At 37.9% G+C, this 72089-nt stretch overlaps 1 protein-coding gene across 1 annotated transcript; it reads right to left on the reverse strand.

Annotated features, from left to right (window-relative positions):
• Nucleotides 1-12490: 12490 nt before the first annotated feature.
• CYP2C8 (cytochrome P450 2C8) lies at nucleotides 12491-44803 on the reverse strand. The gene is given in 9 exon segments (NM_001204437.1): nucleotides 12491-12672; nucleotides 14806-14947; nucleotides 18194-18381; nucleotides 21138-21279; nucleotides 39082-39258; nucleotides 40539-40699; nucleotides 42916-43065; nucleotides 43261-43423; nucleotides 44636-44803. Coding segments are annotated over 9 exon segments (1473 nt in total).
• Between the last annotated feature and the right edge of the window lie 27286 nt (nucleotides 44804-72089).

The following is a 72089-nucleotide window of genomic DNA, read 5'->3' on the forward strand; positions in this document are numbered from 1 at the left end:
CACAGTGCCCAGTCTAGAATAACTATTAACTGAAGAATATGAGACTGTGAGCCAACAGTGAGGTGGACAATTTTATTCACCTTTGCTTCATGGATGATAAGGAAGGACCAGGGGTCCTAGAACTACTCAGTTTTTAATCCATCTTCCAATGGCCCATGTTGTAGAGAGCAAGCCCAGAGGTGAGTTACAGCTGAGTACTGGGGCAATGTGTCATATGAAGAGAAAAGAGGAGATAATAAGGAGAGTTTAATACAGATGAGGGAATGTGGGAAGTGTTTTTAACAGCTGCTAAAAGTATGGAACTTAGGGGACAGAGAATTATGTCCCAAGAATACTTCTCAGATGTTTTTGGTGGTACATGATATGAAATCCCTGAGTAATCCAGCTTTAAGTAAACCTACATGAAAGGTTGATATTGTTTCAAAGCTTCTAGCATTTGATTCATGGTTTTTTTGTGTGTGTTTTTTGTTTGTTTATTTGTTTTTTAGTGTGATGCCATGCTTGTACTGAGATACATGCTTATACTGGGGTCACCAGATTTATTAGGGTTACACTGACCAGGTTACTTTCCATTCTTTATTTGGGCCTCTCTTATTGCTGTTTTTCACCAGTCACCATACTTTTCATTGTAACTCTGTATGTGATTCACATCTCAAGATATATTGGAGTGTCAATTGTGACATTTTTATCTTACATTATTTGCATATTGTATTACATTATCCCTTCCTCTTATATATTAGAGAAGTGGCCGGAGTTACTTTTATTTTCTCTGCAGAGTACTGTCGTTTGAGACCATGACTTGGAGTTGGTTACTTCTGAGAAGAATTCCACTGTACATAAATTTTCAGTACCTAGAAATATCAGTTGCCCTCTTTCATCAAGCCATATTTGGATTCAATTTTCAGAAAACATAGTCACTTTCTAAACTATTTAGAAAGTTGGAGAGAGAGACCATGTAGGGTAGATTTAAGAATCAACCTGCTTTTAATGGGTTTTTTTCAGTACAAGTTTAGATAGCACCAAATATAATTTGAGGGCCTAGCTGAAGTTAGATAACAGGAATTAGCAGCAGCCCCATCACTACATAGCATACTTGTAAGTATCATCATACAGCAGCCCAGAAGCCAAGTCATGAATGGTTTGAGTCTGCCCAGAATTGGAGACTGGGACATACCTGTCATGGAAAGTCAAGCTGTCTTCTTAGGGAATCTCTGGCTGGTGAGTACCATCTAAAATGCTTTTCATGGCACCAGACCAAGGCCAAGGAACTAAAAGTTTGCTGAGGGCAGATAAGTTTTATTAAAAAGAATAGAAGGGAAGAAAGAAGTCAAATTCAAAAATGATGACTTCAGAGTTTAATAATAGAGAAATGAAGTAGTTTGAAGTGATAATTTCAGTTTTATTCAATGGAGATTTAAAGAGTAAGGGAATACTGAGGTCTGAATATGAAGGAAGTCATTTTTATGAACTTTGCTGTTACTCAGTGTCCAGGCTGGATGACAGGTATTTCCAGGAAGAGAAAGGGTAACATGAATATGTGACATTTCCTCAACTCAGGTGATCACAAAACTGTTTCTTCTTGTAAATACCAGTATTCCAGAGATCATACTCTGAAAACTCTGTTCTAGGGCTCATCATAGACTTTCAGCTAGTTGAATGAATGAGTTACAGGTAAGAAGTTAAGAGGCAGCCTGGGAGGGTGTCAAAATAAAGAGAGGCAATTATGGGAATCATTGTGAGCCTAGGCAACCCCCACTCTGGTACTTCCATCTCCTGCACCACTACCTTCTCTTCTGCATCCCTGTCACATTTTTGCCACCAATCATGGCCAGGGAGTAAGATTTATTTACTGAGCTACATCTCCTTATTACCTATTCTTTTCTTAGGTTTGTGGATGGTTCTGTTCTTGAAAACGCCCAAATAGATCTCAATGAAACCAAAGTCACTCTTTGGTAGTGAAGGGTTGGTAAAGAATGCCATGACATTTTGAAACCTTGTGTGCAGAGAGTCCCTGTCCCCAGGTGTCCTGCCAGTTTACACATAATATGCATGTGCATATTCCTCACCCCACAGTCTTTGTTTCTCTTCCATTTCAGTTGGCTGTGCCGATACCCACCCTCATTTCATGTCACTCTGATGGCTAGTTAGCAAAGGAGTATAAGGAATCAACCACTATTCTACAAAGTATCATAGTAAAGTGGTTGGGTAATGATGTGCTGGATTAATGCAGCTTCTGAAAATGGAAAACCAACCCTACCATCACCACCGCCATTCCAACCCCACCACACTAGGTAACTGGAGGACAGACAGGACAGATATCAGAAAGTTCTTCGTGATTTCTGAAGATGGCGCTGTAGGAGCAACTCAGGATTGCAGCTCTCAGTGAAGGCACAGAGGGTGAGTCCAAGCCATATTTCCAGATGGATCTTTGTTGCCCACAGAATGGGGAAATTCCCAGGTGTAGGAGAGACATGGAATGCCAGCGCAGCCCTTTTGGCTCATGTGGCCATTTCAGCTGGCACTGCAGTGCAGCAGCACTCCGCACAAAATGCACTGGTCTGGGTGCCCTGTTAAACCAGCAATCTGAGATTTGAGAGGGCAGATTAGCGTATCTGTCTGATAAAACAAGACTTAGACAGTGAGCCAGACCAGGAGATTTTCGGAAAGCGACATTTGAGCCGGTGCAGTGGGTCGCTGCATGGGAAATCACACAGATGCTGATGCCCTATTAGCAAGCGACTGAAACACCTGGGAGAGAGTCAACCGTTCAACTTAAAAAAAAAAAAGAAAAAGGGCTCTGAGGCAGGGAGCCAGGTGATCAGGCTCAGTGGGTCACATCCCCACAGGGACAAACAAAATGGCAATTTGAAACGCTCAGGGTTGAGAGTTTCACTGCAGGCACAGCTGAACCCAGGATGGTGCAGCTCGGTGGGGGAGGGGCATCTGCCATTACCAAGGCATTCTGCCCCTACTGAGGTACATTCCCATTGCTGATGCAGGCTGCCATTGCCAAGGCAACCCGCCATAACAGAGAGACTCTGCCAACAGGGCGGAGCCCATGAGAGCAGGGCAGAGCCCTCAGCAACAGGGTGGAGTCCATGACAGTAGGGCCAAGCCCACGGCAGCAGGGCAGAGACCACAGCAACAGGGCGGACACCGCGGTAGCAGGGCAGAGCATCGGCAGGCAAATAGTGACTAGACTGCCTCCTAGCTGTGCAGGTCAGTGCAATGGATACTCATAAAGAAAGCCCTAACACCCCAAGACAGAGCATCTGAGGAAAAAAAGGAGTTTTATAAGTTCTGCTGCAGCAGACTTAAACGTATCCACCTAATAGCCCTGAATGAACAACGGAGTTCACAGCTCAGCATTTGAGCTCCTATAAAGTACAGGCTGTCTCTTCAAGCAGCTCCCTGACCCCTGTATATCCAAAGAGACACCTCAAAGAGGACTGATTAGACTGAAATTTGGCGGGCATCATTCTGGGAAAAAGATAGCAGAAGAAACTGGCAGCATCCCTCACTGTTTTGCAGCTGCTACAGGTGTACCCCAGACAAGCAGGGCCTGGAATGGACCTCAGCAGTTGTACAGCAAAGGGGCCAGACTGTTAGAAGTAAAACTAAGTAACAGAAATACTTCCTCATCAACAATCTGGGCGTCCACTCAGAGACACAATCAAAAAGTCAGCAACTACTCAGACGAAAGGTGGGTAAATCCACAAAGATGGGAAGAAACCAGCACAAAAAGGAGGAAAACACCTGAAACCAAAACACCTCGCCTCCAACAAAGGAACAAAACTCCTCACAAGCAAGGGAACAAAGCTGGACAAAGAATGAGTGTGACACAATGACAGAATCAGACTTCAGAAGGTGGATCAGGAGAAACTTCTGTGAGCTAAAAGAACATGTTCTAAATCAATGCAAAGAAACTAAGTATCTTGAAAAAAGATTTGAAAAAAGATTCAAGGAAATGATAATAAGAATGGTCAACTTATAGAGGAATATGAATGAATTGAAGGAGATGGAAAAAAACCTCAAGAACATTGCGAAGCATGCACAAGTTTCAACAGCCAAATTGACCAAGGAGAAGAAAGCATATCAGAAGTCGAAGATCAACTCAATGTAATAAAATGAGAAACCAAGATTAGAGAAAAAAGCACAAAAAGAAATGGACAAAGTCTCCAAGAAATGTGGGACTATGTGAAGAGACCTAACCTATGTTTGATAGGTGTACCAGAATGTGACGAAGAGAATGAATCCAAGCTGGAAAATACTCTTCAGGATATTATCCAGGAAAATATCCCCAATCTAGGAAGGCAGGCCAATATTCAAGTCCAGAAAATACAGAGAACACCACAAAGATATTCCACAAGAAGAGCAACCCCAAGGCACATAATTGCCAGATTCACCAGAGTTGAAATGAAAGAGAAAATAGTAATGGCGGCCAGAGAGAAAGCTCGGGTCACCCACAAAGGGAAGCCCATCAGACTCACAGCAGATCTCTCGGCAGAAACTCTACAAGCCAGAAAAGAGTGGGGGCCAATATTCAACATCCTTAAAGAAAAGAACTTTCAACCCAGAATTTCATATCCAGCCAAGTTAAGCTTCATAAGTGAAGGAAAAATAAAATCCTTTGCAAACAAGCAAGTACTCAGAAATTTTGTCACCACCAGGCCTGCTTTACAAGAGTTCCTGAAAGAGGTGCTACACATAGAAAGGAACAACCAGTACCAGCCATTCCAAAAACATACCAAATGCTAAAGAACATCAACAAAATGAAGAATCTGCATCAATTAACGGGCAAAACAGCCAGCTAGCATCAAATGGCAGTATCAAATTCACATATAACAATATTAACCCTAAATAAAAATGGGCTAAATGCACCAATCAAAAGACACAGACTGGCAAATTGGATAAATGCCAAAACCCATTGGTGTGCTGCATACAGGAAACCCATCTCACATGCAAGGATACACAAAGGCTCAAAATAAAGGGATGGAGAAAGATTTACCAAGCAAATGGAGAGCAAAAAAAAGCAGGAGTTGCAATTCTCCTCTCTGATAAAATAGACTTTAAAGCAACAAAGATCAAAAGAGACAAAGAAGGTCATTACATAATGGTAAAAGGATCAATAAAACAAGAAGAGCTAATGATCCTAAACATATATGGACCCAATACAGGAGCACCCAGATACATAAGGCAAGTTCTTAATGACTTACAAAGAAACTTAGACTCCCACACAATAATAGTGGGAGACTTTAACACTCCACTGTCAATATTAGACAGATCAACCGAACAGAAAATCAACAAGGATATCCAGGGCTTGAATTCAGACCTGGAACAAGCAAACCTGATAGACATTTACAGAACTCTCCATCCAAAATCCACAGAATATACATTCTTCTCAGCACCACATCACACCTACTCTAAAATTGACCACATAATTGGAAGTAAAGCATTCCTCAGCAAATGCAAAACAACTTACATCATAACAAACAGTCTCTCAGACCATAGTGCAATCAAGTTAGAACTCAGAATTCAGAAACCAACCCAGAACTGCACAGCTTCATGGAAACTGAACAATGGGCTCTTGAATGTTGATTGGATAAACAATGAAATGAAGGCAGAAATAAAGAAGTTCTTTGAAACAGTGAGAATGAAGACACAACATACCAGAATCTCTGGGACACATTTAAAGCAGTCTCCGGAGAAAAATATATAGCAATAAGTGCCCACATGAGAAGAGTGAGCGATCCAAAGTTGACACCCTATCATCAAAATCGAAAGAGCTAGAGGAGCAAGATCAAAAAAACTCAAAACCTAGCAGAAGACAAGAAATAACTAAGGTCAGAGCAGAACTGAAGGAGATAGAGACATGAAAAACTCTTCAAAAAATCAATAAATCCAAAAGCTGGTTTTTTGAAAAGATCAACAAAAAAGACAAACCACTAGCCAGACTGATGAAAAAGAAAAGGGAGAACAACCAAATAGATGCACTAAAACACAATAAAGAAAAGCTCACCACAGATTCCACAGAAATTCATACCATCATCAGAGAATATTACAAACAACTCTATGCACATAAACTAGTAAACCTGGAAGAAATAAATAAATTCCTGGACACCTGTGTCCTCCCAAGCCTAAACCAGGAGGAAGCCGAAACTATGAATAGACCAATAACAAGGTCTGAAGTCGAAGCAGTAGTTAAGAGCCTACCACACACAAAAAAGCCCAGGTCCAGATGAGTTCACAGCTGAATTCTACCAGACACACATAAAGGAGCTGGTACCATTCCTTCTAAAACTATTCCAAATAATCCAAAAAGAGGGAATCCCTCCCAAATCATTTTATGAGACCAACATCATCCTGATACCAAAACCCGGCAGAGACTCAACAAGAAAAGAAAACTTCAGGCCAATATCCATGATGAACATAGATGCAAAAATCTTCAAAAAAATATTGGCAAGCCAATTGCAACAGCACATCAAAAAGTTTATCCATCATGATCAAGTAGGATTCATCCGGGGGATGCAAGGCTGGTTCAACATACACAAGTCTATAAACATAATTCACCACATAAACAGAACCAAAAACAAAAACCACATGATTATCTCAATTGATGCAGAGAAGGCCTTTGACAAAAGTCAACAGCCCTTTATGCTAAAAACCCTCAATAAACTCGGTATCGATGGAACGTATCTCAAAGTAATAAAAGCTATTTATGACAAACCAACAGCCAATATCATACTGAATGGGCAAAAACTGGAAACATTCCCTTTGAAATCTGGCACTAGACAAGGATGCCCTCTCACGCTCCTATTCAACATAGTACTGGAAGTTCTAGCTGAGCAATCAGGCAATAAAAAGAAATAAAGCGTATTCAGATAGGAAAGGAGGAAGCCAAATTGTCCGTATTTGCAGACAACATGATAGTATATCTAGAAGAACCCATCGTCTCAGCCCAAAAACTCCTGAAACTGATAAGCAACTTCAGCAAAGTCTCAGGATATAAAATCAATATGCAAAAATCACAAGCATTCCTATACACCAATAACAGACTTAAAGAGAGCCAAATCAAGAATGAACTGCCATTCACAATTGCTACAAAAAGAATAAAATACCTAGGAATACAACTTACAAGGAAAATAAGAGACCTCATCAAGGAAAACTACAAACCACTACTCAACGAAATAAGAGAGGACACAAACAGATGGAGAAACATTCTATGTTCATGGTTAGGAAGAATTAATATTGTGAAAATGGCTATACTGCCCAAAGTAATTTACAGAATCAATGCTATCCCCATCAAGCTACCATTGACTTTCTTCACAGAACTGGAAAAAAACACCATGAACTTCATATGAAACCAAAAGAGAGCCCGCATAGCCAAGTCAATTCTAAGTCAAAAGAACACAGCGGGAGGCATCACACTACCGGACTTCAAACTATACTACAAGGCTACAGTAATCAAAACAGCATGGTACTGGTACCAAAACAGAGGTATAAACCAATGGAACAGAACAGAGGCATTGGAGGCAACACAGCATGTCTACAATCATACGATCTTTGATAAACCTGACAAAAACAAGCAATGGGCAAAGGATTCCCTGTTTAATAAATGGTGTTGGGAAAACTGGCTAGCCATGTGCAGAAAGAAGAAACTGGACCCCTTCCTGACGCCTTACACCAAAATTAACTCCAGATGAATTAAAGACTTAAACATAAGACCTGGCACCATAAAAACCCTAGAAGAAAATCTAGGCAAAACCATTCAGGACCTAGGAGTAGGCAAGGACTTCATGAACAAAACACCAAAAGCATTGGCAACAAAAGCCAAAATAGACAAATGGGACCTAAACAAACTCCACAGCTTCTGCATGGCGAAAGAAACAGTCACTAGGGTGAATCAGCAACCAACAGAATGGCAAAAAAATTTTGCAGTTTACCCATCTGACAAAGGGTTGATATCCAGAATTTACAAAGAACTCAAACAGATTTACAGGAAAAAAACAAATAAACCCATTCAAAAATGGGCAAAGGATATGAACAGACACTTTACCAAGAAGAACACATACATGAGGCCAACAAACATGTGAAAAAATGCTCATCATCACTGGTCATTAGAGAGATGCAAATCAAAACCACATTTAGGTACCATCTCACGCCAGTTAGAATGGCGATCAATAAAAAAATCTGGAGACAACAGATGCTGGAGAGGATGTGGAGAAATAGGAACACTGTTGGTGAGAGTGTAAATTAGCTCAACCATTGTGGAAGACAGTGTGGCGATTCCTCAAGGACCTAGAAATAGAAATTCCATTTGACCCAGCAATCCCATTACTGGGTATATATCCAAAAAACTATAAATCATTCTATTATAAGGACACATGCACACAAATGTTCATTGCAGCACTGTTTACAATAGCAAAGACCTGGAACCAACCCAAATGCCCATCGATGATAGACTGGACTGGGAAAATGTGGCACATATACACCATGGAATATTATGCAGCAATCAAAAATGATGAGTTTGTGTCCTTTGTAGGGACATGGATGAATCTGGAGAACATCATTCTCAGCAAACTGACACAAGAACAGAAAATGAAACACTGCATATTCTCACTCATAGGTGGATGATGAAGGATGAGAACACATGGACACAGGGAGGGGAGTACTACACACTTGGGTCTATTCAGGGGAATAGGAGAGGGACAGCGGGGCAGAGGAGCTGGGGAGGGATAGCATGGGGAGAAATGCCAAATGTGGGTGAAGGGGTGGAAGGCAGCAAAACACACTGCCATGTGTGTACCTATGCAACTATCTTACATGTTCTGCACATGTACCCCAAAACCTAAAATGCAATAAAAAATTCAAAATTAAAAAAAATTTGTGTGCAACTAGCTTTTTCATATAACGACTTCTTTTTCTTTGTGCAGACATCCAGTAGTAGAATTGCTGCATCAAGTGGTAGTTTTACTTTCAGTTCTTCAAGGAAGCTTTACACAGTTTTCCATAGTTGCTGTACCAGTTTACGTCCCACCAGCAGTGTAGAAGTGTTCTCTGATCACTGCATCTGCACCAACATCTACTGTTTTTAAAATTTTTTTTGATTATAGCTATTTTTGCAAGAGTGAGGTTGTATCTCATTGTGGTTTTTATTTTCATTTTCTTGATCATTTTTCATAAGTTTTTGGCCATCTGTATATCTTTTTTTTTTTTTTTTTTTTTTTTTTTGAGACGGAGTTTCGCTCTTTTTACCCAGGCTGGAGTGCAATGGCGCGATCTCGGCTCACTGCAACCTCCGCCTCCTGGGTTCAGGCAATTCTCCTGCCTCCGCCTCCCGAGTAGCTGGGATTACAGGCACGCGTCACCATGCCCAGCTAATTTTTTGTATTTTTAGTAGAGACGGGGTTTCACCATGTTGATAGTCTCGATCTCTCGACCTCGTGATCCACCCGTCTCGGCCTCCCAAAGTGCTGGGAATCTGTATATCTTTTTTTGAGAATTATCTATTCGTGTCCTTAGCCCACTTTTTGATGAGATTGTTTTGTCTGTACTGATTTGTTTGAGTTTGTTGTAGATTTTGGATGAGTCCTTTGTCAGATGTGTAGATTTTGAAGATTTTCTCCCCGTTTGTAGGTTGTCGGTTTACTCTGCTGACTGTTCTTTTTGCTGTGCAAAAGCTCTTTAGTTTAATTAAGTCCCAATTATTTATCTTGTTTTTTATTGCATTTGCTTTTGGGTTCTTGGTCATGAAATCCTTGCTTAAGCCGATGTCCAGAAGCTTTTTTTTTAAGTGTTATCTTCTAGAATTTTTACAGTTTCAGGTCTTAGATTTAAGTCCTTAATCCATCTTGAGCTGAGTTTTGTATAAGGTGAGATATGAGAATCCAGGTTCATTCTCTTCCATGTTGCTAGCCAATTATTCCAGCAACATTTGTTGAAAAGGGTGTTCTTTCCCTATTTTATGTTTTTGTTTGCTTTGTCAAAGATCAGTTGGCTGTAAGCATTTGGGTTTATTTCCGGGGTTTCTATTCTGTTCCATTTGTTTCTGTTCCTGTTTTTATGCCAGTATCACACTGTTTGTTGACTATGGCTTTATAGTATAGTTTGAAATTAGGTAGTGCGATGTCTACAGATTTGTTCTTTTTGCCTAGTCTTGTTTTGGCTATGTGAGCTTTTTTTCAGTTTGGTTCTATGTAAATTTTAGAATTGTTTTTTCTAATTCTGTGAAGAATCATGGTAGTATTTTGATGGGAATTGCATTTAATTTGTAGACTGCTTTTGGCAGTATGGTCTTTTTCACCATATTGATTGTACCCATCGATGAGCATGGGATGTGTTTCCATTTGTTTGTCTCATCTATAATTTTGTTCAACAGTGTTTTGTATCTTTTGTAGTTTTCCTTGCAGAGGTGTTTTGATTTCTTGGTTAGGTACATGCCTAAGTATTTTATTTTTGCAGCTATTGTAAAATAGGTTGTGTTCTTGATTTGATTCTCTGCTTGGTTGCTGTGGGTATATAGAAGAGCTATTGATTTGTGTACATCAATCTTGCATCCAGAAACTTTGCTGAATTCTTTCATCCATTCTAGGCGCTTTCTGGAGGAGGTCTTTAGGGTTTTCAATGATTATATTGTCAGCAAACAGTGACAATTCACCGTCCTCTTTACTAATTTGGATGCCATTGATTTCTTTCTCTTGTCTAATTGCTCTGGCTGGGACTTCCAGTATTATACTGAAGGACAGTGGTGAGAGTGGGTATCTTTGTCTTGTTCCAGTTCTCAGAGGTAATGCTTTCAACTTTTCCCCATTCAGTATTATGCTGGCTGTGGGTTTGTCACAAATGGCCTTTATTATTTTGAGGTATGTCCCTTGTATGCCAATTTTACTGAGGCTTTTAATCATAAAGGGATGCTGGATTTTGTTGAATGCTTTTTCAGTATCTACTGAGACAATCATGTGATTTTTGTTTTTAATTCTGTTTATGTGATGTATCACATTTATTGACTTGCATATGTTAAACTGTCCTTGCATCCTGGTATGATACCCATTTAATCATGGTGGATTATCTTTTTGGTATGCTGTTGGATTATGTTAGCTAGTATTTTGTTAAGAAGCATTCTCAAGTGAAGTATAATCTCAAGTATTCTCTGGGGAAGTGTTCTGGAAGAGATAAACCACATTTATGCTATAGAGAAATTGTAATTCTTTAACTCTTCCTGAAAATGAACTCAAATCTTGTGTTCATAATTTCTTATTTCAAAACAAAGAAACAAAGTTGAGGCAAAAGGATTAAGTAACTTTTTATACCCACACTATATGCACTGCTATGCCTGCATAAACACAGCACAGGTACACAGCATTGCTCTTGGCTCTCTGCTCCAAATAATTCCTCCCCTACATTAGGACTGACAACAACCATGTATAATGAAAGATCAGGTCACCACCAAAATGTTTCCAGTGTCATCTGTGAATATAGCCAACTTTATCCTGATAAGAGGACCACTGAACCTGTGCTTTTTCTAATTATTTACAGAAGCTTTGTGCTTTAGTGCCCTCATGTCCCTGCTCCATTATTTTGGCCTATGGGGTTAAAGATGAGTGGATTGGTGAAGTAGAAATGGAGACTGAGTGTCTGAATTCATCCCTCTGTTTTGGTATTGTTGTGAACACTAAACAAAAATCTGAATTCTTATTCACTTTATGTTTCAACTTAGAATCAAGTATGAATATGTGCTTTCATATTGCTAATTTTATGTTCTGAGTTTTATTTTTCTCTCTCCAAACAAGAACAAAATGCTTGGAAAGTCTCAACGGATCACATTATTCTTCTAATTTCTATTTCTTGTTTTACACATAAATGCAACAGTAATTTGACTGTATGGCACTGAAGTAATTAGCTTCACATTTTCTCCACAAATACACAACTGACCTCAATATGTTCCTTAAGGTTGTTTCTTCCATTGGAGAGATTTTCTCTCTTATAAACTCTAGGTCTCAAACATCCATAGATCTTCCTTACCGTCTTCTCCTTTGTCACTTCTGCTTATCATTATGAGGACAAACCGGGACTCATGGAATTTTATTTTCTTTAATTTCTTTCTTACATTATGCACAAAGGAAGGAAAGTCTGAGAACTGATTAATAATTTATAACACTTTTTATTTAGCACATTCACAAAAGAAATGGATCTAAATTATCAATAATTAATCACTTTTCTCTGTTTTACTGTGATAACATATTAAAACCTCAGTACTGGAAAAGTATTAGCATATATGGCAGTCAATACAAGTGTTAGAGTATGAATAATTGCAAATATATTTGTACAATGACCTGAACAACTCTCCTTAATGGAGGTTGAATGCGCATGGGGATATTGAGGGAATCAGAAGATGTGATGAGAGGTTAGAGGAGACATAATAGTGGGAATGTCCTTGATAAAAAAGAGTTACAGATGACAGCAGATCTGTAGCCAGACGACCTAGCATTCTTCAGACAGGAATGAAGCAGATCTGGTACGGGGGTGGCAAAGAAACAATTGATTTGCTAGCTGAAGTAGTATTGAGGTTCTTTATATCGCCAACAGATTTCAGATTAAAGTTCTGTAAAATTGTGGTTAGGAATAAAAATATCTCCATGCGGGCGAGTCCCTCTCCAGCACAAATTCGTTTCCCTGAAGGTAACAAAGAGAGAAAGTAGTTACTCCTTGTATTTAACTGTTACTGTCACAAACAGTCTGTTTGTGACTTGCAGAAACAGAATATGCAGTAAATAATTGATGAATGACTGGGTAGATGAATGAACACATGGATGAATAGATGGATGAAATGATGAATGGAATAATGGATGGTGGGACAAACAAATGTATAAAAATGGAGACACTTGCTCTCTGTCTAACATCTAATATCAATAGGCATCTTTCACTCAACAAATATTTAACAAATACTCATAACAATCACTTCATTAGTTGTTTCCACATTAAAACAGCTCTTTTGTCATTTTCAGTTTCCATCTGTCATTATATAAATACAAGCATATCTCTGTTTCCTCTTTCAAGCCTGATATTCCATGATCTTTCCTTCCACATTTCACATAATTTATTCTCAGCTCTAGCCATACACACTCTATATCAACGTTGAACACACATGAACTTTCAAGTTTCATATCCTGTTGTTCGTTTTGGCTAAGATACACCTTTATTAGGCTACATTCAGGACATAGGTCCAATTTTATTTCATCTTCACACTATTTATAATACCCTGAAGTAATAAAATCATACCCTCTCTGGTTTTCCTCAACATCATACTCATACTTTCATTAAAGCATAGATCACCTGGAATCATAATTCTGTATTTATTTATCTATTGTGCTAAAATGTGAATTCTTGGGTGGGCATGATGGCTCACGTCTGTAATCGCAGCACTTTGAGAGGCCAAGGTGGTGGGTAGATCACTTGAGGTCATTAGTTTGAGAACAGCCTGGCCAATATGGTGAAACTCTGTCTCTACTTAAAATGCAAAAATTAGCTGGGTATGGTGTGGTGGGTGGGCACCTGTAGTCCCAGCTACTCTGGAGGATTTGACAGAAAAATTTCTTGAACCCAGGAGGCAGAGAGCTGAGATCATGCCACTGCACTCCAGCCCATGCAACAGAGCAAGATTCCATCTCAAAAAAGAAAAGAAAAAGTAAATTCTTGAATGAAGGTCTCTGTCCTTGTCATCTTGGTATCTACAGTGCCAAATATAGAGCAGACATAAAAGGTCAAAGAATAGTGGGTGAAGGGGAGAAAGGAAGCAAAACACACTGCCACGTGTGTACCTATGCAACTGTCTTGTATGTTCTGCACATGTACCCAAAAACCTAAAATGCAATCAAAAATCAAAAAAAAAAAAAAAAAAAGGTCAAAGAATAAAGGAAGAAGACTCCATGGCCAGAGACTCAGCACACAAATGCAGGTGTGAAAATCAAGAATACAGGATATATGATCATGACTGGAGGAAGGCAGAGTGATCTGGAATCACCATAAAGTAACCTCATGCCTTGCCAATGTTTCCTGAACCCCATGATTATTTAGCAAATGTCTGACGTGCTTGATCTAAAGTAAATGTTCTGCTCTGTCATTCATTAACTCCTTCAAAATGCCCAGCCTTCCCTTAGATTTTATCACCTCCTTTGAAGGAGATCAAACATTCTCTGAGTTACTTACTCCATTTTGTGTCTCACTGTGTTGTATGAGAGAGCAAGAAGCATGCAGGTTTCCCCTCTATTCCCTACCCAGGGACTGTGCTTTTCTCTCCCAAAGTCCCGGTCTAACTAAATTACAATGACCTGTTTACTCTTCTTCCCAAACTCAGGAGTAAGCCTCTTAAGAATTCATTCTGTTCTCGTTGAAACTTGTGCCCCTAGAGCTCAGCCTAGGAGGTGAGGAACACCATGTAGAAAACACTCAATGCAGTTGTGGGCTTAGATACATTTCTCGTGTCAGTTAAGGAAAGATCAAATGAAGTTTTCCTTCTAGGAGGAGCTGTTGGGTACCTTATTGATGTATCTAACGGTAGAGTTCAACCAACCTAGATGTTAGTTTTCTCAGTTAGGAACAAAGGAATCAACTCCTGAAAGCCCCACTATCTGGCCCAGTAATGAGGGTGTATTGTGAGGGTGGAGAGCATGGGTATTGGGAGTGGTGCTCTTGATCATGAACAAATAGCAATTCTACCAGCCCCAGAGGAGGTGCCATGTAAATTGCCACTGATTCCCAAGAGTTATCTCTTTCCCTTAAATACAGAGGGAGATAAGTTTCTATTACCTGCTGAGAAAGGCATGAAGTGGTCACTTTTCTTAAAGTTGCCATTTTTATCCAGAAAGTGGCCAGGGTCAAAGGTCTTTGGATTGGGAAATTCTTTGTCACTGTGCAGCACTGAAGTCAGTGATGTCATTATGGCTGTGCCCTGGAAGTAACAAAACAGACAATCTGATTTATAAAGAAATCTGGAAGTGAGAAGAAGTAGTGGACATCACATAGCCCCATATCGTTGATCTTTAGATGAGGAAACTCAGGTCCAGCCAGACACAGTAATTTACATGGATGAGTTTAAGGTCAGTGACAGAATCTTGCTGAAGAGCTTTCCAAGCACATTTGAAGTCTTACATCTTGGGTACTTGTATGTAACCTTATGAAGGTGTTCTCCTGATCAAGTTTGGATGCCCTTGTCTGTCCCCACTTGCTGCTCTATTTCCTCTCTTCAAATTTCACATCTTGTATTTAGATTATGTAGATTATGATATAAAATGGAAGTCTCTGTTGATATCGGAAATGTCCAGAGTATCTATCTGTTCATGAAACTTTTGTAAATAAACATCTAATCTATCTGAAAATGATGTCTTCTGAGATGATAACCACAAGTGCAATAACAAGTAACAACTATGGAGTGTTTATTATTGCCATCTATAGATTAATGTTAGTTTAAAACACTGAAAAGATGATGAAATTAGAAAAATTATCACTTTGTCACAATTCAAATCAGGATCATCAGGTCAGGCAAGGATCATCAATTAAAGCTAGAACCACCCAGTTGCTCAGGAGACTGAGGCAGGAGAATTACTCGGGAGGTGGAGGTTGCAGTGAGCTGAGATCACGCCACTGCACTCCAGGCTGGTGACAGAGTGAGACTCTGTTTCAATTAAAAAAGAAAAGAAAAGCAGAACCTCTGCAATGGTGAGATCTGGAGGATACCACCATATTATGTGAGGAACTTAGCATGAGCAATAATGGCACATGTGACATTTTATGCTCATCCCTCATCAGTGTGATTCAGTGGAATATTTAAAGCACCTATGTAGTTTTCTTGCCAAAATTGTAGCTGGAATCTGCCTCTAGAAAACAGTCACACAAAACCAGTCTGAGGAACATTGTAAATGACTGCTGGTCTCAAGAAGGTCAACTGATTGAAAAGAAACAAACAAGGAAAGGAACTTTCCTTGATTATAGGAGGTGATAAGATCAACAAAAATAAATTATATGCTTGTTCCTTGCCTGGATAGTAAACTGCAGAAGAAAAAAGCCATAAAAATATTCTCGGAAAATTGGGAAAATTTAAATTAGGCTGTATTTTTATTTGAACAATAATTACTGAGTATGAATACTCTATTATTGTGTATAAGAAAAATCTTTGTTTTGGGGCATACATACTGCAGTATTGAGGTTTAGATAGATTCCAGTATTGAGAAAGACAAGCCTCTCCTGGTTGTGTGCTTTAGTAAAAACTGTGTGGATTGAAGTCCTAACTCTTATAGAAAATCAGCGATAATTAGGGAAAAACCCATTGCATCTTTATAAGTTATCAATTCTGTCTTCTCCAGAGGATGACATTAGTAATGAAACCTTATCAATCTCATTGTTTTCCTTCATGAAAATATAACTTGTATTATTTTTAATTGCATAATAATAAGTGGAATTGTGTGGCTTATAGCACAGCAATTAAAACATCTGGATGAATACAGAAACCATATGATAGAAGGTATTGTAAAGCTGCAAAGACTAAAATTGGTTTCCAGATTACAAAGGCAAAAATTGGTCCCAGTGATAGAAGAACCTCAGAGAGGTAAGTCCATACCTACAGTCAATATTTGACTGTGTTCACATCAAGTTCAATTCTGATTCAGGACAGGAGATGTTGTCATTATTACTGCCTATGAGAGAGGAATTATTCCATTCTCTGAAATTCTGCATTTTTTATATATTATATCTGGTACCAAGCCATAGGTTTTCAGGCATTTCAAGAATACAACTAAGTGGTCACAAGAAGAAAAGTGGAAGAAAGGGAAAGCAGTAGAAACAGGCCCACATTAGGCACATTTCTCACTTAGTTTTATGCAGCCAGCATTGTCTTGTTATCATAACTCTGACAAGAAACTTTTGAAGGAGAAAAGTTGCAGACAAAGTATCTTATGAATATAAATACAGAAGTCCTAAACAATAAGTAACAGAGCAAATACAGCTTTTTCTGTATACTTATACATATTTAGTGAGGGACGTGAGGCCAGTACATGCAATCAGACAGATGCGGAAAATCAATTTGATAAAATTGCACATATATTCATGACAAAAATTTATATAAAAATAAGAGAAGAGGGAAAATTTTCCTATCTGATAAAGAACATCTACTAACATCTTAAAGATTTCTGATAAAGAGTATCTACTAAAATAGTTAAAGCATCATTCTTAGTAGTGAAATATTAATATTCTTATACTCTACCCTCCAGCAGATCAGAAATAAAATAAAAGGATGCCCTCTATCACCAATTCTGTTCAGTGCTATTCTGGAAAGCCTAGCCAGTGCAATAATGCAATAAAGATAAATTAAGGACAAAGTAATTAGAAAATAAGAAATAAAATACATATTAACCTAGATAGCAAGATAATGTACATAGAAATTCCAAGAATATCCACAGGTAAATTATTAGCAATGATCAGTAAATTTAGGAAAGTTGTTAGATATAAGGTCATTAGAATAGTAAAATTAGATACAATTACATATACCAGTTACAAAGAAATAAAAATTTATAACAAGAAAATATTAATTATCTAGGAAAAACATAATGATAGAGTTGTAAGCCACTGTACTGAAACGAAAACATTTCTGAGAAAACGGAATAAAGCTCAGTAAGTTGTGAGCATAACCATATTCATGAATTTAAAAACTCAATGCATGAACATGCTAAGTCTTTCCAGATTGAACTATACATTGAATGTCACTTTGATAAAAATCTCAGAAGAGTGTTTTAGGAAATTGGCACACTGATTATTTTCAACAATTATTTGAAAATGTAAACACCTAAGATTAGCCTATTAAGGAGACCTATTATAGGTGGGGAGTTGGGGAGAGATAGCATGGGGAGAAATGCCAGATATAGGCGATAGGGAGGAAGGCAGCAAATCACACTGCCATGTGTGTAACTATGCAACAATCTTGCATGTTCTTCACATGTACCCCAAAACCTAAACTGCAATTCAAAAAAAGAAAAGAGCTTTATAAATCTTTATAGCCCCAAACAAAAGAACAGAAAGTGCATCAAGCTGCCACATATATGAGTATTGGACTTCTCTCATCTTGTATTTTTAGAGGATTGGAGCCAAACTGGCACTTTGGAAATTTTGGAAGCACAGAAATATGGTGTAAGAGAAACAAGCTTACCTTGGGGATGAGGTAATTTCTGAACTTAATGTCAGTGGTCACTGCATGGGGCACACTGGTGGGGACAAGGTCAATGTATCTCTGGATCTCGTGCATGACAGCATCTGTATAAGGCATGTGGCTCCTATCCTGCATGCAGGGGCTCCTGTGTCTGCCAATTACATGATCAATCTCTTCCTGGACTTTAGCTGACAAGACACAAGGAAGAACTGATGGAAACGGAGATACATAGAACATTTATCATAGCAATTCATGGCCACATTAAACATCACATACAAATCCCAACAACATTACAAACATGAGTTACATGTCCAGAAGTACAACCAGCCATATAAAGAGAATTGCCATAAAATAGATACATATCATTCTCCTACAAACTAGTAATTACAGTACACAAGTACATTTCTATAAATTAACACACATGACAACTAATGCAAATGTAAGTAATAAATTATTTTTAAAATAAACAGAACACAATAAGTCAAGAAATTACAGTGCTTGTAAACAGAAAAACCAAGGATCAAATAGTATATGTATTGCCAAAATAATACATGAGGTATACTGTTAAATTGTAATGGTTTTATAAATATATCTGTGTTTGGGTTTTTTTGTGCGTTCATGTGTGTGTGTGTGTGGGGAGGTGCAATTAGCAATGGTGCTCTCTTCACTCTTCCAGTTCCCAATTATGGCCACTTTGAACATGTTAGCAGCTTCCTCTGAAATGTATATTCATGTTTCTAAATAATCACTATCTTTTCATATTTTTACTTAACAATTTTTAGACAATATTTAATGATTTTCTGGTATGGGAGATGAGAATTTTAATCTCCATCTCTATTCCATTTATAGACACACACCCACAAAGTTATATGTACACACACACACACACACACACACACACACACATAATTCTCCTACTTATCAGAATATATTTAGACCACAATTCCAGGTTATATCACTATTCATTATTTGCATCATTCTGACACACACACACACACACACCTATTTATACATACACATTCTTCGTTGGCTCTTTAGTTGAATCACAATTTTATATGCTTCAAGTTAGACTATTTGCACATGCTCAGGTACATGTTTGCAACTCCCAGTAATAATTCCCCAATTATATGGAAGTCTCAGACTATCAATCACATCTCTTTGCTTCTTGACATCTCCTGTACATGTGTTATCCACCTGGTCTTTTCTGAAGTGGTTGTTTTCCACGACTGGTGTCCAGCAGTCTCTCCGATACTCTCATTCTCTTACATGAGGTCTCCTGATTCCTGGCACCTATGATTTCTACTGACTTGGTTTCAGACATGAGATGGAGCACAACCTCCAGTATTGGAGAAATTTAGTATAGAGTGTGAAGTTCGTAGCAAGCACACAGGTCTATTTTTTTTTCTATTAATACACAAGATACTATGCTTGAGAATTCTGATGCTGTGTGAATGCTGATATTTTATACATGACCTAATATATGTCTCTGAAAGACTTTCCCTTTACTTCTGGTGCTCCAAAATTCTATGACCCTGTGTCCTGTGGTGCATGTTTTAATTTCATTTACTCTGCTGAACACTTGTAACTTACTATTAACATGGCAAAATATGGGGGTCTTTTCTCTAGACTTGTTTCTTCTCTGGAGAATATCTAGCTGATATTCCTGAATGTCAGGAAGCAAGATGGAGAAAAATGCTGAGTCTTTGAGTCTGAGGAGTAGATCTTTCCCAAACCTTTTTTTCTGGCTTCACACCTCACACTTTTCTGGCCCCATAAATTATTCCCAAGTACAGAGCTTCTTAGCCTCAGTTTCTCTGGAGAGTGTGCCTCACTTTTCCACTGGGAAAAAAGCAGGTACCTGATAAAAAGAGTTATGGAGAAAACCTGGGAGAACCTCCCTTTTCAGCCTCATTCTCTACCTTCTTTGGCCCTTGATGCCTCCAAATACTCAACCTTATAAGAATCATAGTGACACATATTAGCTTTTCCTCTTGATAAATCTTCCTCTGCTGACACTTAGGTTACCACTTCATTCTCTATGCTATGTAAATTTTCAATTCTCCATTGTCTCTCTGTATTTTAGAAATTTGCCAAAGCCTTGTTGGCTGTTTTCTATTCTCCTCTCTTTTTACTTCAGCAGGCTAATTTTAACTTATAATTGAGTTATTGAAATTTCAGTGGGATCCTGACATGGGGGAAAAGGTATGCTGTCTGTTGCAAAACAGGAAGTATTTAAAGGTAAATTCTAGGGAAATGTAGAAATTACTCTAAAGGTAAATTGTAAATTCTAAAGAAAAGTTGTATTGGAAAGATGCAATTATTATCCCCCCCTTCCAAAAATTCCTATTTGGTAAAACAGCAGTTGTATGAAACACACTTCTAGAATAATAAAATTCCTTTAGGTATGGCCTCTGCTTAAATGAAACCACCTTTCTTAGGAGTCTAACTTTTAGGTTACTTCCCAAATTGGAATTTGTCTCAGGATGCCTCACTACCATTCTAGAATTTCCACCTATGCTTCAACAAAGATTGTTTGTATCTCCCTACTGCAGCATTAGAGCATGGAATTTTCAAAATGAGAAAAGATATCTTCAAGAATGTACCTACTGTTCAAAGTGGACTTTTCATAATAAAACCAACATTCATTACCAGGCCAAATTATGTTGGCTCTTCCCACCACAAATGACCTCTGCTGAATTCCAGACACTTAATCAGGGCTTTATTTATTTTGATGCTGGCATACTGTTTTTACTGATCTTGGTCATCCTCCTCCATTGTGCAAAGATGTACTTTTTAATGATGTCATCAAATTTAGACAGATTATAGCTGATGACAGAGAAACTTAAAGAATGAAGCTTCTCTAAGTGAAACAGAATGGAGAACACTGGCACCATCTTCTCAGCATTGTTCTGAAATTTACTTTATTCATTATCTGTGGTCCTACCTGTGACCTCTGGGTGCTTCAGCAGGAGTAGGAGTCCATATCTCAGAGTGGTGCTTGTTGTCTCTGTTCCAGCAACAAATAGATCAGCTACAGTGCCAACCAAGCTTTCAATAGTGAATTCAGACTCTTGGTTGTCCTTTTCCTAGAAGTGATTTCATGCTTCATCTGAGAAATTATGTGCCAGCATATCTAATTACACTAAATTTTTAAAAAACATACTATGTTATAAAGTTAGCCAGAAGAGAAACTGGGTGGTACAGTATTAGAAAAAATAACTGTATGGTATGGCAGAAACTGCAGATCAGTTGACTCAAACTTTATTTCCTGATAGACCTGCAAATTCCATTCATGAAATCATTTGCTGCTTAGTTTAGTTACAAAGAATTTTTATTTTCCCAGAAATATAAGCAGAAGTACACTGATGCCCTGTCTTAGTTCAATTGGTGTTATATAACAGAATAGTGTAAACTTGGTAATTTATAAAGAAAATGAATTTATTTCTGAAGATTCTAAAGACTGGGACATCCAAGAGCATGGCACTGGCCTCTGGCAATTGCCTTCATGCTATTTCATTGCATTGCAAAAAGTAGAAGGACAAGGAAGGGTAAGAGTGAGAAAACACAAAAGAGCCACATTCACATTGATGACATACTGTCAAGAACCACACAACTCTTGCAGTAACGATATGAGTATACTTATAAGGTCAGAAGACTGATGACCTAATCATGTCTTGTTAGGCTGCATCTTCCAACACTGTTGCACTGGGCAATCATTTTTAGTGCATGAACTCTAGGGGACACAATCAAACCAGAACATGAATCTTCTTTTATTTTCTTCTTATTACTCAAAACACAAATGTGAAGGAGAATGTAAAATTGACATCATCTAGGGCCATGAGTATTTGGTCATAGTCATCAAGACTTTCATACTAAATATGGTGAAAAAAAAAAGGAGACACTTGACTCTCTGATACTTCAGGGCTACCATATTATTTCTAATCTAGTCCACCATAAGACTTCTTGTATTTGAGATATATAAACAAACTATTTGGTTAAGCTCTTGATATAGTTTGGATAATAAATACTTGTCTCCCCAAATCTTTAGTTGAAATTCAATCTCCAGTGTTGTATTTGGGACCCAGGGAGAGGTGACTGGATCAGGAGGGTAGATTTCTCATGATTTTTTCCTTTGATGCTATCCTGAAAATAAGTGAGTTAACATAAAATCTGGTTGTTTAAAACTGTTTCTCCAAGTTGCTTCTTCTATTGCCATGTGATGTGCCTGTTGCTGCTTTGCCTTCTGCAATGAGCAAATGCTCCCTGAGGACTCTCCAAAAGCTGAGCAGATGCCAGCATCATGCTTGTACAGCGTGCAGAACTGTGGGCCAAGCAGACCTCATTTTCTTATAAATTATCTGGCCTAAGGTATTTCTTCATAGCAATGCAAGAATAACCTAACACATTCATTTTTATGAATTTTTCTTATTTTTAAGTGAAAACAATTTTAGTTTACAAATATAGGTAAATTGGGGCCATACTATAAAAAAGTGTTACTCTCTTGAATCAAGAGTTTGCAATTCTCTTCTTTCATCAAAAATTTACAAAGACTCAGTATTGCCTATATATTCATTATGAAGCTGAAATTGTTTAAAACAAATATGTCAACAAAACCAAGAATAAAATATAATGAAAGAGAATGAGCTCACAAAGGCAAGATAGGTCTGACAAAATTGTAATCCAGATGGGAGGCAACAGGCAACTTATTCTAGGGAACAAGTTCGGGAATAAATAGGAATATAAAAAGTGAAGAAAAATGTGAATTATTAATACAAAGACTTGAGGTATTAACTGCCTATATTGGATGCAAAGGAGTAGGGGTAATGCAAATGCCAAGGCTAAGGGACTAATCAAATAAAGATCTCATAAATGGAAAGTGTGAATACACCTTCAATAAGTATTTGAATTAGCAATCAAGAACTCCCATGCTAAAAAAGTTCCAGCTCAAAATATCTTCACTAGTGAATTCCACAAAAATATTTAAAAAGAGCTCAGCTCTAAGGGAAAAGGAAAGGGACCTTGTGTGAACAATGTAATGTCCTCAATAAGTCTCAAAACCACAGCTCACTACAGTACTTGTGCTCATGAAGGCAAAGAAGCCCACCTTAACTTCAGATCCTAGCAGTCTTCCAGATTGGGTAGGGATCAGAGAACACGCCCACCTGCCTTTTCCATAGATTACTAAGTCTCTTAGTGTTTGACCTTTGCCAGCTTTTTACTTTATTTGTGTGTATGTGTGTGTGTGTGTGTGTGTGTGTGTGTGAGTTACAAATTCTTCCTATGAGTTGACCAGTAAACTCCATTACTCTCTCTTTAACACTCTATTTGTCCTATAATTATTCACGTGTAATATTGGCTCTTCCTTTGAGGATAACTGGTCATTGACTTCTTTGTCAGCCAACTGGAAATCTCTGATGCCTCAGGCTGTGGAAAGGTCTGAGAGATGTATGGTGGCTTAGACTCCACTCTTTGGTACAAAGGAGGACAATGTTGAGTGGGGCTTAACTGGGCCTGCCTATCCTCTTGTCTCCCAACAGCAGGTGCAAGTACCACCACTGATGGGGGTGGCAGGAGAGTTACATAGGCTCTGTAAGATTTCCTTGGTTATAAATAGCCTTAGTATGGTGGTTTTCTCAAATGCCCGCTGTACTAGCAATGTACTGGGCTTGTGAATACACTCAAGACCTTCTGATTAGCTGGGATAATGTGAGTATGGTGTTAGCTGAGATAAGACAAAAGTTTTCTCCTTCACAAATGCTGTGTTATTTTGCCAGAGGATGAAATAGGCTGTGCCCATTGGTTTCCAGCTAGGAGATGTTTCTTGTGGGAGAGAGCCACCTACAGTGGTAGCTGTAGGATCTGTGCTTGGCTTATATTTCCCAGGGGAACATGTAAAAGAATGAAATATGGTTTTGGCTGGGCATGGTGGCTCACACCCATAATCTGAGCACTTTGGGAGGCCGAGGCGGGTGGATTACAAGGTCAAGAGATCAAGACCATCCTGGTCAACATGATGAAATCCCGTCTCTCTAAAAATACAAAAAATTAGCTGGGCCTGGTGGCACGTGCCTGTAGTCCCAGCTACTTGGGATGCTGAGGCAGAATTGCCTGAACCCAGGAGGCAGAGGTTGCGGTGAGCCAAGTTTGTGCCATTGCACTCCAGCCTGGGTAACAAGAGAGAAACTGTCTCAAAAAAAAAAAAAAAGAATAGAAAAAAGAAATATGATTTCTCTATTTCACCATATACAACAATTCATTCAAGATAAACTAAAGACATTTATGAGACTTGAAATCATAAAAATTCTAGACAAAACCCTAGAAAAAGCTCTTCTGAGCTTTGGTATAGGCTAAGGATTTATAAGTCAGTGTTTAAAAGCAATTTGAACAAAAAAAGTTGAAATAGGACCTAAGTAAACTAAAGAGCTTTCTGCACAGTAAAAGAAATGACAAACAGAGTAAATGTACAACCTACAGAATGAGAGAAAATATTGTCAAAATATACCTTCAACAAAGGACTATTTTTCAGAATCTACAAGGAGCTCAAAACAGCAGGAAAAGAAACCCAAGTAATCTTGTTAAAAAGTGGGCAAATAACCTGAACAGAAATTTTTCAAAAGACGGTATACAAATGGAGAGTGGAGCAGGATGGCAGAATAGAATGCTTCACTGATTATTCCTCCTGCAAGGACATCAATTTAACAGCTCTTTAGACTAAACATACCTTCATGAAACCAAAATCAGATGGACACCTAGATTTAAATGTATATCATTGAAAGAGGAACTGAACAGGTAGAAAAAATAGTACTGAATTACTGACAGCCTCTTTTCCCCTGGAAGCAGTGGCATGGTTCAGAGAGCATTTCTTAATATAAGCATCGCAATTGTAGAGCATAAAATCAGTGCTGTTCTGTTATGGAGAAAGGAAAACCAGCCCAAATTCAGCTAATGCCCACTGATGCATTTAAACCAGCCCTGGCCAAAGGTGAACCTTTGAAACCAGTAGTTGGAACTGAGTTTCTACAAGCCTCATCACTGTGGGCTATAGAACTCTGGGACTGTAAATAAACTTGAAAGGCAGTCTAAGCTCCAAGGACTATAACTTTTATGTGAGTCCTAGTGCTGAATTGGGTGCAGAGACCGTAGCCTGGGGATGGGGTTGTGCAACCTACTGAGACACCAGATGTGGATGGGTAAGGCAATACTATCATCCTCCATCTCCTAACCCCAAGCTGCCCAGCTTTCACTTCCAAAAGAGACTCCACTGCCTTTAGAAAGGAAAGGGAAGAGTGAGAAGGACTGCATTTTGTGGTCTGAGTGCCAGCTGGGCTATGGTAGAGCAGAGCACCAAGTAGACTTCTAAGGTTTTTGACTAGTCTTGAGCTTCTGGGTAGTACCTCTGGACATGCGTGGGGACTGAAGGAACTTGCTGAACTGAAGGGAAGGACACAGGCCTGGCTGCATTCACCACCAGCTGATTGTAGAACCCCAGATCCTTGAAAACATGGCAGTAGCTAGGGAGTAGTTACAGCAGGCTTTGGACAAGATCCAGTGCTCTGCTGACTTTAAGCCTAACCCTGTGAAGTCACAGTGGTGGTGGGTGCTTGTGTTACTTCATCTTCAGCTTTGGTTGGCTCAGAACAGAGAGAGAGAGACTTTGTTTATTTGGGAGAAACTAAGGGAAGAGAACAAGGGTTTCTGCCTGGTAATCTGGAGAATTCTCTTGGAGCTTGTCCAAGATTATCAAGGCAGTACATCTACAAGTCTTCAAGAACCACTGCATTATTGGGCTTGGAGTGCCCCTAAAGCATATATAGCTTAGATTACTACACAACTGATTTCCCATTTATTAGAAAAAACTGCAATTCACTGCCAGTGCAGTATTCTAGGGGCAAATCGAAAACAGGTTCAGTCCTTTCTAATATCTGGAAAGCCTCCCAAGAAGGATGGATACAAAAAAAAATCCCAGACTTCAAACATGACAAAAATATACAACTCTTGAATGTTCAGCTGCAGATGAACATCTACAGGTATAAAGAAAATCCAGCTAAAAGAACATGTGCTAACCCAATGCAAAGAAATTAAGAATCTAGAAAAAAGGTTAGATGAGAGGCTAACTAGAATAAACAGCTTAGAGAAGAATATAAACGACCTGATGGAGCTGAAAAACACAGCATGAGAACTTCAAGAAGCATATACAAGTTTCAAAAGCTGAATCGACCAAACAGTAGAAAGGATATCAGACTGAAGATCAACTCAATGAAATAAGAGTGAAAAGAAATGAACAAAGCCTCCAAGAAATATGGGATTATGTGAAAAGACCTAATCTATGTTTGCTAAGTATACCTGAATGTGACAGAGAGAATGAATCCAAGCTGGAGAACACTCTTCAGGATACTATCCAGGAGAACTTCCCCAACCAAGCAAGGCAGGCCAATATTCAAGTCCAGGAAATACAGAGAACACCACAAAGATATTCCTCAAGAAGAGCAACCCCAAGGCACATAATCATCAGAGTCACCAGGGTTGAAATGAAAGAAAAAAATGCTAAGGGCAGCCAGAGAGAAATCAGGGGTTACCCACAGAGAGAAGCCCATCATATTCACAGCAGATCTCTTGGGAGAAACCCTACAAGCCAGAAGAGAGTGGAAGCCAATATTCAACATCCTTAAAGAAAAGAACTTTCAACTCCGAATTTCATATCCAGCCAAACTAAGCTTCCTTCATAAGTGAAGGAGAAAGAAAATCCTTCATAGGCAACCAATTGCTGAGAGATTTCATCACCATCAGGCCTGCCTTACAAGTGCCTCCTGAAAGAAGCACTAAACAAGGAAAGAAACAACCAGTACCAACTACTCCAAAAACAGACCAAATGGTAAAGACCATTGACACAATGAAAAAAATCCATCAACTAAGGGGCAAAACATCCAGCTAGCATAAAAATGGCAGGGTCAAATTCACACATAACAATACTAACCTTAAATGTAAATAGGATAAATGCCCCATTCAAAAGACACATACTGGCAAATTGGATAACAAGTCAAGACCCATTGGTGTGCTGTACTGAGGAAACACATCTCATGTGCAAGGACACAAATAGGTTAAAAATAAAGGGATAGAGGAAGATTTATCAAGCAAATGGAGAGCAAAAAAAAAAAAAGCGCGAGTTGTAATCTTAGTCTCTGATAAAATGGACTTTAAACCAACAAAGATGAAAAGAGACAAAAAAAAAGGCATTACATAATGGTAAAAGGATCAATGCATCAAGAAGAGCTAAGGATCCTAAATATATATGCACCCAATACAGGAGCACCCAGGTACATAAAGCAAGTTCTTAAAGACCTAAAAAGAGACTTAAGACTCCCACACAATAATAGTGGGAGACTTTAACAATCCACTGTCAATATTAGACAGATCGACAAGACAGAAAATTAACAAGGATATCCAGGACTTGAGCTCAGATCTGGACCAAGCAGACCTAATAGACATCTACAGAAATCTCCACCCCAAATCCACAGAATATACATTATTCTCACACCAATGGCACCTACTCTAAAACTGACTGCATAATTGGAAGTAAATCACTCCTCAGCAAATGCAAAAGAATGCAAATCATAACAAACAGTCTCTCAGACCACAGTGCAATCAAATTAGAACTCAGAATTAAGAAACTCACTCAGAACTGCACAGCTTCATAGAAACTGAACAACTGGCTCCTGAATGTCAACTGGATAAACAATGAAATGAAGACAGAAATAAAGATGTCCTTTGAAACCAATGAGAACGAAGACACAGTGTACCAGAATGTCTGGGACACATTTAAAGCAGTGTGTAGAGGAAAATTTATAGAAATAAATGCCTACCAGAGAAGTGAGGAAAGATCGAAAATCGACACCCTATAATCAAAATTGAAAGAGCTGGAGAAGCAAGATCAAAAAAGCTCAAAAGCTAGCAGAAGACAAGAAATAACTAAGATCAGAGCAGAACTGAAGGAGATAGAGACACAAAACAATCCTTCAAAAACTCAATAAATTCAGGAGCTGGGATTTTGAAAAGATCAATAAAATACACAGTCCACTAGCCAGACTAATAAAAAAGAAAAGGGAGAAGAATCAAATAGGTGCAGTAAAAAACAATAAAGGGGTTATTACCACTGACTCCACAGAAATAGAAATTACAATCAGAGACTACTACAAACAGCTATATGCACATGAACCAGTAAACCTGCAAGAAATGGATAAATTCCTGGACACTTGCAACCTGCAAGCCTAAACCAGGAAGAAGTTGAAACCTTGAACAGACCAATAACAAGGGCTGAGGTTGAGGCAGCAATTAATAGCCTATCAAACAAAAAAAGTCCAGGTCCAGATGGGTTCACAGCTGAATTAAACCAGATGTTCAAAGAGGTGCTAGTACCATTCCTTCTGAAACTATCCCACCAAACAATCCAAAAAGAGAGAATCCTTCCAAAATCATTTTATGAGACCAACATCATCCTGATACCAAAACCCAGCAGAGACTCAACAAGAAAAGAAATCTTTAGGCCAATATCCATGAGGAACATAGATGCAAAAATCTTCAATAAAATACTGGCAAACTGATTGCAACAGCACATCAAAAATTTATTCATCACAATCAAGTAGGCTCCATTCTGGGGATGCAAGGCTGGTTCAACATACACAAGTCTGTAAATGTAATCTACCACATAAACAAAACCAAAAACAAAAACCACATAATTATCTCAATAGATGTGGAGAAGGCCTTGGAAAAAATTTGACAGCACTTTATGCTAAAAACTCTCAATAAACTAGGTATCGAAGGAACGTATCTCAAAATAATAAAAGTTATTTAAGACAAACCTACAGCCAATATCATCCTGAATGGGCAAAAATTGGAAGCATTTCCTTTGAAATCTGGCCCTACACCAGGATGCCCTCTGTCACCACTCCTATTCAATATTGGATTGGAAGTTCTAGCTAGAGCAATTAGGCAAGAAAAAAAAGGTATTCTATTAGGAAAAGAGGAAGTCAAATTGTCTCTATTTGCAGATGACATGATTGTGTATTTAGAATACCCTATCGTCTCAGCCCAAAATCTCCTGAAACTATTAAGCAACTTCAGCAAAGTCTCAGGATAGAAAATCAATGTGCAGAAATCACAGGTATTTCTATACACCAATAACAGACTAACAGAGAGCCAAATCATGAGCAAACTCCCATTCACAACTGCTTCAAAGAGAATAAAATACCTAGGAATAGAACTAAGAACATAAAGGACCTCTTCAAGGAGAACTCCAAACCACTGCTCAAGGAAATAAGAGAAAACAAAAACAAATGGAGAAACATTCCATGCTCATGGTTAGGAAGAATCCATATCAGGAAAATGACCATGCTGCCCAAAGTAATTTCTACATTCCATGCTATCCCCATCAAGCTACCAATGACCTTCTTCACAGAACAGAAAAAAAACACCTTAAACTTCATATGGAACCAAAAGAGAGCCTGCATAGCCAAGACAATCCTAAGCAAAAAGAACAAAGCCAGAGGAATCATGCTACCTGGTTTCAAACCATACTACAAAGCTATAGTAATTAAAACAGCATGGTACTGGTACCAAAACAGAGATATAGACCAATGGAATGGAACAGAGGCCTTGGAGGTAAGCCACACATTTACAACCATCTGATCCTTGACAAACGTCACAAACACAAGCAATGGGGAAAAGATTCCCTGCTTAATAAATGGTGTTGGGAAAACTGGTGAGCCATGTGCAAAAAGCAGAAAATGGACCCCTTCCTGACATCTTACCCTAAAATTTACTCCAGATGGATTAAAGACTTAAACACAAGACCTAATACCATAAGAACCCTTGAAGAAAACCCAGGCAAAACCATTCAGGACATAGGCATATGCAAGGATTTCATGACTAAAACACCAAAAGCATTGGCAACAGAAGCCAAAATAGACAAATGGTATCTAATTAAACTCCAGAGCTTCTGCACAGCAAAAGAAACAATCATTAGAGAGAACTGGCAACCAACAGAATGGGAAAAAATGTTTGCAAGCTACCTATCTGACAAAGGACTAATAACCAGAATCTATGAAGAATTAAAACAGATTTAAAAGAAAAAAACAAACCCATCCCAAAGTGGGCAAAGGATATGAACAGACACTTTTCAAAAGAAGACATATATGAGGCCAACAAACATATGAAAAAGTGCTCATCATCACTGATGATTAGAGAAATGCAAATCAAAACCACATTGAGATACCACCTTACACCAGTGAGAATGGCAATCATTAAAAAATCTGGAGACAACAGATGCTGGAGAGAATTTGGAGAAATAGGAACACTTTTATACTGTTGGTGGGAGTGTAAACTAGTTCAACCACTGTGGAAGACAGTGTGGTGTTTCCTCAAGGACCTAGAAATAGAAACTACATTTGACCCAGCAATCTCATTACTGGGTATATACCCAAAGGATTATAAATCATTCTATTATGAGGACACATGCACACATATGTGCATAGTGGCACTATTTACAATAGGAAAGACCTGGAACCAACCCAAATGCCCATCAATGATAGACTGGACAAGGAAAATGTGGCACATATACAACATATTCCGGATTCATCCATGTCCCTACAAAGGACACGAACTCATCATTAGAAATAAATTCTAATCATTTCTAATCAAATCTAAATCATTTCTAATGATGAGTTCGTGTCCTTTGTAAAGACATGGATGAATCTGGAAACCATGACTCTCAGCAAACTGACACAAGAACAGAAAATCTAACACAGCACGTTTTCACTCATAAGTGGGTGTTGAACAATGAGAACACGTGGACAAAGGGAGAGGAGCATCACACACTGGGGTCTGTTGGGGGGGTAAGGGAGAAACAGCAGGTGAGGTGGGGAGGTCAGGGAGGGGCAACATGGGGACAAATGCCATATGTGGGTGATGGGGGCATGGAGGCAGCAAATCACATTGCCATGTGTGTACCTATGCAATAATCCTGCATGATCTGCACATGTACCCCAGACCCTAAAGTACAATAAAAAAAATAATACAGCAGTATGTAGAGGGAACTTAATAGCAATAAATGCCCACATGAGAAGTGAGAAAAGTTCTAAACTCTACATCAAAATTGAAAGAGCTAGAGGAGCAAGATGAAAAAAGCTCAAAAGCTAGCAGAATTTAAGAAATAACTAAGATCAGAGCAGAACTGAAGGAGAGAGAGAGACACAAAAAACCTTAAAAAAATCAATAGGAGAGATCCAAGATGGCCGATCGCTAACATCCCGGGATTGCAGCTCTCAGGGAAGGCGCGGAGAACTAGAGGACGCCACACTTTCAGACCAATTCTGGTCACTCACGGAGCAGGAGATCCCCCAGTGGAGGAAACACACGGGTGGCCAGCGCGACCCTTGTGGCCGGTGCAGCGGTTCCGCCGGCACCTCGGCGCCGCAGCTCTTGGAGCAAAGTAAACAGGTTCAGAGGACCGGCACCGGCCCCAGCACAACACCAGAGCCCGGCACAGCCGCTGTGACGGCACCTCGGCACTAGAGCACTCAGCGCAGAGTAAACAGGACCGGTTTCCCTTCTGACTGAGGTTTGGAGCCCCGGGAAGGCAGAGTCACCTACAACGGACACAAGAAGGAAGCCAGACAGGAGAATCCTGGGCAGAAAAGCACCATCAGTTTTAACACCGCTGCTCTGGCCCTGGGAACTAACAACCTGGACGCCCACTCAAGAGACCTAATCTGAAAGTTGGTAATTTCAAAGAGACAGGAGGATAAATTTACAATGACGGGAAGAAACCAGCGTAAAAAAGCTGAGAATACTCAAAATCAGAATGCCTCTCCCTCTAAAGATGATCACGAGAAAGAGCGCATCCCAATGACAGAATCACTCTTCAAGGAATGGATAATAAGAAACTTCGGTGAGTTAAAAGAACATGTTGTAGCCCAACGTAAAGAAACTAGGAACTTTGAAAAAAGGTTTGATGAAATCCTATTGAGAATAGACAACTTAGAGTGGAGTATGAGTGAATTAATGGAACTAAAGAATACAATACAGGAACTCCAAGAAGTATGCACAGGTTTAAACACTCGAATTGTTCAAGCAGAAGAAGGGATATCAGAGGTCAAAGTCCAACTTAATGAAATAAAACGTGAATAAAAGATTAGAGAAAAAAGGATAAAAAGGAATGAGCAAAGTCTCCAAGAAACGTGGGACTATGTGAAAAGACCAAATTTACATTTGATAAGTGTACCTGAATGTGACGGAGAGAATGAACCCAAGCTGGAAAATACCCTTCAGGATATTATTCAGGAAAATTTTCCTAAACTAGCAAAGCAGGTCAAAATTCAACCCCAGGAAATACAGAGAACACCACAAAGATATTCCTCAAGAAGAGCAACCCCAAGGCACATAATCGTTAGATTCACCAGGGTGGAAACGAGGAGAAAATACTAAGGGCAGCCAGAGAGAAAGGTCATGTTACCCACAAAGGCAAGGTTATCAGACTCACAGCAGATCTCTCAGCAGAAACTCTACAAGCCAGAAGAGAGTGGGGGCCAATATTCAACCTTCTCAAAGAACAGAACCTTCAGCCCAGAATTTCATATCCAACCAAACTAAGCTTCACAACTGAAGGAAAAATAAAATCTTTTATGAACAAGCAAGAACTCAGAGATTTTATTACCACCAGGCCTGCTTTACAAGAGCTTCTGAAAGAAGCATTACACACAGAAAGAAACAACCAGTATTAGCCTTTCTAAAAATAAACCAAAAAGTAAAGAGCACCAACATAAAGAAGAATTTACACCAACGAATGGATAAAACAGCCAGTCAACATCAAATGGCAGTAACCCTAAATTTGAATTGACTAAATCCCCCAATCAAAAGACACAGCCAAAACCCAATGGTATGTTACATCCAGACCTGTTTCACATGCAAGGATACACAAAGACTCAAAACAAAGGGATGGAGAAAGATTTACCAACCAAATGGAGAGCAAAAATAAATAATAAATAAATAAAAAGCAGGAGTTTCAATTCTCGTATCAGAGAAAATAGATTTTAAAGCAACAAAGATATAGTGGTAAAAGGATCAATGCAACAACAAGAGCTAACGATCCTAACACCCAGATACGAGACGTAGATTCAATGAGACAGAAAGTTAATAAGGATATCAAGGACTCGAACTCAGATCCGGAACAAGTAAACTTAATAAATATTCATAGAGCTCTCCACTTCAAATACACAAAATATACATTCTTGTCAATACCACATCACACCTACCCATAAGTTTAAATGAAACATTGATTGGCCATTATTAATACTCAATTTTTTTCAAAATAAAGCAATATTTCCATTTACTCTCCCTCTTTCTCTTCCTCTTTCTTCCTCTCCTTTACTTATTTTTTTTTCTTTCCTTCTCTCAAAAAAAAAGAAATCAACTTGTAAACCTCTAGATCCAGGTCGGCAATGTCTCTCTCATTGCTTGATTTCCTTCCTTCCCTTCCCTCCCTCCCTCCCTCCCTCCCCGCTTCCTCCCTTCCTTCCTTCCTTCCTTCATCCCTTCCTTCCTCCCTACCATCCTTCTTCCCTCCCTTCCTGCCTTCCTCCCACGCCAAAAAAAAAAATCAATAAATCCAGGAACTTGTTTTTTTGAAAATAACAAAATAGACCACTAGCTAGATTAACAAAAAAGAAAATGGAGAAGAATCAAATAGATGCAATGAAAAACGATAAAGGGGCTATCACCACAGTTTCCACAGAAATACAAGCTACCGTCAGACATTACTACAAACAACTCTATGCACATAAACCAGTAAACCTGAAAGAAATAAATAGATTCCTGGATACTTGCACCCTCCCAAGCCTAAACTCAGAAGAAGATGAAACCCTGAATATACCAATAACAAGGGCTGAAGTTGAGGCAGCAATTAATAGCCTACCCAGCAAAAAAAGCCCAGGTGCAGATGGGTTCACAGCCTAATTCTACCAGATGTATGAAGAGGAGCTGGTACCACTCCTTCTGAAATTATTCCAAACAATCCAAAAAGAGGGAATCCTTCTCAAATCATTTTATAAGACCAACTCATCCTGATACCAAAACCCAGCAGAGATACAACAAAAAAAGAAAACTTCAGGCCAATATTCATGGTGAACATCAATGCAAAAATCTTCAATAAAATACTGGCAAACTGATTGCAACACAGCATCAAAAAGCTTATCCACCATAATCAAGTAGGCTTCATCCCAGAGACAAGGCTGGTTCAGTATATGCAAGTTGATAAACTTAATCCACCACATAAACAGAACCAAAGACAAAAACCACATGATTATCTCAATAGATGCAGAGAAGGCCTTCACAAAATTCAACTGCACTTTATGCTAAAAACTCTCAATAAACTATATATCAATGAAATGTATCTCAAAATCATAAAAGTTATATACGACAAACCCACAGCCAATATCATCATGAATGGACAAACACTGGAAGCATTCCCTTTGAATCCTGGCCCTAGACAAGAATGCCTTCTCTTGCCACTTCTATTCAATATAGTATTGGAATTTCTAGCCAGAGCAATCAGGCAAGAAGAAAAGATAAAGGGTATTCAATTAGGTAAGGAGGAAGTCAAATTGTCTCTATTTGTAGACAGCATGATTGTATATTTAGAAGACCCCCTTGTCTCAGCACAAACTCTCTTTAAACTAATATGCAACTTCAGCAAAGTCTCAGGATAAAAAAAATCAGTGTGCAAAAATCACAAGCATTTCTATATACCAATAACAGACAAACAGCCAAATCAAAAGGGAACTCCCATTCACAATTGCTACAAAGATAATAAAATACCTAGGAATACAACTAACAAAGAATGTAAAGGACCTCTTCAAGGAGAACCAGAAACCACTGCTCAAGGAAATAAGAAAAAACACAGATGGAAAAACATTCCATGTCATGGTTAGGAAGAATCAATATTGTGAAAATGGCCATACTGCCCAAGTAACTTATAGATTCAATGCTATCCTCATTAATCTACCTATGGTCCTCTTCGCAGAAGTGTAGAAAACCACCTTAAACTTCATATGGAACCAAAAGAGAATCTGCATAGCCAAGACAATCCTAAGCAAAAAGAACAAAGCTGGAGGCATCATGCTACCTGACTTCAAATTATACTACAAGTCTACGGTAATCAAAAGAGTATGGTACTGGTGCCAAAACAGAGATATAGATGAATGGAACACAACAGAGGCCTTGGAGGCAACACCACACATCTACAACTGTCTGATCTTTGACAAACCTGACAAACAAGCAATGGGGAAAAGATTCCCTGTTTAATAAATGGTGTTGGGATAACAGGCTAGCCATGTGCAGAAAGCTGAAACGGGACCCCTTCCTGACACCTTATACTAAAATTAACTCCAGATGGATTAAAGACTTAAACATAAGACCTAACACCATAAAAACCCTAGAAGAAAACCTAGGCAAAACTATTCAGGACATAGGCATAGGCAAGGACTTCATGACTAAAACACCAAAAGCATTGGCAACAGAAGCCAAAATAGACAAATGGGACCTAATTAAACTCCAGAGCTTCTGCATGGCAAAAGAAACATCATTAGAGTGAACCAGCAACCAACAGAATGGGAAAACATTTTTGCAATCTACCCATCTGATGAAGGGCTACTATCCAGAATCTACAAATAACTAAAGCAGATTTACAAGAAAAAAAAAACAATTCAAAAGTGGGCAAAGGACATGAACAGACACTTTTCAAAAGAAGACATATATGAGGCCAACAAACATATGAAAAAACGCTCATCATCACTGGCCATCAGAGAAATGCAAATTAAAACCACATTGAGATACCACCTCACGTTAGTTAGAATGGCGATCATCAAAACATCTGGAGACAACAGATGCTGGAGAAGATGTGGAGAAATAGGAACACTTTTACACTGTTGGTGGGAGTGTAAATTAGTTCAACCATTATGGAAGACAGTGGGGCAGTTCCTCAAGGACCTAGAAATAGAAATTACATTTGACCCAGCATTCCCATTACTGGGTATATATCCAAAGGATTATAAAGCATTCTATTATAAAGACCCATGCTCACATATTTTTGTTGCAGCACTGTTTACAATAGCAAAGACCTGGAACCAACCCAAATGCCCATCGATGATAGAATGGACAAGGATAATGTGGCACATATACACCATGGAATACTATGCAGCCATAAAAAATGAGTTTGTGTCCTTTGTAGGGAGATGGATGAATCTGGCAACCATCATTCTCAGCAAACTGACACAAGAACAGAAAATCAAACACTGCATGCTCTCACTCATAGTCAGGTGTTGAACAATGAGAACACATGGACACAAAAGGGAGCATCACACACCCCTTTGCTGGGGTCTGTTGTGAGGGACTAAATCAGGGACAGCGGGGGATAGGGAGGTTGGGTAGGGATAACATGGGGAGAAATACCAGATACAGGTGATGGGGGGATGGAGGCAGCAAACCACATTGCCATGTATGTACCTATGCAACAATCCTGCATTATCTGCACAGGTACCCCAGAACCTAAAGTACTATAAAATATATATATATATTTTAAAAAATTAAGGATTATGCATCATGACTAAATGGGATCTACAGGAGGAATGCAAGGGTGGTTCAATATGAAAATCAATCAATGTAATACACCACCTTATTAGAAGGAAAGGAAAAATCTAACAAAATCGTTATCAAAAAAGAAGCTGAGAGAGCATAAGACAAAACTCAGTAGTCTTTATTAGACAAAGGTCTAATATCCAGAATCTACAAGGACTTAAATTTGCAGGAAAAAAAAAACCCCATCAAAAAGTGGGTGAAGGATATGAACAGACACTTTTCAAAAGAAGACATTTGTGCAGCCAACAAACATAGGAAAGAAAAACTCATCATCACTGGTTATTAGAGAAATGCAAATCAAAACTACAATGAGATACCATCTCACACCAGTTAGAATGGCAATCATTAAAAAGTTAGGAAACAACAGATGCTAGTGAGGATGCAGAGAAATAGGAGAGATTTTACATTGTTGATGGGAGTGTAAATTAGTTCAACCATTGTGAAAGACAGTGTGGCAATTCCTCAAGAACCTAAAACCAGAAATACCATTTGACCCAGCAATCCCATTACTGGGTATATAACCAAAGGACTATAAATCATTCTATTATAAAGGCCTATGTACATGTATGTTTATTTCAGCACTATTTAAAATAGCAAAGACTTGGAATCAATCCAATTGCCCATGAATGATAGACTAGATAAAGAAAATGTGGCACATATACACCATGGAATACTACACAGCTATAAAAAATGAATTCATGTCCTATGCAGGGACATGGATGAAGCTGGAAACCCATCATCCTCAGCAAACTGACACAAGAACAGAAAACCAGACATCACATGTTCTCACTCAAAAGTGGGAGTTGAACAGTAAGAACACATGGATACAGGGAGGGAAACATCACACACTGGGGCCTGTTGTAGGGTCGGGGCAAGGGGAAGGAGAACATTAGGACAAATACCTAATGCATGTGGGGCTTAAAACCTAGACGATGGCTTGATGAGTGCAGCAAACCATCATGGCACATGTATACCTATGCAACAAACCTGCACATTCTGCACATGTATCCCAGAACTTAAATTCCTTATCATAATAAAATGTATTTATAAAAATTCCAAAGGTATTTTATATCAAATTGTGAAAATTTAGAAGCTATTGACCTAAAATCAGTGGGAAGACACCCAAGTATATTGGCTTTCGCTACTGCTATTCAACATAGTACTTAAGACCCTAGCCAAAACTATTAGATAAGAAAGAGAAATAATATAGCAATTTGTATGTTATGCATTTTTTTAAAATTAATGATTATATGTCATAACTAAACGGGATCTATACACGGAATGCAAGGGTGGTTCAATAAGAAAGCAATCAATGTAATACACCACCTTATTAAGTGAAAAGAAAAAATCTAACAAAACGACCATCTTAATAGAAGCTGAGAGAGCATAAGACAAGATTCAATACTCTTCATGATAAAAAAAAAACTCAAAAATATGAATAGAAGGAAAATTCCTTATAATAGTAATATGTATAAAAATTCCAAAGGTATTTTACATCAAATTGTGAAAATCTAAAAGCTTATGTCTCCAAATCAGGGGGAAATGATCCAAGTGTATGCAATTTCACTACTGCTGTTCAGCACAGTACTTAAGTCCTAGCCAAAACAATTAGACAAGAAAGAGAAATAAAGGGGTAAGAAAGGAAGATGTAAAACTATTTCTATTTTAAAAGAACAGTTCTATATAAATAAAAGTCCATACAACCCACAAAAAGAAAAACGGGAGCTGATAAATGTTTTCAACTTAATTTTACTGTGTAAGATCGATAGATATCAGTTGTGTCTGTTTATATCAGCAATGAGCAATATGAAAATAAAATCAAGGAAATAATTAAATTTGCAATAGCATCAAAAGGGCCAAAATTCCTAAGAATCTACAACCAAGAAGATAAAAGACTGAAAACTCAAATGTTGCTTAAAAAAAATAAGAAATACCTAAATAAATGGAAAACCATGAAAAGTCAAAGGATTGAAAGAAACAAAATTGTTAATATGGCAATGCTTCCAAAAGATAGGGTCTAGTCATTTGACAGTTTTATATTTTACATGATGTTTGGTGCAGGTTCATAAACACAGTATGTAATAAGATGCCTGTCAAACATTGCTGGCCTGACCATTTAAACATCCCTAGTAAATTACAGAAGGATTTGATGAATCACACAATGAACAAGAAATCAAAATGCTGAGCTGTTGCTAATATCTTACCTGCTGCATTTTGATCAGAAAGCAATCGATAAAGTCCCGAGGATTGTTAACATCCAGTGATGCTTGGTGTTCTTTTATTTTCTCCCAAATATAGCTTTTTGTAAGAGCAACATTTTTAAACAATTTGTTGTGAGGTCCTGGGAAATAATCCATGAGGAGAGGGAAATTATTGCAGAACTAAAAGAGAAAAAATTATTAAATATAAACAGGTCATAAGGCATATGTATCTTCCACCAAGCCCTGATTAGAAATTATAGCTATAAATATGAATAGAATATTGTATCCATTTTGATGGGGAAATTTTTATTGTATATGTATAGCAATTCTCTCTACCTAAAGATTGGAGGGAGAAAATTTTGGCCAGGGAATCAAAGATAATAATTATTTTCTTCATTCATACATCATTTTTATTGTATAAAAGTATTTCTATATCAATTTTCTCATTTTTAAACCAAGTCTTCCCTACAATCTTGAAATATAATATAGCATGAATTACTATGATTTATATTTAGTTGATGATTCCAGGGTTAAGGGAGTTTGGGCAACTGATGGAGAACACAAAGCTAGAGCCCACGGTTTTTATTTCTGTCAAGTAGCTTCAAAAATGGAATCAGTATTTTAGAAGTGGGAGCAGCTCAAAGATACCTTAAAACCCAACTGTGCACCTGGGTGATTTCTCTAAGATCACACAAATTTTTTATTGCTGTCAAGTAGCTTTGAAAATGGAGTCAGTGTTTTAGAAGTGGGAGCAGCTCAAAGATACCTTAAAACTCAACTGCGCATCTTAAGTGATTTCTCTAAGTTCACACAATTATTATTTAGGCAGAGTGTAGGGCATGCCAACACAGCACAGGGTAAACTTTGGATGTTTGTGTATGGTTCATACATCATAACGCCAACCCTTTTTGTCATTCCTAACCCAGCTACCTCATCAGCCAGGATCTCAGCTGAAGCATCAAACACCCCTGCCCTAATCAGTGTTTCCTGGCACCTTCTATGGTCACAAATATTCTCCCTTTTTGATGAGATATTCTTTCCCTAAATTAGGACATTTCTGCAAAGTAATGTGAAGAAGACGTCAGTAAGTGTGGATTGGAGGATAAGCCTACTGAGTGATGAAGGTCTTCAGAAAGGCCCCAGATGTCCATGGAGTGATATGGGCATGATTTTGGGCTGTCACCAAAGTAGTTGATCAAAACAGGCTTTGGGATTTAGTGGATAAACCACTGGTCAGGAAGCCAATAGACTTAAAACAACCCCTGTATTAGGGCATTCATTTTCAGTGTGTAAAATAAAAGGCTTGGTCATCTTTCCTAGATGTTCACTTCATAAATTTCTGAGGACTGTGGTGTTCAAACATGTACTTCATGCCTTGAAAAACCACCATATAGAATTTTGGACTTAATCAGAAAAAAGAGCATAGGTGGTTTCCCAGGAACATAAAAGCTTGGCCTTACCTGGATCCATGGAGAGCTCAGAATCTTGAAGTTTTCATTGAACCTTTTCATCAGGGTGAGAAAATTCTCATCTTTATAATCAAATCGATTCTGGAAAACAACGGAGCAGATCACATTGCAGGGAGCACAGCCCAGGATGAAAGTGGGATCACAGGGTGAGGCTAAAGATTTAAAAACAATTTTAAAATACAATTAAAATGTAAATATTTAAAAGATATGCATTTATCAATACATAAAGGAAATTTATAAATTTTAAACAATATCTTACAAATTCCTCATATGTCCAAAAGAAAAAATCAACATGAATGAAATCAACATATCATTTTTACCTTAAATATGAGTTGTGCATTACAATCTAGCTAAACAATGTCACTTCACATGTGGTAATTCACATCCACTGCCTTTACTTAAACTCTTTCAACCAAAGGTGTCTTTTATTTTGGAAGGAAAAAGAAGACTTTTTCAAAATCCAAATAATTCAAGTTTTTAGAGAAGAATCATATCTGTCTGCAAAGTCTCCGGACGATAAAGCACAGAGATAGGAAGAGAAAAGTTGGGGATCTGGAAACGTCTAATATATAGTGAATAGCTGAAAGCATTGTGGGCTGAACCAATAGAAATAAAGTTAGGGAGACTGCAAGTGAATGCATGTGTTTGAGGGAACAAATGTGAAAAGCAGATACATCCATGTGATATGAGAAGAAAAACTAATATAAATGAGCATTAAGTATAACATGAATTTGTTTATCTAAAGAAGTAAAATGGATAACTTTTTATTTCAAATCTAAATTCCAGTAAGGCTAACCAAAAAGTAAATTGATAAATGGAATCTTTTTATTTCTTTTTTCAATTTGTAAAAAAATAAATTTCCTTCCTTACGAAATAATGTTTATCATTTCCAAACATCCTCAAATTTTAATTCATTTGGGCAAAACTACTGTTTTGTGGATTCCGGGATATTATTCAGTATAGTCATTAAGATAAGTATGTTTTAATACAGTTTTTACTTTGGCCATAAGTTAGGCCAAGTCTATCATGTTACAGGTACAGAAATTATTTTAAAGGTTTTTGTTTTTTGGTGAGGGAATCTCTAAAATGAAATTCTGTAACCAAGAGACTAGTGAACATTAATGGAAAGGACTCCCAAATTCACATCTATAGCTCCTAAATAAAGGTGACATGAAATGAAAGAGTTCAGAATAAAGTTGGAACATTGAAAACAGGAAACCTACTGAATTAGCTACTTCTATGACAGGCTCCTTTAAACATTACAGGGCTCTAAAGTTTCAGAAAAAGTGTTGTTTTAGCCAAAGGGAGGAAAGGTAATGTGGGAAGCCTTGGTGAGTGTGTGTGTGTGTGAGATTCTCAAGTACAATCTGTTTTTCAGGGTTTTTTGTCATTGCATTTGGGAGAATAAATTGAAAAAGGTAATTTGATATCCCAGCTGATAATGATATTGATTACAACAAGTACTTCATAGGTGAATAGGATTGGCAGTGGGACAAAAATCATTATCACAAATTTCAAAGCTAAGATCCACTACAGGGGAAAAAAAGATGAGCAAAACTGAAAACATAGCCTAGTTACATTTAAGGAAGAGAGGATAAAGAGTTTTTCATAATAGTTAAAATCTAGTTAAACAAATTATTTACAAATTAGTATTTGTATATTTTGCTGAGTTATACTATAGAACATATTAACCCAACACATAAATTGTTACAGTAAGTAGTGGTTAACAAGAAGTAATTCATCCTGACAGTTTTCAAATAGGACTATGTTTCCTGAGAAATAAGAATTGATGAGAACCGTACTGAGATATACCTAAGAAAGTAAAAGCATACATAGTGTCATTGCTGGCTAGAGCTGAAGGCATGGACCTGGAAGGAATTCTTAGACATGTGAGTCTTATCATATGAAAAAAACACTAATTAAATGAAAGCACATGTCACTTAGTTCATGTTCCATAAAAGTGCAATGGGGTCATTTTCATCATGTCCATTTTCCAAGTGTTCTCAGGTGAAATGTTCTGGTGGCAGTAACACAGATTTATGCTATGGGGAAACCTTCTTTAACTCTTTTCAAAAGCGAACTCAATACCCTTAGGTATAATTTCTGATTTGGAAACCAGGAAACAAAATTGAGCAGAAAATAGGATTAAATGGTCTTTTATCCCTACACCATATGAACAAACACATCTGTACAGGCAAAGCACAGATACACAAAACCTCCCTTGCCTCTGTGCTTCAAACCTGCTTCTACCACCTGAGGGCTGACAACCAGGATGCACAATGAAGATCTGGCCACCCCTGAAATGTTTCCAAGCATGTCATTAGGGAAGACAGCCGACTGTTAAGGTCAGTGATGCAGAGTCACCCACCCTTGGTTTTTCTCAACTCCTCCACAAGGCAGCGGGCTTCTTGTTGAACACGGTCCTCAATGCTCCTCTTCCCCATCCCAAAATTCCGCAATGTTGTAAGGGAGAAACGCCGGATCTCCTTCCATCTCTTTCCATTGCTGGAAATGATTCCTAATAACATAAAAAAAAAAAAAAAAAAAAAACGGGGGGGCAGAAACTGGGAGAATTCACAACCAAGGAAGAAAGAGCTACAACACTCGGCAGCCACGCAGATAGGCTAAGCTCTGTGGAGAAGCTCTTTAAGTCTCTGTTTTTCATCCTCCTCATCCCAGTTACCAAAGCTGACACAGGCACATGCAAACCTACCAAGATCTTTAGAAGTTCTTTGAGATACTGGGAAAATGCTTCTTCCAGAAAACTCCTCTCCATTATCAATCAGGGCTTCCTTTACTGCCTCATATCCGTGCAACACCACTACGGGCTTCGTGCCAAAATACACGGTGAACAGAGGACCATAGACTTTTGAGAGCTGGGAAAGAAAATGCAAATAGCAGCAAACTAAGTTGCAATTTTGCTCCAAATATTATGTGTGATTCAGACTGATATTATCATTGTATCTTTATGTTTATATTTGCCACACATAGATTGGATATTTCTGAATTTTGTAATGAATGTGATGGTGATTGTTACAGCTGCTACTTATAGATAGCCTATGATGTGACATGGAATGACCCAGGCAGTTGGTACACAAATCACAGTTAATCCTCACTTCAACACATTCAGCACATTCATTTACCCCATTTGAAAAAGAAGACACTGAGGCCAGAGAATTCCAAATTAATTCTGAGTCCAACAGGTAATATATGGAAGTTCCAAACTTAAACCTCTGCTAATTTAAACTCTGATGCTTGAGCAATTTATCACTCCTTCATGTCCACCTTGAGGCCAATACCCAGCTAAGGACTTCAAGGTCACCTGTAAAGCTCTTACCATGAGGATTCTGACTCAGCAGTCCTGCGATGAACCCTAGAAATCTGTATTTTCAGTGTCACCCCAGGTGATTCTAATGCCCAGTTCAGTTTGTAACTGCTGAGTATTACCAATAAAGAAACATGAAGCATTCTACACAAAGGTAGAATCAGGACATTCAGCATCTCCTGGATGAACCATTTTTTCCATTCTCCAGCAACCTTGGCTACAGTCAACAGCTTTGTGCAGAATCCAAAAGAATTCTGTTACCACTAATTGGACCCTGACTATTTACTTCTTTATTACATGCACCTATGCTTGTCCTGAACCTATAGATACTTTTACTTCACATCAGGCATCAAATGAATCTTCAGAGAAGTTGAATTTTCATGGCTATTCTGAAAAAAACACAGGACTACTATAGTAGAGGACTTATTGGGTGAAATTTCTAATCACACACACGTCTCTTCAGTCAAAAGTCATAGAAAAACACTGTGAAGCAAAGAAGTGAAACAACACTTCAAACTTTTGCCACTGTGTTACCTGATTCTATCATACAGTGGTCCCAATGTTTATGTATCAACAAAATGCATCAGTTTACTCCACTATTTTTGACAACGACAGACTTAAAAAGACAAAAGAAACATCAAAATTCAGAGGCCGTATTTTGCTGTACAATGATCTATTGCTTTTAGGAAGACATTTTATCTAAAAATAACAGTCAAATAACTTACCCTTTGCAAGTGACTGGGGGAAAATAAAGCATACTTACATTGCTGAAAGATTTGCCGATGTCCTTAACACTTATCTGTAGGATGTTTCCAATAATAGGAAGAGGAGTGGGGCCAGGAGGGAGCTTCCCTCTCCCAGAGCTCTGTCTCCAGAGTGAAAAGAGAAGCAAAAAAGAGAGACAGAGCAACAGGACCACAAAAGGATCCATTGAAGCCTACTCTTCTTACTAAGACAACTATGAGCTTGCACTGCCAGGCTTTTATAACACTCCCTTGCTGATTCATTGTGTCTCTTTGACATGTAAAGTAAGCAATCATCTAGATCCAATTTGTGCTTTTTTTCCCAGTGGACTTTGGCTCATGGATAGAGATCAAATGTTTTTCTGTTCTTCTCCTTCTTTCCAGTGCCAATCTAGAAGATTCTGGTTTAATTGCATTGTATTGGAGCCCAGGTACTGGTAATTAAAATAAAAGACGCTGGGTGTTCTAATGTGCTGTGATGAAGTAGAAACACTGAAGCAAATGATTCTATGCTAGAATATACTCAAAATTCAATATTCTCAGATGAATGATTAGTTGGGAATTTATGACTTTGAGGGAAATCAGTGTATTCTATATGTTCTATATAAAAAATGTACATTGTAATGCTACATCAAAAAATAGGAGACTTACCCCTTGATAACAAAAGCCTTTCAAATATTTAGTAAAGTTCACTTAAAATACAGCTGCCTAAACATGAAATAGTGAATATAACTCATACATATTGAATGGCCAAACATATATAAAATTATTAACTAATAAATGTATTTTTTTTTCTTTTTTTTTTTTTGAGAAAAAGAAGGGGAAAAAAGAAAAAGAGGGGAAAAGGAATATTACTTCATTCCTAAAATGGGTTTCAATAATGGCCGATCAATATTTTGAGTGTTTAAAGTGGTTAATGCATATTTTATGTGTTTAAAATGGAGACCTCTATTGTGTTTATTTGTTCTGGCTCTGAGTTCAAGTCCTGGAAATCATCATCAATTTGTTGTCTCGTTGAATCTAAATCTCATTATGTGTCTTATGTATCTGGGTGTTAAGATCTCTTATTGTTGCATTAATCCTTTTACCCTTGCATCCTTGTAGCTTTGAAATCTATTTTATTAAGTGTGAGAATTGCAACTCCTGCTTTTTATTTATTTATTTTTGCTCTCCATTTGGTTGGTGAGTTTTTTTCCATCCCCTTGTTTTGAGTCTTTGTATATCTTTAGATATATCGTTAGATTTTGTGGATAATGTATATTTTGTGTGTTTAAAATGGAGAGCTCTATTGAGTTTATTTATTCTGGATCTTAGTTCCAGTCCCGGATATCATTATCAATTTTCTGTCTCGTTGGATCTAAATCTCATTATGGGTCTTATGTATCTGGGTGTTAAGATCTCTTATTATTACATTAATCCTTTTACCCTTGTATCCTTGTAGCTTTGAAATCTATTTTGTCAAATGTGAAAATTGCAACTCCTGCTTTTTATTTATTTATTTTTGCTCTCCATTTGGCTGGTACGTTTTTTTTTCCAACCCTTTGAGTCTATGTATATCTTTGGATATACCGTTAGATTTTGTCTGTATCTTTTGATTGGGAGATTTGGTCGATTTAAATTTAGGGTTGCTGCCATTTGATATTAACTGGCTATTTTGTCCTTTCGTTGATAAAAACTCTTCTTTATGTTAATGCTCTTTACTTTTTGGTGTATTTTTAGAAAGGGTCATACTGGTTGTTCCTTTCTGTGTATAGTGCTTCTTTTAAAAGTTCTTGTAAAGCAGGCCTGGTGGTAATAAAATCTCTGAGTACTTGCTTGTTCCTAAACTATTTTATTTTTCCTTCAAATGTAAAGCTTAAATTGGCAGGATATGAAATTCTGGGCTGAAAGTTCTGTTGATTAAGTATATTGAATACTGGCCCCCACTCTCTTCTAGCTTGTAGGGTTTCCGTTGAGAGATCTGCTGTAAGCCTAATAGGCTTACCTTTATGGGTAACTTGATCTTTCTCTCTGGTTGCCCTTAATATTTTCTCCTTCGTTTCGATCTTGGTGAATCTAACGATTATGTGCCTTGGGGTTGGTCTTCTTGAGGAATATCTTTGTGGTGTTCTCTGTATTGCCTGGGGTTGAATAGTGTCCTGCTTTGCTAAATTAGGAAAATTTTCCTGGATAATGTCCTGGAGAGTATTTTCCAGCTTGAATTCATTCTCTCCGTCACATTCAGGTACACCGATCAAGCGTATATTAGGTCTTTTCACATAGTCCCATATTGCTTGGAGACTTTGCTCATTCCTTTTTATCCTTTTTTCTCTATTCTTGTCTTGTCGTTTTGTTTCATTAAGTTGATCTTCGACCTCTGATACCCTTTCTTCTGCTTGATCCATTCGGCTGTTTAAGCTTGTACATATTTCACTAAGTTCTTGTGTTGTATTTTTCAACTCCATAAGTTCATTTGTATTCCTCTCTATATTGTCTATTCTTTTCAACATTTCATCAAACCTTTTTTCCAAATTCTTAGTTTCTTTACATTGGGTTAGAACAAGTTCCTTTAACTCCCAGAAGTTTCTTATCATCCACCTTTTAAAGCCTACTTCAGATAATGGAACACAGTCCTTTTCCATCAGGGCTTGTTCCGTTACTGATGAGTCCTTTTCCATCAGGGCTTGTTCGGTTGCTGATGAGTCCTTTTCCATCAGGGCTTGTTCCGTTGCTGATGGGTTCTGATTTTGAGTATACTCGGCCTTCTTAGGCTGTTTTTTTCCTTTCATTGTAGATGAACCACCTTTCTAATTAGGTTTCTGAGTCAACGTCCGACTTATTGATTCCCAGTGTTGGGATCCGAGCAACCCACTGTGGCAGCCTAAATAGCAGCGGTAAGACTGATGGTGCTCTTCTGCCCGGGAATCTCTGGTCTGGCTTCCCTCTTGAGTCCGCAACAAGCGGCTCTGAGTTCCCGGAGCTCCAAACTCCGGTCAGTAGGGGAAGCAGTCCCGTTGGCTCTGCATGAAGAGCTGCTGCACCGAGACGCCGGCAAAACTGCTGCGGCAGCCACAAGAGTCACGCTGGCGACCCGTGGGGCTCCTCCACTGGGAATCGGCTGATCGGTGAGTGACGAAAATTCGTCTAAAAGTGTGGTGTTGTCTCCTTCTCTGGGCTTTCACTGGGAGCTACAATCCTGAGCTGTTAGTGGTCGGCCATCTTGGATCAATCTCCTCATAAATGTATATTTTATACATTTAACTGTATATAATTAATAGCATGTTTTTATGTTATTACATAATACTATTTATGTTCTTATTACATTATTGTAATAATAGGCGATTGCTTACTTTACATGTGAAAGAAACACACACTGAAGAATTAGGGAGCGTTACAAATATTATTACATAATTATAACATAAATACATATTTATATTTTTATTAAATATATAACATGATATACATATAAATATATATTCATCATTAAAGAAAAACCACTGAAATACAGAGATGATCATTTTTTATTTTTCAAATGGGGAAAGAAACTTTAGGAGTACAGGACAGCTGTCAGTGTCACACAGCTCACAGCTGATAAAACTGGCATATGAGCAGAGATTTTCTGATGCCCATTTGGGTGCATTATCACTTACATGAGAGGTGGTTCAAGAACAATTTAAAAAAACAAAAAAGAGAACCCAGACATTAGTTACTCTGAAGATACACCACATTGACTCTTCAGAAAGCAACAGGCTTCACATTAAATAGGAGCTCATTATTTGTCTATAAGAAAAGAAGGACCAGAGATGCCCAAAAGAAGAAATGAAAATTAGGGTTCTCCTCTCTGCATCACCTCACAAGTTAAAGTTCTTCAACACTATTAAGGAAAGGGCCAATCTCACATAATTTATGGCATTGAAAATCTATGGCTTCTTCACCTCTCAGTCACCTTCAGACATGACTGCTTCTATTGTTTTCCATCTGTTATTGTCACAAATAATAGAATGTAATCATATGCAGCAAGAACAAGAAATTATACACAGAACAACAGTTGTGGATTCAATGGAAGATGGAATGTAGGGAAATCATTGACTGAACCCAGGGCACAGAACAACTGCAATGTGCAAATCTGAATGGGAACTGATTGTCAATGGTCATGAAGGACTTAATATGACTGGATTTATAAACATTACTAGATCACTAATGACAAAATGTGTATACAAAGGCATGCTCTGAAAAGATTACATTTATTCTAAATTGAACAGTACAGTTATTTCCAGCCCTTTCATTAAGAAAATATTAAGACCCAGTTACACAATGTCTTATGGATTATGCTTACAGAGATTATGACAAATTTACAGAGAATTTTCATATTCGTCACGTCTCTTTTATTCTTTCAATTACCTTTTCCCATTGTAAAATTATTCCCAGTTTAGAGAGGAGAAAGTTAGATCATGGAGATTTAGAACTTTAGCTAAGGACACACAGAATGCAGGTGACCAAGCTGGGGCTGGAAACCATAACCCCATGCATCTTGCTGCCTTCCATCTAAGCAAAACATTCAGTAAAACTAGGGTACCAAGATTTACTAAAGTTCAATACTTGTGGATTAATCTAAGCAGTGACTTTTAAAATAAACATTAATTTAGCTAATAATTCTAGCACCAGTTGAGTAAAATGTGGGTCACATGTGTTTGGTTTCATAACCTTTAAAAATGAGTGAATCCAGGTCCTGATGAACCCTTTATCTAGGGCAAAGGGAGGCAGTAATTTACGGCCCCACTCACATAGGTATAAGCTAGTTTAATTGGTTAAAATAAGCTCATTCTCTCTTTAGAGCAATAATTTTATTCCTTGAGAGACAGCTATCCTTACTCTGCTCCTCATTTCTTCTCTTGAGCTGAGGCTCCTGCCTTGACCTTTGTTTTTATAGAATAAAAGGGACATAGATAATTTAAAGACAGATGGGATCTCTGAGATCTACTAGTCTAAAATTTGCTTTGTTTTTCAGGAATGAGCAATTGGTGACTCAGTGAGTTAGAGCATTATTAATGCATCAGTAAAAGATTTTGTATTAGAATTCCAGTATTCCTGCTTGCTGGTTCAGTGAAATATTTTGCCAGAGTTGTGAGTTAGAGTGGGTTTTTTTGTTAATATAATTCATTTTTATAGCAATTTTGGGCTCCCAGCAACACTAAGTGGAAAGAACACAGTTCTTACAAACCCCTTCCTAGCACCTACAGTCTTTCGCACAGTCAACAACCCCTGTCAATGGGGTTGATTACTTATAGTCAGTAATCCAACAATGAGACATAATCATCAACCAAAGTTCAAAGTTTACATGGGGTTCACTCTTTGTTTTGTACAGTCTATAAATTTGACTGATGTATAATGCCATATATCCAACATTGTAGCATCTTACCAAATACAGTCACTGTCCTAAAAATTTTCTGAGTTCTGCCTATTCTCTCCTTTCCCCGCAAGTCCTTGGTAACAAGTGAACCATAGTTCACTTTAGTGTTGTCATAGTTTTGCCTTTACTATAAGCGATTGTTTTAGAGTTGGAATCACACACTATGTAGCCTTTTCAGATGAGTTTTCTTTCACTTACTAATATGCAGAAGGTTTCTCTCTGTCTTCTCATGGCTCAAAACCTCACTTCTTCTTACCACTAAGTAGCAATACAGTAATATTCCCTTGCATTGATGTATCACAGTTTTTCTATTCATCTAGTGAAGGATATCATGGTTGCATCCAATTTTGATAATGAATAAATCTGCTATAAATGTCCATGTGCAAGTTTGTGTGTGGATATAAGTTTTCAACTCATTTGGCAAATATCAAGGAGCACAACTGCTGGATCATATGGTAAGCACGATTTAGTTTTGTAAGAAGCCACCAAACTCTCTTCTAGAGTAGTCTGTAACATTTTGCATTCATACTAGCAATAACTAATAGTTCCCATTGCTTCAAATCCTTGCCAACGTTTAGTTTTATCAATGCCTTAGATGTTCATTTTTGTAAAGGTATGTGTCATTGTTGTCTTCGTTTGCAGGTCCCTAATGATGTATATTGTTGAACGGTCTTCATGCTTATTTGACATCTGTTTGTCTTCTTGGGTGGGATGTCTGTTCAAATCTTTTGCTCATGTTTCTAGTAAGGGTGTTCAATTTTTTATCGTTGAGCTTTAAGAGTTCTTTGAGTATTTTGGATGACAGGGTTTTATAAGATGTATCTTTTGGAACTATTTTTCCTTTTCTAGTTTGACTTCTTCCCTTGATAGTGTCTTTTACAGAGTAAAAGCTTTTCGTTTAACGAAGTTCAGATTGTTGATTTTTTCTTTCATGTATTGTACACTTGCTGTTGTATTTGAAAAAGCATTGCCAAGATCTTCTATATTTTTTCCTCTGTTATCTTCTCCGAGTTTTATGGTTTTGTGTTTTACATTCAGTTCTATAAACACTTTTGTGAATGGTGTAAGATCTACATCTAGATTGTGATTTTTGCAAAAAACCTTAAGATAAGTGGGACTTAATTAAACTAAAAAGTTTCTGCACAGCAAAGAAATAATTAAGAGAGTAAGCAGACACCCTACAGCATGGGATAAAATATTTGCAAACCCTGTATTCAGAAAAGAGCTAATATCCAGAGTTTATAAAAAACTCAATCAAATAAATAAAACAAAACAAATAACCCCATTAAAAATTGGGCAAAATTTTAATTGTCACAGGCTATTGTTGCATTTGTTTTAGAGGACTTAGCATGAACTATTTGCCTAGGCCAGTGTGAGAATTTTTCCTAGGTTTTCTTCTATTATTTTATGGTTTTAGGTCTTACATTTGTCTTTAATCCATCTTAAGTTAATTTTGATATTTAGTGAGAAATAGGGGCCCAATTACATCCTTCTCCTTATGGCAAACTAATTTTCCCAGCACCATTTTTTGAATAGGGTGTCCTTTCCAAAGTGTATAACTTTGCCAAAGATTTGTTGGTCATAGGCATGTAGCTTTATTTATGTGTTTTCTATTCTGTTCTAATGTAAGAGTAAGGATTTCACATTATTTTTTATAAGGTTTACCGTAAAGGGACTCTATTCTGAAATTTAATTTATTTTCTTTAATTTTTAATTTCTGAGGGTTCATAGTAGGTGTACTTATTTATGGAGTAAATGAGATGTGTTGATACAGGCATGTAATGTGTAAAAACCACCTCATGAAGAATAGAATATTCATCCCCTCAAGTATTTGTCCTTTGAGTTACAATCCAGTTTTACTCTTTTAGTTATTTTAAAATGGACAATTCAATTATTAATGACTATAATCACCCTGTTTTCCTATCAAATAGTAGGTCTTTTTAATTTCAACTATTTTTTTATTCATTAAGCACCCTAGATACCCCTCATCCTCTCACTACCCTTCCCAGCCTCTGGTAACTCTAATCTCTGTTAGAGAAATTATACTCACATAGTTACAAGAGGCTGGGAAGGATAGTGGAAGAATGGGGTTATGAAATGAGTTAAATTTCTTTGATTTTTAGAATGCACAAATAAGTGAAAACATGTAAATCCTGTCTTTCTGTGCCTGACTTATTTCACTTAACATAATGGTCTCCAGTTGCATCTATGTTGTTGCAAATGATTGGATCTCATTCTTTTTTTAATGGCCGAATAGAACTACTTTATAAATATATGCCACATTTTCTTTATCACTGTTCTTGCATAGAATGTTCTATAAACATCTGTTAGGTCCATTTGTCCTAGAGTGAGATTTAAGCCCAGTGTTTCTTGTTGCCTTTCTGTCTCAATAACCATTGTAATCCTTTCAGTGAAGTGTTGAAGTCCTCCACTATTATTGTGCTATTATTGTCTATTTTCTTAGATCTAGTAGTAACCATTTTATAAATCTGGGAGCTCAAGGGTCTGGTGCATATGTATTTAGAATTGGAATACCTTTTTGTTAAATTGTTCCTTTTATAATTAAATGATGACATTTTTTGACTTTTTGTTGTTGTTTTAGCCTGTTTTATTTAATATAAAAATAGGTACTCTTGTCTGCTTTTGATTTCCATTGGCATGGAATATCTCCTTCTACCTCTTTACCTTAAGTCTTATGAATTACATGTTAGGTGTGTCTGTTGAAGACAGTAGATATTTGGTTGGTAATTTCTAAAATCCACTTTCTCATTCTATGTCTTAAGTGGAGCATTTAGACCATTTATGTACAATGTTAATATTGAGATATGAAGTATTATTTCTGTTATGTTGATTGTTATTACCTCATTACTTTGCTTTCTTTCTTTTTTTTTCTAGGAAGGGAGGGAAGGAGGAAGGGAGGAAGGCAGGAAGGGAGGGAAGGAGGAAGGGAGGAAGGAAGGAAGGGAGGGAAGGAGGAAGGGAGGGAGGAAGGAAGGGATGAAGGAAGGAAGGAAGGAAGGGAGGAAGGGGGGAGGGAGGGAGGGAGGGAGGGAGGGAGGGAGGGAGGGAGGGAGGGAAGGGAAGGAAGGAAATCAAGCAATGAGAGAGACATTGCCAAACTGGATCTAGAGGTTTACAAGTTGATTTCTTTTTTTTATTATTATTTTTTTTATTTTTATTTTCTTTTTTTTTTTGAGAGAAGGAAAGAAAAAAAATGAGTAAAGGAGAGGAAGAAAGAGGAAGAGAAAGAGGGAGGGTGAATGAAAATATTGCTTTATTCTGAAAAACAATGGGTATTAATAATGGCCAATCAATGTTTCCTTTAAACCTATGAGTAGGTGTGATGTGGTATTGACAAGAATGTATATTTTGTGTATTTGAAGTGGAGAGCTCTATAAATATTTATTAATAAATACTTTGCTTTCTTTAATGTGCTATTGCTATATAGTACCTGTGAATTTTATACCTCCAAAAGGTTCTATTCTGGTGTGTAACAACTATTTATTTCAATATTTAGTACTTCTTTTAACATTTCTTATAGATCTGGTTTGGTCAGGACAAACTCCTTCAGTGTTTGCTTGTCTGAAAAAAAAAACATTATTTCTCCTTCATTTATGAAACTAAGTTTTGCTAAATACAGATTTCTTGGCTGACAGTTATTCTGTTTAAGATGACTAGTGATAAGACCCCAATCCTTTCTGCCTTGTGGGGTTTCTGCTGAGAGGTCTGGTTTTAGTCTGATAGGCTTCCCATTATAGGTTACCTGATTCTTTTTTCTCAGTAGTGTTAGATATCTTTCCTTTAATGTTGAATTTAGAAAGCCTGATTACTACATTGTTGATGATGTCCTTTTTTGCAATAAATCTCCCAGGTGTTTTCTGAGCTTCTTGTATTTGGATGTCTAAATCTCTAGCAAGGCCAGGGAAGTTTTTCTGAATTATTCCCTCAAATAGAATTTTTGAATTTTTGTTTTATCTTCTACTTCAGGAACACTAATTATACATATGGCTGGCCATTTTACATATGCCCATATTTCTTGAAGACTGCAGCAGACTTAAGTATCTCTGCCCAGCTGCCCTAAAGGGAGCAACAGAGCTCCCAGCACAGCATTTGAGCTCTGATAAGGGACAGACTGCCTCCTCAAGTGGCTCCCTGACCCCATATAATCAAAAACATATGAGATCCCCTTTGTCTATTTTGGCTTTTGTTGCCAATGCTTTTGGTGTTTTAGTCATGAAGTCCTTGCCTATGCCTATGTCCTGAATGGTATTGCCTAGGTTTTCCTCTAGGGTTTTTATGATGTTAGGTCTTATGTTTAAGTCTTTAATCCATCTGGAGTTAATTTTTGTGTAAGGTGAAAGGAGTCCAGTTTCTGCTTTCTGCACATGGCTAGCCAGTTATCCCAACACCATTTATTAGACAGGGAATCCTTTCCCCATTGCTTGTTTTCATCAGGTTTGTCAAACATCAGATGGTTGTAGATGTGCAGCATTACTTCCAAGGCCTCTGTTCTGTTCCATTGGTCTATATCTCTGTTTTGGTACCAGTACCATGCTGTTTTGATTACTGTAACCTTGTAGTATAAAGTCAGGTAGCATGATGCCTCCAGCTTTGTTCTTTTTGCTTAGGATTGTCTTGGCTATGCAGGCTTTTTTTTATTCCATATGAAGTTTAAGGTGGTTTTTTCCCATTCTGGGAAGAAAGTCAGTGGTAGCTTGATGAAGATAGCATTGAATCTGTCAATTACTTTGGGCAGTATGGCCATTTTCACAATATTGATCCTTCCTAATCATAAGCATGGAATACTTTTTCCATCTGTGTTTGTCCTCTCTTATTTCCTTGAGCAGTGGTTTGTAGTTCTCCTTGAAGAAGTCCTTCACATCCTTTGTATTCCTAGGTATTTTATTCTCTTCATAGCAATTGTGAATGGGATTCCACTCATGATTTTGCTGTTTGTCTATTATTGGTGTATAAAAATGATTGTGATTTTTTGCACATTGATTGTGTATCCAGAGACTTTCCTGAAGTTGCTTATCAGCTTAAGGAGATTTTGGACTGAGATAATGGGGTCTTCTAAATATGCAATCATCTCATCTGCAAATAGAGACAATTCGACTTCCTCTTTTCCTAATTGAATACCCTGTATTTCTTTTCCTTGCTTGATTATTCTGGCTAGAACTTCCAATACTATTTTGAATAGGAATGGTGAGAGAGGGCACCCTTGTCTAGCACCAGATTTCAAAGGGAATGCTTCCAGTTTTTGCCAATTCAGTTTGATACTGGCTGTGGGTTGTCATAAATAGCTTTTATTATTTTGAGATATGTTCCATTGTTATCTGGTTTATTGAGAGTTTTTAGCATAAAGTGCTGTTGAATTTTGTTGAAGGCCTTCTCTGCATCTATAGAGATGATCATGTGGTTTTGTCTTTGGTTCTGTTTATGTGATGAATTACATTTATAGATCTGTGTATGTTGAACTTGCCTTGCATCTCCAGGATGAAGCCTACTTGATTGTCTTGGATAAAGTTTTTGATGTGTTGTTGCATTTGGCTTGCCAGTATTTTGTTGACAATTTTTGCATCGATGTTCATCATGGATATTGGCCTGAAATTTTCTGTTTTAGTTGTGTGTCTGTGAGGTTTTGATATCAGGATGATGTTGGTTTCATAAAATGATTTGGGAAGGATTCCTCCTTTTTGTATTGATTGGAATAGTTTCAGAAAAAAATGGTACCAGCTCCTCTTTGTACATCTGATAAAATTCTGCTGTGAACCCATCAGGACATGGACTCTTTTTGGTTGGTAGGCTATTAATTGCTGCCTCAACTTTAGATCTTGTTATTGGTCTATTCAGAGATTTTACTTCTTCTTGGTTTAGTCTTGGGAGGGTCTAAATGTACAGGAATTTATCCATTTCTTCTAGATTTACTGGTTTATGTGCATAGAGTTGTTTGTAGTAATCTCTGATGGTAGTCTGTATTTCTGTGGAATTAGTGGTGATATTCCCTTTATCATTTTTTTTTTAGGGAGGGATGAAGGAAGGGAGGAAGGGGGGAGGGAGGGAAGGAGGGAGGGAAGGGAAGGAAGGAATTCAAGCAATGAGAGAGACATTGCCGACCTGGATCTAGAGGTTCACAAGTTGATTTCTTTTTTTTTGAGTGAAGGAAAGAAGAAAAAAATGAGTAAAGGAGAGGAAGAAAGACGAAGAGAAAGAGGGAGAGTGAATGGAAATATTGCTGCATTCTGAAAAAAAAAATGGGTATTAATAATGGCCAATCAATGTTTCATTTAAACCTATGAGTAGGTGTGATGTGGTATTGACTATGTTTATTTTGTGTATTTGAAATGGAGAGCTCTATAGATATTTATTAAGTTTATTTGTTCCGGATCTGAGTTTGAGCCCTTGATATCCTTATTAATTTTTCTGTCTTATTGTGTCTAAGTCTCTATGTATCTGGGTGTTAGGATCGTTAGCTCTTGTTGTTGCACTGATCCTTTTACCACCATATCTTTGTTGCTTTAAAATCTATTTTATTCGATACGAGAATTGCAATTCCTGCTTGTTATTTATTTATTTATTTATTTTTGCTCTCCATTAGGTTGGTAAATCTTTCTCCATCCCTTTGTTTGAGTCTTTGCATATCCTTGCCTGTAACACAGGTCTGGATGTAACATGCCGTTGGGTTTTGGCTGTGTCTTTTGATTGGGGGATGTCGTCTATTTAAATTTAGGGTTACTGCCATTTGATGGTAACTGGCTGTTTTATCCATTCGTTGGTGTAAATTCTTCTTTATGTTGGTGCTCTTTACTTTTTGGTATATTTTTAGAAGGGCTGATACTGGTTGTTTCTTTCTGTGTGTAATGCTTCTTTCAGAAGCTCTTGTAAAGCAGGCCTGGTGGTAATAATCTCTGAGTTCTTGCTTGTTCATAAAAGATTTTATTTTTCCTTCAGTTGTGAAGCTTAGTTTGGTTGGATATGAAATTCTGGGCTGAAGGTTCTGTTTTTTGAGGATGTTGAATATTGGCCCCCACTCTCTTCTGGCTTGTAGAGTTTCTGCCGAGAGATCTGCTGTGAGTCTGATAGGCTTGCCTTTGTGGGTAACCTGACCTTTCTCTCTGGCTGCCCTTAGTATTTTCTCCTTCATTTCAGCCCTAGTGAATCTAATGATTATGTGCCTTGGGGTTGCTCTTCTTGAGGAATATCTTTTTGGTGTTCTCTGTATTATCTGGGGTTGAATATTGACCTGCTTTGCTAGTTCAGGAAAATTTTCCTGACTAATTTCCTGATGGGTATTTTCCATCTTGGATTCATTCTCTCTGTCGCATTCAGGTACACCTATCAAACGTAGATTTGGTCTTTTCACATAGTCCCACATTTCTTGGAGACTTTGCTCATTCCTTTTTATCCTTTTTTCTCTAATCTTTTATTCACGTTTTATTTCATTAAGTTGGACTTTTGACCTCTGATATCCCTTCTTCTGCTTGAACAACTCGAGTGTTTAAACCTGTGCAACTTGGAGTTCCTGTATTGTATTCTTCAGTTCCATTCTCGGAGTTCCTGTATTGTATTCTTCAGTTCCATTATTTCACTCATACTCCTTTCTAAGTTGTCTATTCTCAATAAGATTTCATCAAACTTTTTTTCAAAGTTCCTAGTTTCTTTACGTTGGGCTACAACATGTTCTTTTAACTCACCGAAGTTTGTTATTATCCATTCCCTGAAGTGATATTCTAGCATTGGGATGTGCTTGTTCTCCATCAAGCCTTGTTCCATTATTGATGTGGAACTGTGATCATCTTTAGAGGGAGAGGCGTTCTGACTTTGAGTATTCTTAGCTTTTTTACACTGGTTTCTTCCCGTCATTGTAAGTTTATTTTCCTGTGGTCTTTGAATTTACCAACTTTCAGATTAGGTCTCTTGAGTAGGCATCCAGGTTGTTACTTCCCAGGGCCAGAGCAGTGGTGTTAAAACAGATGGTGCTTTTCTGCCCAGGATTCTCTTGTCTGGCTTCCTTCTTGTGTCCGTAGTGGGTGACTCTGCCTTCCCGGGGCTCCAAACCTCGGTCAGAAGGGGAGCCGGTCCCGTTTACTCTGTGCCTCTGCTGCGCCAAGCGCTGCCGCGCCAAGGTGCCATCACAGCCGCTGCGCCAGGCTCTGGTGTCATGCTGGGGGCCCTTGTGGGTCCTCCAAACCTGTTTACTCTGCTCCAAGAGCTGCCGCGCCAGCAGAACCACTGCGCCGGTCATGAAAGTCACGCTGGTGACCCGTGTGATTCCTCCACTGGGGATCTTCTGCTCTGTGAGCGACCAGAATTTGTCTGAAAGTGTGACGTAGTCTAGTTCTCCGCGCCTTCACTGAGAGCTGCAGTCCCGAGATGTTAGCTACCGGCCATCTTGGATCGGACTCCCTTTATCATTTTTATTACATCTGTTTGATTCTCCTCTATTATTTTTTATTAGTCTGGTTCGCAGTCTGTCTATTTTGTTAATCTTTTCAAAGAACCAGCTCCTGGATTTATTGATTTTTTTTAAGGCATTTTTTTGTGTTTCTATCTCCTTTAATTCTGCTCTGATCTTAGTTATTTCTTGTCTTCTGCTAGGTTTTGAATTTGTTTGATCTTGCTCCTCTGGCTCTTTCCATTTTGATGGTAGGGTGTCAATTTTAAATCTTCCTTGCTTCCTATGTGGTTATTTAGTGCTATAAGTTTCCCTCTAGACATTGCTTTAAATATGTCCCAGAGATTCTGGTACATTGTGTCTTCATTCTCATTAGTTTAAAACAACATCTTTATTTCTGCCTTCATTTCTGCTTCAGTAGTCATTCAGGAGCAGGTTGCTCAGTTTTCATGTAGTTGTGTGGTTTTGAGTGAGTTTCTTAATCCTGAGTTTTAATTTGATTGCAGTGTGGTCTGAGAGACTGTTATGTTTTCTGTTCTTTTGCATTTGCTGAGGAGTGATTTACTTCCAATTATGTGGTCAACCTTAGAGTAAGTGCTATGTGGTGCTGAGAATAATGTATATTCTGTGGATTTGGGGTGGAGGGTTCTGTAGATGTCTATTAAGTTTACTTGGTCCAGACCTGCATTCAAGTCCTGGATATCCTTGCTAATTTTCTGTCTTGTTGATCTGACTAATGTTGACAGTAGTGTGTTAAAGTCTCCCACTATTATTGTGTGGTAGTCTAAGTCTCTTTGTAGGTCCTCAAGAACTTGCTTTATGTGTCTGTGTGCTCCTGTATTGGGTGCATATATATATATTTAGGATAGTTAGCTCTTCTTGTTGCATTGATCCTTTTACCATTAGGGAATGCACTTCTTTGTCTCTTTTCATCTTTTTTGATTTAAAGTCCATTTTATCAGAGACTAGGATTATGATTTTTGCTTTTATTTCTCTCCATTTGCTTGGTATATCTTCCTCCTTCCCTTTATTTCGAGTGTATTTGTATCCTTGCATGTGAGATGGGTCTCCTGAATATAGCACACCAGTAGGTCTTGACTCTTTATCCAATTTGCCAATCTGTGTCTTTTAACTGGGGCATTTAGGCCATTTACATTTAAGGTTAATATTCTTATATGTGAACTTGCTCCTGCCATTTTGATACTAGCTGGTTGTATTGCCCATTAGTTGATGCGGTTTCTTTATTGTGCCAATGGTCTTTACCATTTGGTACATTTTTGCAGTGGCTGGTGCTGGTTGTTTCTTTCCATGTTTAGTGCTTCCATAAGGAGCTCTTATAAGGCAGGTCTTGTGGTGACAAAATCTCAGCATTGCTTGTCTGTAAAGGATTTTATTTCTCCTTCATTTATGAAGCTTAGTTTTGCTGACTTTGAAATTCTGGGTTGAAAGTTCTTTTCTTTAAGGAAGTTGAATATTGGCTTCCACTCTCTTCTGGCTTGTAGGGTTTCTGCCAAGAGACCTGCTTTGAGTCTGATGGCCTTCCCTTTGTGGGTAATCTGACCTTTTTCTGTGGCTGCCCTTGGAATTTTTACCCTCACTTCAACCCTGGTGAAACTGATGATTATGTGCCTTGGGGTTGCCTTTCTTGAGGAATGTCTTTGTGGTATTCTCTGTATTTCCTGGAATTGAATGTTACCCTGTCTTGCTATATTGGGGAAATTTTCCTGGAGGAGTGTTTTCCAGCTTGGATTCATTCTCCTCATCACTTTCAGGTACGCCAATCAAACTTAGGTTAAGTCTTTTCACATTATCCCATGTTTCTTGGAGGCTCTGTTCATTTCTTTTCACTCTATTTTCTAGAACATGGTGGAACTCACAATCACTCCTATTCCCAGATGCTCTGTTCTGGGAAAGTGGGGTTTTATTTATAAGTCCTTGATGTCCTGCTGTCTTTTTTTTAGAGATGCTCTGTCCTGAGAAAGTGGGGTTTTATTTATAAGTCCTTGATGTCCTGCTGCCTTTTTTTTAGAGATGCTCTGTCCAGCAGGAAGGGAGTCTAGTCACAATCTGTCTGCAGAGGGACTGCTGGGCTGCCACGGGCTCAGTCCAGTTGCTGTGTGAGCTTCCTCTGGCTTTTGTTTACACAGGTAAGATTAAAACCACCTCTGCAATGGCAGACAGGCTTACCCCCACCTTTCTCTGTCATCCCATGTTGAACTTGAACTGATGTGCTTGCTGTGAAACTCTCAAGTGAAAGGGTATTAGTGTGCTGATCTTTGTGGGGGTGGCACCCATCAAGCTGTATTACTTGTCTTCCTTCTTTCAGCTCCCCCTTTTTCTGGGGAGCAGGAAGCTCTGTCTTGCAGGCACTTTAGGTGCCAGCCAAAATATTTGTCCAGATTTGAACTGACAGCCTGTGGCATGGGCTGGAGTGGCCACTCAGATTTGTGCTGGCAACTCACAGTGCTTGTCAGCCCAGTGGGGATCTCCATTTCTGTGGGTTGTGGACCTTGGGAGAAGCACAGTATCTGAGCCAAAGTGCTGGAGGGGAAAAGTCATTGATGGCCTCTGTTCAGTAGGAAGGGAGTCCTCTGGCCAGTTGCACTTCCCTGATGAGGCAGTGCCCTGTCTTGCCTCAGTTTCCCCTTCTTGGGCTACACGTGTTGTCCAACCAGTCCCATTGAGATGAACCTTGTACCTTGGTTAGAAGTGCAGAGATAACTCACCTTCTGGGTCACTCATTGGGAACTGCATTTCAGAGCTGTTCCTGTTCAGCCATCTTGGTGGAAGTCTCAACATTCTTAAGGAAAAGAAATTCCAACCTAGAATTTCATATCAGGTATAACTCAGTTTCATAAAGGAAGGATAAATAAGATATTTTTCAGATAAGCAAATGCAGAGGGAACGTGTAACCGCTAGATTTACCTTACAAGAGCTCCTGAAAGAAGCATTAAATATGGAATGAAAGACTCTTATTACCCACTGCAAAAACACACTGAAGGACACAGAGAAATGATGCTATAAAACAAGAACTCAAACAAGTCTGTATAAGAATCAGCTAACATCAGGATTACGAACTCACATTTACACATATCACTACTAACCTTGAATATAAACAGGCTAAATATTTCAAGCAAAAGTGCAAGGTGGTAATCTGAATTAAAAACCAAGATACAAGGGTATGCTGTCTTCAAGAGACCTACCTAACACACAAAGACACACATAGGCTCAAAATAAAGGAATGGAGGAAAATTTACCAAATAAATGGAAATCAGAAAGAAAAAAGCAGAAGATGCAGCATCACACAGAACAGACTTTAATCCAACAAATACCAAAAAAGACAAAGAAGAGCATTACATATGGTAAAGTGTTCAATTCAATTAAAAAATCTCAACTGTTCTAAATATATATGCACCTAACACAGGAGTACATGAATTAATAAAGCAACTACTTAGATACCTCCAAAGAGAATTAGGCTCCCACACAATGATAGTTGGAGACTTCAACGGCCCACTGACAGTATTAGATAAATCATCAAAACAGAAAAAAATTAACAAAGATATCTAGAACGTGAAGAAAGAACTGGATCAAATGGACCTGGTAGATATCTTCAGAGTCCTCCTTCCCCAAAACAATATAATGTACATTCTTCTCATCACCACATGGAATGTATGATAAATCAACTGCATAATTGGACATAAATCATTCCTCAGCAAATGCAAAAAAACTAAATCACACCAACACTCTCAAGCCACAAAACCATCAGATTAGAAACAAAGACCATAAAATTTGCTCAAAATCATACATGGACATTGAATAACCTGTATCTGAATGACTTTTGGAAAAACAATAAAATGTAGGCAGAAATTAAAATGTTCTTTTCAACTAATGAGAATAAAAATACAGCACATCAGAATTCCTAGAGCAAAGCTAAGGAAGTGTTAAGAGGGAAATTTATAGCACTAAATGTCCACATCAAAAAGTTAGAAAGATCTTTCAATTTAACAACCTAACGTCACAACTAGAAATATTAGAGAGCCAAGGGCAAATCAACCCCAAAGGCAGAAGGACACAAGAAATAAACAAAATCAGAGCTGAAATGAAGGATATTGAGACCCAAATAAAACATGCACAAATTCAGAAGATGGTTTTCTGAAAAAATTTATAAAATAGATTGCTAGCTAGACTAATAAAGAAGAAAAGATTCAAATAAATACAATTAGAAACAACAAAGGGATTATTACCATTTATTCCACAGAAATAAAAATAATCATTAGAGAATATTGTGAACAACTCTATGTCAGCAAATTAGAATTTAGAAGAAATGCATAAGTCCTGGAGAGATACTCCCTCTGAAGACTGAGCCTGGAAGAAATTGAATGACCCAAGACAGATACTGCCTCCCAAGACTGAGCCAGGAAGAAATTAAATGAGCTCCAAAATTGAATCAGTAATAAATAAACTACCACACAACAAAACAACAGGACCAGATAGATTCAAAGCCGAATTCTATGAGATGTATGAAGAAGAACTGGTACCACTTTTTCTCCCTAAAACTAGAACCCTTCCTTACACCATATACAAAGAAATTGATTAAACACTTAATTGTAAAACACAAAATTATAAAAATCCTAGAAGACAACCTTGGTAAAATCATTGTGGGTGTAGGAACAGGCAAATATTTTATAATGAAAATGCCAAAAACAATTGCAACACAAGGAAAAATAGACAAATCGCATCTAAAAAAACTAAAGAGTTTCTACATGACAAAGGAAACTATTAATAGAGTAAACACTCTACAGAATGAGAGAAATATTTTGAAAACTATACATTTTGCATGATATGACAAAGATTTGATAGCCAGCAAATATATATTTGAAAAGTTAAAAAAAAGTAAACAACATTATTGAATAATGGGCAAAGAGTATGAAGATATTTTTCACAAGAAGACATATATGTGTCTAACAATTCAAAACCAAAATGAGATACCATCTGACACCAATCAGAATGGCTACTACAAAAAGTCAACAAATAACAGTTGCTGGCAAGGTCTTGGAGAAAAGGGAACACTATTCACTGTTGGTGAGAATGTAAATTAGTTCAACCTTTGCAAAAGACATTTGGAAATTCCTCAAAGGCCTAAAAACAGAACTATCATTTGACCCAGTAATCTCATTATTTAGTATACACTCAAAGGAATACAAATAGTTGTATCATAAAGACACTACAGCAGTAGCTATAATTTAAAAAAAGATGTGGGAGAAGGAATCCAAGATGGCTGAGTAGGAGCAGCTCTGGATGGCAGCTCCCAGCAAGAACACAGAGGGTGAGTAGCTGCTGCATTTCCAGATGAATTCTTATTGCCCACAGACCAGGAGATTCCTGGGTGGAGGAGTTCCATGGGTCTCGAGCACGGCTGTTTTATCTGGCTTGGGAAGTCTCCACGTAAAAAACTCACATGGGTCCATGTGCCCTTTCAGTTAGTGACTGGAGTGCCTGGAAGACAGAGTCACCCATCCAACTAATAAAAAGGTAACTGAAATAGGGAGCCAGACCAGGAGATTCCTGGGTGAAAAACTGCCACTAGTCTCCAGTGCGGCTATTTCAGCAGACACAGCGGGTCTCTGCACAAAATCTCACACAAATCCGGGAACCTTTTAAACTGAGAACTGGAATACCTGGGAGACAGAGTCACCCATTCAACTGAAAAAAAGGGGGGTCTGAGGCAAGGAGCCAGGTGATCAGGCATGGTTGGTCCCACACCCACAAAGACCAGCAATCTATAATGCTCTGGATTGAGTTTTGCGGCAAGCACAGCTTAAGGTGGGATGGTCCAGCTCTGTGGGGGAGGGGCACCTGCCATTACCGAGGCAGTCCACCACTACCAAGGTAGTCCTCCATTGCTGAGGTGGTCCACCATTGTCAAAGCAGTCTGCCATTACAAAGGCAGCCCACAACTGCTGAGGCAGTCCAGCATTACAGAGAGAGTCCACCATTACAGAGGCAGACTGCTGTTGCTGAGACAGTTCTAACTATACCCCTAAAAACAGGACTGCAGGGAAGTTCACATGGCAGCTAGGTGGAGCCCACAGCAGCTCAGCAATGGCTCTTTTGGCAGACTGTGACTAGGCTACCTCCTCACTGTGCAGGGTATGACTGAAAAATGGCAGCAGCATGACAGAAACTTATAAATAAAGCCATACCTTCATGGGACAGAGCACCTGGGGAAAAGTTGTTATGAGTTCTGCTGCAGCAGACTTAAATGTAATTGCCAAGCAGTTCTGAATGGAACAATGGAGCTCACAGTTCAGCACTTGAGCTCCTATAAAGAACAGACTGTCTTCTCAAGCAGCTCCCTGACCCCCGTATATCCAAAGAGTCACTTCATAAAGGAGAGCTCAGGCCAACATCTGGCGGGTATCCTTCTGTGATAAAGATAATAGAAGAAGAAACTGACAGCAACCCTTACTGCTCTGCAGCCAATACAGGTGAGCTCCAGGCAAGCAGGGTCTGGACTGAACCTCCAGCAGTCCTACAGCAGAGGGGCCTGACTGTTAGAGGGAAAATTAAGAAACAGAAAGATATAACTTCATCATCAACAAATAGGACGTCCACTCAGAGACCACATCTGAAAGTCAATAACTACAAAGACCACAGGTAAATAAATTCATGAACACGGGAAGAAACCATTGCAAAAAGGATGAAAACACCCAAAACGAGAACACCTCTCCTTCTCCAAGGGATCACAACTCCTCACCAGCAAAGGAGGAATTGACAGAAACAGATTTCAGAAGGTGAGTACTAAGAAGCTTTTCTGAGCTAAAAGCATATGTTCTAACCCAATGCAAAGAAACTAAGAATGTTGAAAGAAGGTTTGATGAAATGCTAATGAGAATAAACAGCTTAGAGAGGAACATAAATGAATTGATGGAGCTCAAAAATACAACACAAGAACTTCATGAAGCATACATAAGCTTCAACAGCTGAATTGACCAGGCAGAAGAGAGGATATCAGAGGTTGAAGATCAACTCAATGAATTAAAATGAGAAAGCAAGATTAGAGAAAAAAGAGTAAAAAGAAATAAATAATGCCTCTGAGAAATATGAAATTATGTGAAAAGACCTCATCTATGTTTGATAGATGTACCTGAATGTGACAGAGAGAATGAATCCAAGCTGGAAAACACTCTTCAGGATATTATCCAGGAAAACTTCCCCAACATAGAAAGGCAGGCCAATATTCAAGTCCAGGAAATATAGAGAACATCACATAGATATTCCTCAAGAAGAGCAACCCCAAGGCACATAAGTGTCAGATTCGCCAGAGTTGAAACAAAGGAGAAAATGCTAAGGGCAGCCAGAAAAAAAGTTCGGGTTATCCACAAAGGGACACCCATCAGACTCACAGTGGATCTCTCAGCAGAAACTCTACAAGCCAGAAGAGTGTTGGAGCCAATATTCAACATCCTTAAAGAAAAGAAATTTCAGCCTAATATTTCATCCCCAGCCAAACTAAGGTTCATAAGTGAAGGAGAAATAAAATCCTTTATGAACAAGTGATTACTCAGAGATTTCATCACCACCAGGCCTGCTTTACAAGAGCTCCTGAAGGAAGCACTAAACATAGACAAGCAACCATCACCAGCCACTCTAAAAATGTACCAAATGGTAAAGAGCATCAACACAATGAAGAAACTGCATCAACTAACAGGCAAAACAATCAGCTAGCATCAAAATGGCAGGATCAAATTCACGCATAACAATATTAACCCTAAATGTAAATGGGCTTAATGCCCCAATCAAAAGACACAGACTGGAAAATGGGAAAAAAAACAAAATCCATTGGTGTTCTGTATCCAGAAAACACATCTCACATGTGAGGATACACATAGGCTCAAAATAAAGGGAATAATAATGGGAGACATTAACACTCCACTGTCAATATTAAACAGATCAATGAGACACAAAATTAACAAGGATATACAGGACTTGAACTCAGACCTGGAACAAACAAACCTAATTGACATTTACAGAACTTTCCACCCCAAATCTACAGATTATACATTCTTCTCAGCATCACATCACACCTACTCTAAAATTGACCACATAATTGAAAGTAAATCACTCCTCAGCAAATGCAAAAGAAAGGAAATCATAACAGTCTCTCAGACCACAGTGCAATCAAGTTAAAACTCAGAATTCAGAAATTAACTCAGAACTGCACAGCTTCATGGAAACTGAATGATTGGCTCTTGAATGTTGACTGGATAAATGATGAAATGAAGGCAGATATGAATATGTTCTTTGAAACCAACAAAAACAAAGACACAACATATCAGAATCTCGGGAAACATTTAAAGCACAGTGTCTACAGAAAAATGAATAGCAATAAATGCCCACATGAGAAGCAAGGAAAGACCTAAAATCGACACCCTATCATCAAAATTGAAAGAGCTAGAGGAGCAAGATAAAAAAAAAAACTCAAAACCTAGCAGAAGACAAGAAATAACTAAGATCAGAGCAGAACTAAATGAGATAGAGACACAAAAAAAAACTTCAAAAAATCAATAAATCCAGGACATGATTTTTTGAAAAGATCTATAAAATAGACCACTAGCCAGATAAATGAGAAAGAAAAGAGAGAAGAATCAAATAGATGCAATGAAAAATGATAAAGGGGATATCACCGCAGATTCTACAGAAATAGAAAAGATCATCAGAGATGGTTTGTTGTTACTACAAACAACTCTATGCCCATAAACCAGTGAACATGGAAGAAATGGATATATTCCTGGACACTTGTATTCTCCCAAGCCTAAACAAGAAAGAAGATGAAACCCTGAGTAGACCAATAACAAGGGCTGAAGTTCAGGCAGCATTTAACAGCTTACCAACCAAAATAAGCCCAGGTCCCGATGGGTTCACAGCCAAATTCTATCAAATATACAAAGAGGAGCTGGTACCATTCCTTCTGAAACTATTCCAAAGAATCCAAAAGAGGGAATCCTTCCCAAATCATTTTATGAGACCAACATAATCCTGAAACCAAAATCCAGCAGAGACTCAAGAAGAAAAGAAAAGTTTAGGCCAATATCCATAATGAACATAGATGCAAAAATCTACAATAAAATACTGGGAAACCAATTGCAACAGCACATCAAAAAGCTTATCCATCATGATCAAGTAGGCTTCATCCCAGGGATGCAAGGCTGATTCAACATATGCAAGTTTATAAAGGTAATTGACCACATAAACAGAACCAAAGACAAAAACCACATGATTATCTGAATAGAGAGAATGCCTTTGAAAAAACTCAACAGCCCTTTATGCTAAAAACTCTCAATAAATTAGGATTGATGAAACATACCTAAAAATGATAAATGCTATTTATGACAAATCCACAGCCAATATCATGCTAAATGAGCAAAAACTAGAAGCATTCCCTTTGAAATCTGGCACAAGACTAGGATGCCCTCTCTCATCACTCCTATTCAGTATAGTATTGGAAGTTCTAGCCAAAGCAATCAGGCAAGAAAAAGAAATAAAGTGTATTCAATTAGGAAAGAAGGAAGTCAAACTGTCTATTTGCAGACGACATGATTGTATATTTTGAAGACCCCATTATTTCAGCCCGAAATCTCCTGATACTGATAAGTAACTTCGTCAAAGTCTCAGGATACAAAATCAATGTGCAAAAATCTCAGGCATTCCTATAAACCAATAATAGACTTAAAAAGAGCCAAATCAAAAATGAACTGCCATTTACAATTGCTAAAAAGAGAATATAATACCTAGGAATACAACTAACTAAGAACATAAAGGACCTCTTCAAGGAGAACTACAAATCACTGCTCAATGAAATAAGAGGGAACACAAACAGATGGAGAAATCTTCCATGCTAATGGTTAGGAAGAGTCGATATTATGAAAATGGCCATACTGCCCAAAGTAATTTATAGATTCAATGCTATCCCCATTGAGCTACCAATCACCTTCTTCACAAAACTGGAAAAAAGCACCTTAAACTCCATATGGAACCACAAGAGAGCCCGCATAGCCAAGTCAATTCTAAGTGAAAAGAACAAACCTGGAGGCATCATGCTACCTAACTTCAAACTATACTACAAGTCTACAGTAATCAAAACAGCATGGTACTGGTACCAAAACAGAGATGTAGACCAATGGAACAGAACAGAGGCCTCAGAGGCAACACCACACATCTACAACCATCCAATCTTGGACAAACCTGACAAAAACAAGCAATCAGGAAAGGATTCCCTGTTTAATAAATGGTGTTGCTAGCCAGTTTTCCCAACGGCTTGTTTTTGTCAGGTGTATCAAAGATTGTATGGTTGTAGATATGTTGGGTTGCCTCCAATGCCTCTGTTCTGTTCCATTGGTCTCTATCTCTGTTTTGGTACCAGTACCATGCTGCCATGTACAGAAAGCAGAAACTGGACCCTTTCCTGACACCTTACACTAAGATTAACTCCAGATGGATTAAAGACTTAAACATAAGACCTGGCACCATAAAAACCCTAGAAAAAAATCTAGGCAAATCCATTCAGAAGAGAGGAGTAGGCAAGGACTTCATGACCAAAACACCAAAAACCATTGGCAACAAAAGCCAGAATAGACAAATGGGACCTAATCAAACTCCACAGCTTCTGCACGACAAAAGAAAGTCATTAGAGTTAATTGGCAACCAAAAGAATGGGAAAAAATGTTTGCAGTTTACCCATCTGACAAAAAGCTGATATCCAGAATTTACAAAGAACTCAAACAGATTTACCAGAAAAAAAGAAACAAACCCATTCAAAAATGGGCAAAGGATATAAACAGACACTTTACAAAAGAAGACATACATGAGGCCAACAAACATAAGAAAAAATGCTCATCATCACTGGTCCTTAGAGAGATGCAAATCAAAACCACATTGAGATACCATCTCACGCCAGTTAGAATGGCAATCGTTAAAAATCTGGAGACAACAGATGCTGGAGAGGATGAGGAGAAATAGGAACACTTTTACACCACTGGTGGGAGTGTAAATTAGTTCAACCATTGTGGAAGACAGTGTGGCGATTCCTCAAGGACCTAGAAATAGAAATTCCATTTGACCCAGCAATCCCATTACTGGGTATATATCCAAAGGACTATAAATCATTCTACTATAAGGACACATGCACACGAATGTTCATTGCGGCACTGTTTACAATAGCAAAGACCTGGAACCAACCCAAATGCCCATCGACGATAGACTGGATTGGGAAAATGTGGCACATATACACCATGGAATATTATGCAGCAATCAAAAATGATGAGTTCGTGTCCTTTGTAGGGACATGGATGAGTCTAGAGAACATCATTCTCAGCAAACTGACACAAGAACAGAAAATGAAATACTGCATATTCTCACTCATAGGTGGGTGATGAACAATGAGAACACATGGGCACAGGGAAGGGATCACTACACACTGGGTTCTATTGGGGGAATAGGGGAGGGACAGTGGTGGGGGGAGCTGGGGAGGGATAGCATGGTGAGAAATGCCAAATGTGGGTGAAGGGGAGGAAGGCAGCAAAACACAGTGCCACATGTGTACCTATGCATGTATCTTGCATGTTCTGCACATGTACCCCAAAACCTAAAGTGCAATAAAAAATAAATATAAATAAATAAATGGTGTTGGGAAAACTCTCTAGCCATGTGCAGAAAGCAGAAACTGGACCCCTTCCTGACACCTTACACTAATATTAACTACAGAAGGATTAAAAACTTAAACATAAGACCTAATACCATAAGAATCCTAGAAGAAAACCTAGGCCAAACCATTCAGGATGTAGGCATAGGCAAGGACTTCATAACTAAAACACAAAAAGCATTAGCAACAAAAGCCAAAATAGACAAATGGGACCTAATTAAACTCCAGAACTTCTGCACAGCAAAAGAAATGATCATTGAAGTGAACTGGCAATCAATAGAATGGGAAAAAAAATTTTGCCATCTACCCACCTCACAAAGGGCTAATATCCAGAATTTACAAAGAACTAAAACAGATTTACAAGAAAAAAGCAAACAAGCCCATTCAAAAGTGGGTGAAGAGACACTTTTCAAAGGAAGACATATATGAGGCCAACAAACATATTGAAAAAATGCTCATCATCACTGGTCATTAAAGAAATGTAAATCAAAACTACATTGAGATACTATCTCAACAATAAAAGATGCATTTTCAACATTACTTTAAGTATATATATATTTCCTTTCTTTAAAACAAACATAATTTTTAAAAATATTGGAAAACAAACATAATTTTTAAAAAATATTGTAAAAAAAATAAAGATTGTTTATGATTTGAAATTATGGTTACAGTCACGTTGCAGTTTACCATCTGTTTTTGTCCAAAATATAGGTCCAAGTTAGAGCCAGAATTGCAAATAGACAGTAAATGTCTGTGGTCTTGTACAAAGCTCTTCTCAGTTAGACTATACTTAAACATGTAATATATTCAAGTAAAAATTAATGTAGAGTTAAACATGAAAATAAGTATATCATATTAGAACAATGGACCAAAAACCTCATGGCCATCTCCATGAAAAGCCCTTCACAAAATCCAACATCCTTTTATGAAAAAAACACTCAACAAAATAGAAATAGAAAGGAACTTCCCCAACCTGATAAAGTGCATCTATGCAAAACCCACAGCTAACATCACACCTACTGGTGAAAGACCAGAACTTTTCACTTAAGATCAAGAACCAAACAAAGATGTACTGTCAGTTCTAGCCAGAGCAATTAGGCAAGAAAAATAAATAAAAGGTATCCAGATAGGAAAAAAAAAGATACAACTATTTTTATTATCAGATGATGTACTCATATGTAGAAAATCCTAAGGAATCCACTAAAACACTGTTAGAATTAATAAATGACTTCAGCAAGTTTGCAATGTACAAGATCTGTTGTATTTTTATAATCAACCATTAACAATCCAAAAATGAAATCAAGAAAATATTCCATTTATGATAGCATGAAAATGAAGCAAGTACTTAGGAATAAATTTAACAACATGCAAGACTTATATATTGAAAATTACAAAACATTGTTGAAATATTTGAAGACCTAAATGAATGGAAAGACATCCTGTATTCATAAAATGAAAGACTTAGCATTGCTCAATTGGCAATTATTTTTGTAAAGCTGTCTGTAGATTAAGTACAATCTCTATAGAATTCAAGCTGTCTATTTTTGCAGAAATTAATAGGGAACCCACAATAGCCAAAATAAATTCTTTAAAGATTTCTGATTTCAAAACTTACTACAGAGCTATAATAACCAAAATGTTGTGATACAGGCATGAAAACAGACATAAAGACAAGTGGGATAGAATACAGAGCCCCAAAATAAAACCTCATATATATGATCAAATAATTTTTAACAACGATGCCAAGACAATGGAGAAGTAACAGTGTTGGAGAAACCGGATATTCACAAGCCAAAGAATGAAGTTGGACCCTTACCTTGCACCATGTATAAAAGGTAACTCAAAATGGATCAAAGACCTACACAGAAGACCTAAAACTATAAAACTCATAAAAAATTGTAGAGGAAAGGCTTCACATCATTGGGTCTGGCAATGATTTCTTGGATATGATACCACAGGTACAGGTAAGAAAAAAAAAAGATAAATTGG

The sequence above is a fragment of the Callithrix jacchus genome, chromosome 12 (genome assembly GCF_049354715.1).
Source record: "Callithrix jacchus isolate 240 chromosome 12, calJac240_pri, whole genome shotgun sequence".
NCBI classification, from domain to species: domain Eukaryota; kingdom Metazoa; phylum Chordata; class Mammalia; order Primates; family Cebidae; genus Callithrix; species Callithrix jacchus.